The sequence below is a fragment of the Cajanus cajan genome, chromosome 5, assembly GCF_000230855.2.
Source record: "Cajanus cajan strain Asha chromosome 5, NIPB_CcT2T_4, whole genome shotgun sequence".
Taxonomy (NCBI): Eukaryota; Viridiplantae; Streptophyta; class Magnoliopsida; order Fabales; family Fabaceae; genus Cajanus; species Cajanus cajan.
Window position 1 is genome coordinate 50,216,453 of NC_138521.1, and position 72,089 is coordinate 50,288,541.

At 29.6% G+C, this 72,089-nt stretch overlaps 6 protein-coding genes and 1 long non-coding RNA gene across 7 annotated transcripts; 2 read left to right on the forward strand and 5 right to left on the reverse strand.

Moving 5' to 3' along the window:
- Positions 1-12,375: 12,375 nt before the first annotated feature.
- LOC109818903 (karrikin insensitive 2 receptor CA) lies at positions 12,376-14,886 on the reverse strand. Its single transcript, XM_020384445.3, has 2 exons — positions 14,334-14,886; positions 12,376-13,051 (listed from the first exon to the last, which is right to left on the reverse strand). Exons 1-2 carry the CDS (start codon positions 14,699-14,701, stop codon positions 12,601-12,603), a joined length of 819 nt encoding a protein of 272 aa, XP_020240034.1. The 5' UTR covers positions 14,702-14,886; the 3' UTR covers positions 12,376-12,600.
- A 6,527-nt stretch (positions 14,887-21,413) lies between these two features.
- LOC145958055 (extra-large guanine nucleotide-binding protein 1-like) lies at positions 21,414-25,381 on the forward strand. Its single transcript, XM_083074509.1, has 7 exons — positions 21,414-22,631; positions 22,719-22,856; positions 23,002-23,081; positions 23,519-23,697; positions 24,739-24,793; positions 24,974-25,079; positions 25,271-25,381. Exons 1-7 carry the CDS (start codon positions 21,897-21,899, stop codon positions 25,379-25,381), a joined length of 1,404 nt encoding a protein of 467 aa, XP_082930635.1. The 5' UTR covers positions 21,414-21,896.
- Positions 25,382-40,779: 15,398 nt separating this feature from the next.
- Positions 40,780-42,477, reverse strand: LOC109797786 (karrikin insensitive 2 receptor CA). Its single transcript, XM_020357924.3, has 2 exons — positions 42,019-42,477; positions 40,780-41,511 (listed from the first exon to the last, which is right to left on the reverse strand). Exons 1-2 carry the CDS (start codon positions 42,384-42,386, stop codon positions 41,061-41,063), a joined length of 819 nt encoding a protein of 272 aa, XP_020213513.1. The 5' UTR covers positions 42,387-42,477; the 3' UTR covers positions 40,780-41,060.
- A 6,614-nt stretch (positions 42,478-49,091) lies between these two features.
- Positions 49,092-50,765, reverse strand: LOC145958056 (uncharacterized). Its single transcript, XM_083074510.1, has 2 exons — positions 49,768-50,765; positions 49,092-49,647 (listed from the first exon to the last, which is right to left on the reverse strand). The coding sequence occupies exons 1-2, from the start codon at positions 50,763-50,765 to the stop codon at positions 49,092-49,094; spliced, it is 1,554 nt and encodes a 517-aa protein (XP_082930636.1).
- Positions 50,766-55,923: 5,158 nt separating this feature from the next.
- On the reverse strand, positions 55,924-57,391 carry LOC109797262 (uncharacterized). Its single transcript, XM_083075321.1, has one exon. It carries the CDS (start codon positions 57,348-57,350, stop codon positions 56,166-56,168), a length of 1,185 nt encoding a protein of 394 aa, XP_082931447.1. The 5' UTR covers positions 57,351-57,391; the 3' UTR covers positions 55,924-56,165.
- Positions 57,392-63,374: 5,983 nt separating this feature from the next.
- On the reverse strand, positions 63,375-63,903 carry LOC109797777 (uncharacterized). Its single transcript, XM_020357912.3, has one exon. It carries the CDS (start codon positions 63,886-63,888, stop codon positions 63,607-63,609), a length of 282 nt encoding a protein of 93 aa, XP_020213501.1. The 5' UTR covers positions 63,889-63,903; the 3' UTR covers positions 63,375-63,606.
- A 145-nt stretch (positions 63,904-64,048) lies between these two features.
- Positions 64,049-68,629, forward strand: LOC145958356 (uncharacterized). The gene is made up of 2 exons (XR_014434089.1): positions 64,049-66,205; positions 67,145-68,629. It is a non-coding gene; the product is annotated as an uncharacterized LOC145958356 (long non-coding RNA).
- The last annotated feature ends 3,460 nt before the right edge of the window (positions 68,630-72,089 follow it).

Consider the following 72,089-nt stretch of genomic DNA (forward strand, 5'->3'; position numbering starts at 1 on the left):
GTTGTTTAAGGTTCTTTTAGTTTTATCTTTCTTGATTTTTCTTTACATTTATCACCAAAAAAAGGATTATCCTTTTTCATTACAAGCTTACAGCCTATGCGTGAGTGTACCTTAACACACATTGGTGTGCACGAATTGTCTCTCTAACAGAAAATGATTCATTTTTCTCCTCGGTGGCATTTTATACATTTCTTTTAAAATCTAAATTTTAATCATATTGAGTAAATTATTTTTTAATCATGTAAATGAAAAAAATAACTCGCAATAACATATTTAAAAATAAATTTATTGACTTTTTAAAGCTCATGATTGATAATAAGCTAAACTTAGACTTTAATTTTGTAGAACATATATATATATATATAGTATTCAAAGTTTGGTTTAGTCTAACCTATTCTCACCCATACTAGTCACCAAAGGACATTATTCTAGTGTAATGTTATCTATATCCAAGGCATTGGACGATAATGGTTCTTATTAAAGGTAGATGTTGTATTTCTAGACTAATTCTTGTGTTACAATTAGTAGCACATGCATACAAAATATGATTTAAAGGATTATGGCATTGCATTGCATGAGCATCCTATATTATGTGATAATTAAAGATATGACATCTGATGTAAGTGTTAATTTTATTGTGTGTTTTATTTGTTTCTCATGTTACACCTAGAGCATGATACAAGAAGTATCTCACTATTTTTTTTTATTGTTTTCTTTTGGGTTGAATGCTACTTGAAAGTGGGGTCCAACTAAACATAAATGACAAGGGTAAAGAAGAGGCTTAGGCCTCTTTTTATGTTGTTTCTTTTAGGATTCGTTTTTTTTAAAACATGTTTTTAAGTTCTTACATTCTAGATTTAGTTTCAATTTATTGCATGGCCTTTAGAGTGTCAACTACTTAAAGTATGTTTTATGTTTTGGACTTGATATAAACATATGATATGGTATCCCTTATATCCTTGATAAAGAAGTTTTTGAAATACATCATTTTATTTAATTTTGTAATGTAAATGATAATAATTATAGTATGAGGGTAGAGAGTGTCACATTAGTTGTTAACAAAAGTATTTGCATGATATTTTCAATTGTTAAAATAGCACCACACAATTTTTTACCATGTAAAATATTTTTTAGAAACCAAGAAACAAATTTGATCCCTAAATAAACAACTCAACCCAATTTACACTCTGAGAAAGTAAAATAAAAATAAAACAAGCAAAAATACATTTAGCTTAATTGAAACAACACAAATTCCTTTTCAAAGCATTATCACTTTTACTAACATTGCTAAGCTTCTTTGTGTATTGATTAAAAAAAAAAAAGGAAAAACTATAGCATGTATCTCTAATTTGAGAAAAGGCTAAACTTAAAAAAAAAATAATGCACCAACCCAATTGAACCCTATGTTTCAATATTCATAATAACAATGGCAGGTGGAAGTGGATTAAACAAATGAGAATTATCTATCCTTCTTTTAACTCTTTCATTAAAAATATAACATTTTCACACAACTATCACCTAATTGAAAGTGATAATTTGCTCACAAAAAATCTCCCAAACATAAGTGTTAATTTATAGTATGTGTATTGTTCTTCAATAAAAAAAAGTTTTAGAGTCCTAAAATCTATAAGAGATCCATAAGTTTTATTAACACCTTAAGATCATATTTTTTTAGATTTTTGTAAGCTCAACTTCACTCACAAGAATTATCATGTTCAACAAAAGAGTACTATTTTGGATATTGACAAATAAACTCTTTATCATTTTCTAATGTACAAATTTAGAAGATATTTTGTAATATCTAATATCCTAATTAAAACATAATAGAAATATTTACATGTGAATATAAACATTTTTTTTTATATTTTCAATATTAAATTTATAATGAAAACAACAATAGAAAGCAAATGTAAATTTGAGAAATAATAGTTAGAGAAACTGTTGGGATTGAATTTCATCTATCTTATTCCTTTACTCTCCTAAGATTATTTATATATGATTTCTATCACTTAGTGTTATTGAATTGTTAAAGATCATTCTAAATCAATCCATTGTCTTAAAAAATTCTAAGGATCCTAATTTAATAAGTGATTCCTTAATTTACCAAACTAGAGTCTTTGCTTAAGTTCAAGGATTTGTTTAACTAACGACTCTAAATCTATTGTTAACCTTTAGAATCATTAGGTGATTTGATTCAAAACGGATTTTGAAAATGCTTTCTAGCCAAAATCTAAATCAAAAATCAAAGGATGAATGATTAGTTCATTTTAAGCATTAAGAACAGAATCAAGTCACTATCACTGAATAATGGAGCATCATATATAAAATTCAAAAGGATTGCATAAGAGTTTGATAGATTACATTCAATCCCAACAAAAGAAAGGAATAGCCACTCATAACAATGAAAGCAATCACCATATAAAAAGAAAGTATAGAAAGAAAAGATTGAACCCAAGATCCTTATCTCCAGACAGTCCTAAAGCTTTCCTCCTTCTTTAGAGCTCTCTTCCCTATCTGTTTATATTCTAATCCCTTTGATTTTCTCTCTCTTGATCCCCTTAAATTTGTCCAAAAAATAAAATTAAGCAACCTCCATTAGAGTAAAGAAAGCTGAATCAACTAAGTCAATTCCAATGCATTGAGCACTGAGGATCAAAATTTTCACCCCTCTCTAGACCCAATCCACTCAGTCTTTTCCAAATTACTGAGCAGATTTGGCTTTGTAGTCACTTTTCTCTCTGCTTCTAATTCGTTCATCCCTTTCCAAATGATGGAATGGATTTGAGAAATCTTGGGATCTTGGAACTTTAGCAAATCTACATTGAAAACAAGGGTTCATCGGTTAAAAATTCATCAACTTTTCATAAACTACCCTATTTATACATTGATTCTTATAATATTTTGGGGTTTAAAATGCATATTTCTTTTAAACCTAGTTAGATAAGTGTCAAAATAATCATGGTTTCTAAGTAAAATGGACACTTATAAGAAGTCAAAAGAGTCAAACATCTGACTTTTGTAGTTAGAAACATAAAACAAGTTTAGAAAACTAGAGAGAGGTTTAAAGAATTATTTGTGGATGCTGAGAGAAACTATAGAGGAGATACCTGAAGAGCTTGATGAGTGAGTTTCATATCAGTGAGCCACACCCCTATGCATTAGAGTCTACATATCACCTAGGTAAAAGAGGGAATGAAAATTATCTTCATGTGTGTACATATGATTTTGATTGTATGCAATTGGAGGGGTTATGAAGACCCTATAAGAGTATTATGTATTGTATGTGATTAGATGAATTGTAATGTTATAAGTGTAATGTGATTAAATCTTTTTGTGTGTACCCATTTTGCTTTATAGTTGTTGCTTATTACATTTTCAAGTTCTACCTATCGTTTATAAGAAATGTGAGCCTTTAATGCAAAAAATTATAGTATTATATTTAATTTTTTCCTTTTAGTTTAATAATAGAAAATTCATTTTAAGGTAAAATAGTGTCATGTTTCTAATACTCAATTAAAAATTATTAGATGATTTTGTTTTTTTTTAAATTACATATTTTGTAAGTCTTGCATCTCATTTAATGAGTTTGTCTTTGATTTACTAGGAGGACTTGCCAAATTTTGTGATGTTCAACCAATAATAAAGTAATAGCAAAAAAGTATTAGAACTATTACAACAATGCCTTTATCGTCCTTATCCAAACCAATATTGAAAAACCATTACAAATCATTATCTAAACCTGAGGATTTTGAGTTGTATTTTATCTACCAATAAGTATTTCTTTCATGTCTTTCTTGTAGCACTCTGCCCCCCTCCCTTGGTGTTAAGTCAAAAGATAATCTTAGATACCTCATTTTCTATAAATTTTAATGATAACAAACAATACGTCTTTAAGCAAGAAAATACTTTCAAAAAGTCGTTTCAAACTTTGTAAGATGAAGTAACATCTGTAAAATGAAACAAATTAGACAAAACATACAATTGTTCTTAACATCTATTATTTATTATGATCGATGTTTTTAAATTTTCAAATGAATGTTTTATACCATAACAGATCAAAGGCCATTGTCTTGGAACTCACATTTTGTTAAAAGTGTATAAAAGCATGTAGAGTATCAAAACAAAGGACAAAGATACTAGATTTAATGGAAAAGGCATGGGAAAAGAATTGTATCCTTGCTGCACGCTGACTTTGCTTCCTATTGTTCCCATTTTGCTACTCTACTCTGATAAGTAGCTTGATCTATCAAAGATAAGGAGCATGTTTAGGTGAAAGACATTAATTGAAGCATTTAATGCACCAACAGACACTTCCTCTCTCTGTAGATTAGATAAACAAGTAAGACGATACAATTCTATGAATCAAACTCAAGAAGTTGTAATAGCCATCTCTTTTAAAGCTACTATATAAGAAGCTTTGGAACTCAAGAGAATAAGAAGAATCCATACATATAAAAATTTTGAGATACAGAGAAAATATACGACTCATATAAAATCTTTTTCAAAAGTTTTTTTTTACTTAAACATATGTTGTAATTGCATCTAAAAGAGATGACAATTGCAACCTTGTAATACCTTCATAACCATTGTTATAGGGTAAATCTTGGAGAGGCTTGATTGTAAAAGAATACATGAGGTTAAACTTGGAGAAGGTTATTTGTAAAACAAATACTTGTTGGAGTCAGTAGTGGCTTGGTAAAAGAATACTTCTAACTTTGATAAAAGTTAGTGAAACTCAATTTGGTTGGATTGAGAATTGAATATAACATCGGTAGTTGAGGTGAACCAATATAAAAAAATTATTGTATTCATTGATTACTCTTACTAACCCTTCGTCTATTGTAGATACTACTTCGCGTACTTACAAATGTGCAAGTTTTTGATATATACTATTCAACTCCGCTTCTAGTGTCTATCTTTTCTCCATACTTAACTTGTTATAAAGTTAAGATAAAAAAAAGTATATTTAAGTGCATAATGTCACGTATAACTCATAAAGGTAATTAAACAGTTAAAGTATATAAATTTCCTAAGATATAATGAACTAAGGTTAATTAGAAAATGAGATAGTGATTAAGATAGTACATAATTAGTTGTTTATAACTCCAACATATACAATTCCCTTTCCCAGGCTACTAATATTTATATGTACCTTTGTAGCTAGTAAGTGACATGTCTTTCTTTTGAAAAAGATCGAAGGATAGTTCATTGAAATTAGGGCAGTGATTAACAGACAGTTGGGAATTCTCCACCTAGCATCCACATGTTACACATGGTTAACTACATGTGACAATATGAACAAGTTACATTTTGTGATAATTTTTAACTGCCAGAAAATGTTGAATGTATAAATAAAATTGCATTTTGTGACGATTTTTAACCCATAAATTGATGAATGGATACAAAAAAAAAGTAGCATTTTTTTTTTGCAATTTCTAACAACAAATAGTGGCATTTACAAAAAAAATTTCGTGAGAAACTATTTTTGGCACATGCCAATCTAGGGGGTTATTTTAAATACTAAAAATATCTTTTGTGACGATTTTTAACCACCAAAAATTACAAATTTAAATGTCACAAATCACCCTTTTTTTTGTAGTGTATCTTGTTATTTATTGGGGGTTATTTAGGAGTATTTACACACAATTTCAGTTTTGTATTGATGTTGTACATTTTGAATCTAAGCTCTCATGAATTTTTTTTGTTATCACCCAAAAAATTTCTAACCAACGACTATGTATGCACTTTATAAACTTTTATTTTTTCTCTTATTCTAGTGATATGGAATTTTATTTGTATTCCAAAAACTTGAATTTTCCAAGAAATCTTTTAAAGTTGACCTTTAACATGTTTCACCCTTCACTTCTTGGGATCTTGTAATTAGCTTCATCCAAATCTTCTTTCTGTCAACTGTTAGTTAAAATAAAAATTAGTCATATAATTACATAACATCAACCTAATCCTAATTAATTACAAAAATAAACTAAGAGGAGGATCAAGTTGGTTAAGATTTTTAAGAAAGTTGACAATGTTATGATAAAATGAACATTAATTGTAAGAACAATTGAACATTATCAACAAGATGTCCAAATATTACATAAGTTTCTCTTTTAATAATTTTCTAAATTTCACTTTTCATATAAGTTAACATTTTAATATTTAAAAAATAAATAAATATATAATTTTAATACATTATAACAAAAAGGATACAATAACTAATTAATATTTTTGAGCCTATTATTTAAATCCAAGAGTAAGAGCAAAAAGACGTTAATACTTAAAGGACTAATATAGTTATGAATATATGAGTAAATGTTATTTAGGAGGATATGATATTACAGAAAATTATTGTTATTATGTATTCAGACATTATTATTTTTATTATTATTATTTTCTTTAACTTTTTTTTAAATTTAAATGTATTAAAAAAAATCTTAAATTCTTATCGTATATAAAAAAATCCATGAAATTCTGGAAAGTCCCGCAAAATTTATTAAAATCATAAGTTAAAAATATTGTGGAATTCATTAAAATCCTGATTTAAAGTCTTACAAAATCCTGCAAAATCTTGAAAGACATGAAAATCCTGCAAAAAATTTTAAAATCTACAAGATTTTTTTAATTAAAAAAATTCTTTAAAATTCTAATCCAATACACTCTCTAAATATTTGGCCGATAAGTTTAATAAAAAAATTTAATAGTCTAGACTATATAATCTTTTTTATTAAATAGAATTTATAAGAATTTTATAGTCGGGTCTATTGTATTAAAAAATTGACTTAAGCCTAATATAAGTTGTGCCATATCTAACCTATTTTCACTTTGTGAGTATTAAGAGTGAAAGTTTTTTCTTCCTCTCTTTTTGTATTAAAGGTGAAAGGTTTGAATCTCAACTCCCATATTTTGCGAATTAGTTTCTCAATTTTGTTTTTGTTTACCATGTCAACGTGTTAAATCATAATATTGTGAATTTGTTTGGAAAATAAAATCGCACAATTATTATAATTTGTGATAAACATGTTAGCTAACGGGACGGATGACTAACAAAGACACTTAATCATAAACAAGAGCATACTTAGCCTTAGCGGGTCCAATTAGCCCAAAATCATGACATTATTGTCTCCAAGTTGCATTCTTGCATCAATAAAATATCAGTTCTTTGGTAGTTTTCACAAGATATTTTGAATTTGAACGGTGGATCGAGGCATGTTCAGAATGTGTATAGCACACGTGCGATTGGTATATGCTCATTGTATAAGCAAGTTTGATTAATACACGAATAATAAATATTTCTTTTTATAAATATCGCAACCAAAGTCTGTTTCTTGATTCCTTTCTTGCCAATGCCAGCTAGAAGGCCGCCACAAACTATCAAGAAAGGTATAAACTATGGTACAGCAAAGAATAAAAAAAAATATATTCTGTGATTGAAATAAATTTTAATCTATCGCTCGAAAATATTTTAATGTAGCGTGCACCAATTAGTAACCATGTCAGCAGCTTTATTCTTTTCTCTTAGTTTTAAAATCTTTGATGTTTTTCTCAAATCGCATAGTTTATGTTTTTCTAGTTGTTAATTTCTACACGTTTCTATTGATTTGCTGTTGTGTTAAGATTCCTTTCAAATTAGTATTTTAACTCTATATAATATTAATAGGGTTGAAATACTTGATATTTCTGTGTATTTTATTTAAATTAAAAATAAATATAAAAAATAGACACAGTTTAACACATATTACAATATAGAAGAAAAAATAGTTATCGGATGTATAAACGTTATTAGTGAGTGAAATAATTAAAAATATATATATAATGATCTAAAAAAGTGAAGATTAAGATGAAATTATATCATCAATATAGAATGAAAAAAATAAACAATTTGTGTCTTTATATATATTTATTTTAAAAAAATAATTAAAGTTACTAAAAAAATTCATAATAGTGGTGATTTTATCTAGTGAGAGAAGAGAATTATCCAACAGTGATAGTTATTAGAAGATAATTTATGGTTACTAAAAGAGGTTTTCTGCTTAAAGAAGTGACAAATACGGGTAAAAACAATTTTTTTTCTAAACCAATATAAATAAATAATTTTTAAGAAAAGTAAAAACTAAAAGAAAGTATCCTTTTCATATATAACTCTATATAATATATGGGTATTTTTCATATTTTATTAATATTTATAAAATTAAAATATAAAAAGATTGTGTATTTTAAATAATTAAATAACTTTTTTAATGTCTTCTGACTGCAGAATTTTTAATTAGTTTTGTTTGACAGCAGAATTTTTAATTTATTAATTTTTTGATTATTCTAATTTAAAATAAAAAGTCATGCAAATATTATTAGATAAGAAAATTTTCAATCACTTATTTACTTTTTTTTATTACTTTAATATATTTTAAATTCTCATAAAATGAAATAAATGATATTAGATAAAAATAAGTTAAAAATTTTGTATTGATAAAAATTTAACCTTAGTAATAATTTTATAATTAAAAATTAAATCAAGATAAAAAAAGATCCATGATAAGAAAAGAAGAGTGAGAGAAAATATGTATATTCAAACTAACACACTCTTGAACTTTCAAAATTATGAAACAAACCAAAAACATTATTCAATATAAGGGCAAGATGAAGATGAAGTAAATCAGATACTGTTGGTGAGAGAGGATGAATTTTCTTTCTGCCTCTATCTCGCCAAATCATTTGACTTTGATGTCAACATTGTTACTTCTCTCAACTCCTATGGTCTCTCTTTTATCCTTTGTCTTTGTGTTTGTTCTTTTGTCGTCTTGTGAAGGTTTTGATATTTGTATGTGGGGTGTTAAAAGAAAATGAAAATGTGTAACAAAGCAGTTTCTGCTTTAATACTTTGCTCATATGTGAGTGTGGTTCTTATTTTGATTTATTTTTCGTTTGAAATTATTTATTTTTTCTTGATTGTTTTGAGGATAGTAAAAGATTTAAAGGTATCTGAACATTTAAAATTGTGGACATGATAGTGGGTTGAGTTTCCATCCCTTGTACTTTAATCTATATACCAATAAATACACAAATATTTTGGTAGATATTGCACTTAAATATATGAGAATACTTTTCAAAATATTTGAATGATATTTCTAAAAAAAAAATTTGAAACAGAAGTTTGTCTAATAAATAAAGAATTATACTCATATGAAAAACTCGTTTATCAAAGATATGTCTGTTAAAGAAATGTTAGATGTGTTATCTCAAGAGGCGTTTAAAGTTAATTATGAAGTATTGCATAGTTAAACACTTGGGATATTTTGTTCCAAATGGAAATACTTCAAAATTTTATGGAACAAGACGCGGATGCCTTACGAAATTTAAATTCGTGCACTCAATATGTTTTATACTTTTATTAATTAAATTGTCAAAAAAGAATATTATTATATTTATAATAAATTAATAAATATCATTAAAAAATGCTTTAACTATATTTATCAGGAGCATTTAATTTATTATGTTAAATATTTAACTATTTTAAAATTAAATTAAAGTATTTTGATATTTAATATTTTCTTTTACATCAGTCTCTAAAGTCAACTTTACATATAGAGAAAAAAAATATCAAGAAAGAAAGAAAATAAATATCTAATTATATATATATATATATATATTATAAACGTATAGTCGTATAATATACTAGTAATTAAAATAAAAGCTAAACAAACACAAATATATCATCCCTTGCATGAATCAACTGATATACAGGATTTCAATTGAAGGAACTTTGATAAAAAATTTAGGAGTATCAAATTAATTTTTTTATACATAAATTAAATTTTTTATTAATTAAAAATAATAATAAAATTCCTCATTTTTTACTCAATTTTTTAATTTTATTATAATCAATAATATGATAATATATAAATATAATATTAATATATATATATATATATATATATATATATATATATATATATGAGTATATATATAAAAAAATATAATTTAAAAAATTTGGGGAAGTTGTGGCTCCCCATCATAACAAAGATCCACCGTTGTTTCAATTATTCTAGTTTAACAAAGGAATGTTTGAGTTCGTTTACTAAATATAGTATTTTTTTCTTTATCATAAACAAAAAAAAATACAAATTTTTAAATATAAGCAAAATTTCAACTGTTTTTTTTTTGTTTTATTTAATAATATGTTCCTAAAAATATTTCTCTTTTAATGTATGATTTTTTAGCTATACTACCTTGTTTTGAAATTTAGAACAAGGACAATTTAAGAAAATTATTATATAATAAAGAAGGTTCAAATGATACCAGTATAATTTTTGTCAACTATTACACTATTCAATAATTTTATATTAAATATGAATTATGTTGATCAAACCTTTGATTTTTATCAATTTTTACACTATTTAATAATTTTATATTAAATGTAAATTTTGTCGATCAAATCGTTGAATTATAACCTCATATCACCTTATATGTTTATATCAAATTTTGTTATAATTGAATAACAATTTGAAGGTAATCAAAATATTCATATTTAAGTATATTTTGAAATACATATTATGTCAATTATTTTATGAGAAATAAGTATCAAATCATCTTAGATTAATATAAAATTTTGTATATATGATCTACGAGTGAGAAACTTTCAATTTAGCGGTAAGTTTTAAAAAATTTATATTTAATTGAAAGTTATTAAGTAATGTAATAGTTGGTAGAAGTTATATTAGTGTCATTTAAACTCTTTTCTTATATAATTATTAAAATTTAATATAAATAACCAATTTTCTTAAAATGCGTAAAATCAAATTTTTTTTATACTTATAATAGGAAACAAAAGGAGTATACCATTTGGTTAATAATCAACCAAAAAACTCTACCATCTATAATTAAGATAAAATAAATGCATTCATTAATTTTTACGTATATACTCTCTCCATCCCACAATTACTTCAGTTTAAGCTTTCTACTTTTATTACATATTTTTACTTATAATAGTTTAAGCTTATTATATAACATATTTTTTTCTGACGGATAAGTCAACACCCATTATAGAAAGGTTAAAGTCAAAGGTTGACCAATAAATTCTATGACGGGTGTTGACTTACCTGTCATAAAAATAATATTCTATAACAGTTAAGACAATACATGTCATAGAATATTTTGACATATTTACAAGTATTTCACAACACTAATTTCTATGTCATGTGTATATCGTGACATAACAAATGGGCTAGAGAAACTTATTTTTGCACTAGTGATCATTCATTTTGAGACGCTTTTAAAATGATAAAACTAAATTGTAGTCATTGTAAGACGAAGTATAGAGGAAATATATTACTTTTTTTTTCCTTTTTAGTAGTTATTTAATGATTTTATACATGTAATAAATTTTCATGTTTTTAATAAAATAATTTTTTTATTTCCTATATATTATACTCACTTTAATTTTTACTCCATAACAAATATGCTCCTTAGTTGTCAATATTATAAATCAATTAAAAATTAGATGAAATATAAGAGTATAATTAAAAAAATATAAATAATATTTTAAACTTTGAAAACGACATATAAATATAAACAAAATTTTACTAAAGAAAAATTAAAAAAATTTTAAAAAAAATGGAAAGAGTAATAGATTAGATATATTGTCTTTCTATCACGTTTTTCTAATAATTCTCTAATTTTTTTTTATAAAACATTAAATAAATAAATATATTCAACATCTTAAAACCATAAAAAGATATGTATCATTTTTATATTGACTACGAGAATTATTATAAAGAGTATTAGAGCATCTCCAATGGAAATTGCATATAAGTAACCCCTATACTACATCACTGCCAAATCAGTTCTGACTCACTTTATGGGTTGCTTAAATTTTAGCAAAGTTGTTTCTACAAACAACTCTGCTAAAATTTAAGCAACCCATAAAATGAACCAGAGCTGATGTAACAGTGATGTGACACATAGAGTTGCTTATAAACAACTCTCATTACAGATGCTGTTATGAAAAAATAGAATCTCTTGAAAGATTAGGTCACAGGAAGGCTAGAACTTTTATTTTTAGCTACACTCCAGCCTCATCCAGTCATTCCCATGGTGCACCACTGAAGCAGGGACATTATTAAATTGACACCCACTACTAATAAATTGCACCACCTACCACAATTCAATGCCATACAACTACTAACAGCAATTAATATACACTGGGTCGAGGGAACACACGAGTCACCATCCCCATTTCCCTTGGTCTTTTCGAAACCGACACATTATTCCAAATTTTATTCATTCTTCTTAAATTAAGCTCAATAATGGACTCACCACACCACCACCAATCATCAACGAACAAATGTTAAAATAACATTCATAAAACTTAAGTACACTAACTAACATAAATACTGTTGGTACTAGTATTTTTGGTTAAAATTAAAATTTTAATTTAATAACATACAAATTATACATTCAATGCAATTATCAATACCATCAATATAAATTTACCCACATTATGAAAATGAAATTAAATTTCTAACAATATTAATAATACTTATAGACTACTGCAAATTTAGCCCTTAAAGAGTGTTAAAAATTAAAACACGATGTTACTAGTCTTTGTTAGTGTTTAGACGTAATGTCAAGACAAATGTGTTTGAGGATGACAGGAATGACGATGTCCGGCGAGCTTAGTTGCGGCAAATGACCCTCCGTGGGCATGACCTCGACGACGGAGTGGCTGCGGAGGTGTTGGTGGAGGTACTCGGCGACCACGACAGGCACGGCGAGGTCCTTCATGCTTTGGATGATGTGGCATGGGACAGTGACGAGGTTAAGGATTTGGCGCATGTCGCTGTGGAAAATGGTCTGCAACACGCTTAGGGCAATGTCGGGGCGCATGTTGAACAAGGTTCGGCTGAATTCCTGCACCGCCACGGAGTCCATGTCACCGCCAACGGCCATTGGAGCGAAGCCTGAGCACCATGCCTTGTAATTCGCCGCCATTGCGTTGAATAGTTGGTCCAGATCTTCATGCTCAAACCCTCCAAAATATTCCGTGTCATTCAGATACCTTGCACAAAAGAAAACGCCACATGCCAGATTCAACGTTATTAATCAATTTGTTTTTCACCACCACTACCAAACCATCACCAATAAGAATATGAAAAATGGTGTTCTTAAGACACTTCATACGAAATTAAAAGTTTTATTTATTTATTTATTTAAGGGTAATATAGTGCATTCTTTGGTTTTTTAATAAAAAAGTTTCTATTATTATTCTTTAATTAGTGCATTTTATATTTTTCGTTGGTTTTAAATTGTTATACGGAGTAAATTAATTGAATTTCACAATATCTTTCTTAAAATTCATTCTTATATAAATTTTAATTTATTAATAATATATTACAAAAATATTATATATAATAATATATTAAAAAAATGTCATTATATATACAATATATATATATATATATAAATCTATTTGACATATAGTTACAGTTAATTTAAATGTCAATTTTGAATAAAATCAATAATATATTTTATGTGTAATTATAAATTATACATATATTTTTTTAGTAATATAATAATTTATATTATATTTATAGTATAAGTAAAAGTAATTTTTATTAACAAATATCGTATTATTACATAATGTGTTTGACTAAATGATGATCTTTTTAACGACTATTGATTGATTAACAATAAAAAAAAATTTATATTACAATGTGTAGAAATTTAACTTTAATTGATATAGAAATTAAAAAGTATATATCTTATGTTGTCTCATTATCTGTCTTTTGAACATAATGTAAAATTTTTAAAATTATTAAATACATTAATTACTATGATAAAATGTTCATTAAAGCATTCTTATTTAAAGAATTAGAATATAGCTAAAAGTTTAAGTATTTAGGTGTGATATTAGTAAAAGAAAGGTATAACATGTTTTGTTTGTCTTCGGAAGTGACAAAAAATTTGAGATAAACTAAAACAGGAAAACACTCAAGACATAATGCAAAACAGAGACACTAAATTAAAAAGTTAATCATTTAAGAACTAAAGATCTTGCTAAAAAATACCTCAATTAAGAATGATAGTTAGAGTTAAAAATAGAAAGATTTAACCATAGCTTATAGTGAGATACATTGTTGAGGTTAAATTAACGTTAAACTTTTTTGTGGAAGTTTTTCAATAATAATAATAATAAAAATAATAATGCAAAATGAACGTCCTTAATTAAGAAAATGAGACTGTAACAAAAGAGGCTTGAATTAGAATTTTCTAAGGTCAAATGCATATCATTATCCAATCATTAAGCTGCAACTTGAAATCAATCATTATGAATTGATTACCTAGGGGAAGCGGAGATCATGATGATCTTGGTGAATAGATCGGGTCGAGAAACAGAAGCAACGGTACCGATCATAGCAGACACGGAATGACCGACAAAGATACATGAATCAACTCGAAGCTCTTCTAATATAGCAAGCAAGTCGTAGGCATAGCCATCCAAGGTTGAGTATCGTTCAAAATCGAAGTAATCGGGGTTGGTGGTGCCAGCTCCCATGTTGTCGTACACTATGACGCGAAACTCGTCGAGGAGATGGGGCACGAGGTGTTTCCACACCGATTGGTCGGTGCCAAAGCCGTGAGCCAGAACTATGCAACGTTTGCCAGATCCCAAAACTTTCACGTTGTGAGCTTCTTCCACTATCCCCATTTTTCCCCTTTAATTTTGTGTTTTCTTGCGTCTCTCAATCGCTCCACGCGGTTGTTGGGATGGAGGCTTTCAGGCTTATTCCCGAGCTTCAGGCCTCGTTGTCATATTTGTACTTAAGAAGAAGGTTGTGATGGTAACGGAGAGAAGGACCATACCAATAGAAAAAACACACTTGAAAATGATATGTGCTTACATTATTTCTTCGAATCATATTGAAATAAATAAATAAAAGAACATGTTGCAATGTATTTTTGGTTTTATTATTTAAAGAATTAATATAAAAACATATGTGATTGAAATATTCTTTTATAAAAGTAAAAGGACCACCCATTTGCATGTTTTTATAAAGGAAAATAATTTATAGAGATCAATACATGGTGAAACCTAACATTATTAGGATTTTTTTTTATTATATGTGATTTTTCATGTGAATTTTGTATAAAAAAAAATAACAAGAAATGTGGTTTTACAAATTTTTTTTACAAAATTTTATCTTCAAATAATATCTTTATAGATAATATAATTTTGTAAATTTTAAAATTTGGTAACTTTCTTGCAAATTTAAAATCTACAAGTAATTTTTGTGCAATTTTTTTTTTGCTAAAATTCTTGTGAATTTCAATTTTACAAAAAAGTATGTCATAACTATGATTGTCAAATCAGCATTAATAATTCTTTCATCATTATTTTTTAAATGTTCACAATGAATTCATCTACTTCTATATCTCTAATATGTAATTCATAACTTTTTAAACTCTTAGAATGTGAATTATATGTCTAATTTAATCTTACAAAATTAACTTTTAAGGTGAGTGTTTCCTCTACTTAAATAGTCTTTAATTTTTTTTTTTATATCTCTAGTTGGTGTAGAACTTAAGATTTTCCTTAAATATTAATTAAACCATGTCCTTAAAAAATCAATTTGTTATACTGAACTACAAAATTATTTCATTATAAATTATTTTAATACTTAAAATATTTAATATTCTCAAAAATAAAATATTTAGTTTTTTATTGAATAATTTTATTTTGAAAACTATCATTATCATTAAATTAAAACTCATTATCATTCATTTATATATTTCATTAAAATAAATGTTTAATTGACTAATACTTTAAATTAAAATGAACTTTTATGAAATATTTATAAATAATTTAGTAAAATGATATTTTGTTAAGTAAATACTTTAAATTTTAAATTTTATAAATTATCATTAAGTTAAAACTCATTATCATTAATTTATCATATTTATAAAATTTTGTATATTTAATTTAAATAAATTTAAAATTAAAATTAATTATAATGATATATTTCTAAATAATTTAGTGAAATAAATTTTTAAATTTTAAACATTTTTTTTTTATATTTTTCCTATGAATTAAATTGACAAAAAAAAATTGCAAAAATAAGTTACTTACGAAATTTTTCTATCATTTATTATAATATTAATAAATATTACCTATGAATTTATTTTTACAAGAAAATTCATAAAAAATAAAAGAAATTTTTATGCCATTTTTTACAAATTTTTACCATGAAAAAAAAAATTAAATGCTATAATTGTCAAAGATTGTTTTCCAATGCTAATAGATTGAGAAATTGCTTAATGAGTTGCTTGGAGCAAAATTTTTCTCTATATTGGATCTTAGATCCAGATACCACCAAATTTTGGTCGAGCCACAAGATAGATATAAGACTACTTTCAGAACACATCAAGGTTATTATGAGTGGTTAGTCATGCATTTGGACTAACTAATCCAACATCTTTTCAAAGTTTGATGTATCAGATTTTTCAACCTAATTTGAGAAAATTTGTGCTTGTAGTATTTGATGATATATTGGAATATAGCCCCTTGTGGCATACTCATCTACAATGTTTAGAATTAGAGTTTTACACATTCAACAACATACTTTATATGTTAAACTTTCCAAATGTTTTTTTGGTACGACTGAGATGGACTACCTAGGACACAGTATTTTAGGAAAAGAGGTGGCAATAGATAAGAAAAAAAAAGAGCAATATTAGAGTGATCAAGACTAGTTAATGTGAAGCAACTAAGGATTTTTGGGTCTCACATGGTACTATAAAAGATTTATTGGTGGCTATGCGTACTACACCCTATGTCCAATCAATTATCAAGAAAGAGATTTCCAATTGGAGTCTAGAAGCGGAAATAGCCTTTGAAAAACTCAAGGTAGCCATCACAACTTTTGTATTAGATCTTCTAGATTTCACCCAACCATTCACTCTTGAAATTGATGTTTCAGGAATTAGAGTATGGGCAATCCTAAGCCAAAAATGACACCATATTGCTTACTTTTCTAAGAAATTGGTTCCTAGAATGCATAGACAATCCACCTACACTAGAGAACAATTTGCTATTACAATTGCATTGACTAAGTCCAAACATTACTTATTGGGCCACAAATTCATTATAAGAATGTATCAAAAAAGTTTGTTAGACCAGTCACTACAAAAACCTAAGTGTTCTTACCGGAAATCTGTCGTAGAGGTGATTCGCCAGGTAAGATCGATGAGCCTCCTTCACGGGTACGCTGGTGTTCCAAGATGGGGGTGGTACTTGCAAAAGAGACTCCGAGGCTAAAGTTAGTGTTTGTGGGAGTATGAGTCTCGTATAAATAATGCACGTACCTTTGTGTGAATTAGGGTTATGTTGGGCCTTGGGCCTGAGATCTGTTATGATCTGATTAGATAGTAGATCTCGTCTGGAGCGAGCTCCCCGAGATCAGTTATGATCTGATTAGATTGCGGAGATCTCCGAGATCAGTTATGATCTGATTAGATTGCGGATCTCATCTGGAGCGAGATCTCCGAGATCAGTTATGATCTGATTAGATTGCGAATCTCGCTTAGGTCGAGATCTCCCAGTGCGTGCCTGAGGCTATTCCACGTTGTGATACCGAGCTCGAGCTCGTCATGGCAGTACGGATAGTACATTAGCCTCCCGAGCTCCGAAGATCGTAGGTCGAGGAGTTAAGTCCGAGCTCGTCAAGTGGCTGTGGCCCTTCGCATACATCTGCCTGTCGAGATACCATGTGTCATAGCCATCACCTCGTTCCCATAACGCGTGGGCGGGGCGGCGACAAGATTGTATTTTTATTAGGTTCGGACTCGACCTTGGAATAACAAGGTTCGAACTCGACCTTGGTTAAGAAAATGTGATCTCGAGGTTCGGACTCGACCTCGGCATAACAAGGTTCGAACTCGACCTTGGTTAAGAAAATGTGATCTCGAGGTTCGGACTCGACCTCAGCATAACAAGGTTCGATCTCGAACTTGTTTAAGAAAATGTGATCTCGAGGTTCGGACTCGACCTCGGCATAACAAGGTTCGAACTCGACCTTGGTTAATAAAATGTGATCTCGAGGTTCGGACTCGACCTTGGAATAACAAGGTTCGAACTCGACCTTGGTTAAGAAAACACTACTAGAAAAATTAATATTTGTGACGAATTTTGTGACGGAAAAAATAGCATCGCTAATAGTGACGGATTTTGTGAGGGAATTTTAAGTTTTGTGACGGACTAGAATTTATTGACTTTTGTGACGGATTTTGTGACGGAATATATTCCGTCTCTAAAAATCCGTCACAAATTTCGTCACTGAATCAAAAAAAAAAAATTTGTGACGAATTTTGTGACGGAAAAATTTTCGTCTCTAAAAATCCGTCACAAATTTCATCGCTAAATAAAAAAAAATGTTTGTGACGGATTTTGTGACGGAATGAACTTCGTCTCTAAAAAATCCGTCACAAATTTCGTCACTAAAATGAAAAAATTTAGTGACGGATTTTTCCCTCTCAAAATTCCGTCACAAATAGGTTAAAATATTTTGTGAAAAATTTGTGACAAATTGTTTCCTCTCAAAATATTAAATTTTATTTATGAAACTTTTATATTTAAGAATTATGCATAATTAAAGAAAATATGTTAAATTTTTTTTAAAAAAATAATAAAATTAAAAATATTTTATTTCATTAAAGAACTGAAAAAATTATGAAATTTATTTAATTAAATAAAAAATTGTCAACTTTGAACATAAGAAACTAAGACATTCATTAAAAATATTTAAAAAAAACTTGTGAAATTAAAAAATAAGAATATTAATTTAATTTTGGCTTAATTACATTTTTGATCCCTCAAGTATTGTAATTGTGCAATTTTGATCCCTAAGATTTTAATTGGATAATTTTAATCCCTAAAGGATTGTAATTGTGCAATTTTAGTCGTTTAATTTTTAATTGAACAATTATAGTCCCTCAAAAATCATAATTGTGCAATTTGAATCTCTCCCATTAAAAATTTAATAATTTTAAAATTTTAATATATATATATAATAATAATAATTTAAAATTATACAATTATTTGCTTATTTAAGTTAACATATACTATAATTTTTATTAATGTAACAAATGATATATATTTATTATTATTAAATAAATAAAATTTATATATTATTAGTAATTTAATATTGCTTATAAATTAATATCAATAATATTTTTAGTATATTTATAGATAAATTGATAATTTGATAAATATAACTTAGTATATATTAATTTACTTTTACAAAAATATAAATATAGTAGATAAGATATGTATATTTATATTTTTGTAAAAGTATATTAATATATAATAAGTTATATTTATCAAATTATTAGTTTATGTATAAATATACTAATAATATTATTGATATTAATTTATGAATAATATTATAAAAATATAATATATATATATATATATATATATATATATATATTTTATGTATTTATTAATAATAGATATATATTATTTGTGTGACACCCTCTACCCCACATACCATAACACAAATAACAAAAATTGAATAACATAATATTTTTCATAATTGAAATACCAAACATGTTTAATTCAAATCAAAACTCATGTATTTGTGGAATTAAATAGATATTCATACATGTCATGCAACAAGGAATACAACAGAACAATCAAAAAGCAAAATATAAACTTGCATAGTTTGTTTGTTTCTCTCAGGGTTCTCTTAAGAACCTACCTAGTACTCTAATCCATACAATAAACATCTTACTCATATAATTGTCTCTTACAATTGCATTCTCTTATGGTGTGTTTAGATGATGAATTTTACAAATTCAAGGAATTTTAAATTCTTGGTATTTGAATTACTTTGATTTCAATTTCTTTCATTCTTAAAATATTTTGTTTGGATAATTAAGTCAATTCAAATATCTCAAATTTTAAATTATTAGGTTAGATATGATAATTTGATTCCATCATGATAAAATTAATTTTAAAAATATATTTATATGTTGAGATTTTTAAAATAAATTTTATAAAAATAAATATTAGCTAATTTTTAAATATTTAATAATAATTATTTATAAATATTTAATAATAAATATTTATATCTTTCTAATTTCATATAAAATAAATAATAATTAACTAAATCAACAAGTTTAATATTTAAAAAGATAAATAAAAGTATATATAATTTCAATATATTATTGAAAATTTAATATAATATATATTTGATTACTTTGTACGTTTATTAAATATATTTGATTACTTTGTACATTTATTAATTTTTGTATGTGGGTGGAGTAAATTACATTATTTTTAAAAAATATTGTGTTTTTTGTTATATATTTATGTTAAGATAATTCTATAAGATATAGTTTAGATATACTAGTTTATCCTCTCCTAATTTCTAGTTTAGTTTCCTTAGTACTTGAATCTGAATGATTTTCATGCTATTGAACTAATGGACACAATAAAATAAATAGGCATAAAACATAATCAATCCCTAAAGTTTAGGGATTTAGATAAAACTGACTAAGGAAACTAAACCAGAAATTAGGAGAGAATAAACTAGTATATCTAAACTATATCTTATTGAATTATCTTAATTAAAATATATAACAAAAAACACAATATTTTTTTAAAATAATGTAATTTACTCCACCCACATACAAAAATTAATAAATGTACAAAGTAATCAAATATATTTAATAAACGTACAAAGTAATCAAATATATATTATATTAAATTTACAATAATATATTGAAATTATCATTCACTCACTTTATCTACAACACAAGTCCTCATTGAAGGATGATATAAAGTTGAGATACTATTTAAAGTAAAGAATCAATTCTATAATTTATGATATATTATAAAAAATATTAATATTTTTTTTTATATATTTTAAATTTCACAAAGAAGATAAAAATATATTTAACAATTACTTTGATCTCTTGACAATTTCACAATGTAAATAAGCTTGTTTAGTATCGGTGTTTATAATTTATTTTTATAAATTAATTGAAATAACACAGTTTGTAAGTCTTTTTTTTTTTATTCTTTTTACTTTTTTATCCTTATTATTTTTTTGAAATTATTTTTTATTTTTTTTAATTTAAAAACTACTTTATCTTTCCTGTCATTTTCTCATCCTCGTTATAAGAATTATTTCTTGACATTTTATAATTATCAATTAGCCTACAAAAAACTTCCAATTCAATTAGCTAGTTCACAAACTTATAATTTTTCAGTTCTTAACTAATAAGTTTTCAGTTTCCAATTTATAACTTATAAATTTTCAGTTAGTTTATGAGCCAATTTTACTAAAAACCTTTAATTAACTTTATAATTCTTGTAACTTTTTTTTTACAATATAACACTGCTTATTAAATAATTAGTAGCAAGTATTTTTTTTTAATTATAGTCATTTTGTACGGGTTATCTAACTCTTGCTCGTATCAGTATATATAAATTTAATACATTTAATTATAATATTATTTTTATTGTTCAATTACATTTTTCATTTTTGATTTTAATTATTTTTCATTTCCCGCCCCTTTTTTTTATCAACTCAATCATTTTTCCCAAACCATCTTCGAAATCGCGCGTAAACCCTAAAAAGAAGAAAGATTCCCCCAATTCCTTTTCCTTCACTCACCCACCTCACTCACTCCCTCACCATCACCACCCACCACCTCTATTCCCTATTCCCTATTCCCTTCGCAAAAATCCCCTTTACATTTACACTTCACACATTCATTCCATTTCCACACTCCATTCTCTCATTATTTTCCCAATCATAACTCTTAACCAACCCTTTCCATTGTCTTTCATGGTTTTCTTCAATTCGGATTAGGCTTCCAACGCAGCTCCGCTTCTGTCCATGTCGCCGACGCCTCCCGATGCTGCCCAGTACTCATTCGCCGTCGAGTACGACGGCCTGCCGCTATCTTTCGACCTCCCTCGGGCGGTGCCAATCAGCGTCGACAACATTCCGGTCGCCGCCGTCGTTTCCCAGGTTCCTCTCTCCGATGCTCTCGCTCTTCCCGTCGTCCAGCCGCTCCTGCCGCCGCAGCTCCACCACCCCCTCCGGACACTCGGTTCCGAACCTAGGGTTTCCAAATTAGCGTCCGAAACCACGGTCTCGCCAACCTCCGTGATCGCGTTCGACCACAGAGCTTCCCAGAGCAACGTCGGCGAGCTCTCCGGCGAGCTGAGCAGCTCCGGCGCGTTCGAGTTCTCCGCAGGGAATGACGGCTCCGGTGAGTTGTTCGATTTGGGGGATAGTTCGAGAGCGCTCGAGGAATCAATCTCGCGTGATCGAAGCTCCAGTGCCGTCGAGTCTTGGGACAAGTCGGGGAGAAGTTCTGGCGGGTTTAGGCTTTTGGATGATGGAAAAGAGAGTGTGGATTTCAACGAGTTGAATCAGCAAGATTGTGCTTCCACTGAGACGGTGCTGAGTTTGGAGTATCCCTCAACTCGGGTTTCGTCTCTCAAGGCTGAGAATATCGATGCCAAGCGCCCACCTGTTGTTACGTTGCAGAACTGCGCAAACCCTCCAAAGAAGCTGAAGCCAGGAAACTATTGGTATGATAAAGTGTCTGGTCTTTGGGGGAAGGTATTTATTTACATGCATTTGTGATTTGTATGATGTTTGAGTTCTAGAGTGTTGCTGCGGATGTTGATTGGTTTAATGACTTCACAGGAGGGACAAAAGCCTTCAAAAATTATAAGTCCGCATCTGAATGTTGGAGGCCCCATCCAACCGGATGCTAGCAATGGAAACACTCAGGTTTTCATCAATGGTCGGGAAATAACAAAAGTGGAGCTTCGGATGTTGCAGGTTGAAAATTCATATTGAAAATAACACGTCTAGTTATCGTCCACAATATATCTACTTCTAATTTTTTATTCTTAATTTGTTAGATTTTTATATGTTTTAGAATTTTTTTCATGATGTTATGGGGAAAACGCATTTTTGGATGCAGGGTGTTTTGCTGAAAGGTGGAGATTCATTCATGGTAACTTTTGCAATCAATTTTTTTTTTGCTGAAACTAAAATTATTTTGTAAATTAGATGAGGTGGTTCAATTAAACAGAGGGTCCCACTCCATGACATAAGCTGGCTGTTGCTACGGTGGTGGGCATGAACGATCACAAAACTGCATGCTACGCACAAAGGAGTTTTATTAAGTGGAGAAAACTAAAATTAAATGTGACTATATATACATAAGTTGCCACCACGTTTTCATTATAGAATTTTTTGTTTTCTTTGAAAACATTGAAAACAAATTTTTATTTTCGGTTTTGTGCTTCATTTTGAGAACACTTCTTGAGAAAATAGTTTCTAAAATCAAACTAAATGTATTTTCACTACAAATTTCATTTTTAGTGAAAATGAAAACAGAAAATAGAAAACAGACCATACCAAACAACCCCTTAATTTTCTGTGTCAATACATCATTGATTTAATTTTAAATCTTTTGTAATCTAGATTATCTTAAGATGTTCCCTAAGTGAAGTTCTGTTGCAGGGTGCTAATGGGCTTCTAGTTCCAGGAGGTTTTGGTGAAAGAGGAGTGAAAGCGAAAATTCTTGCTGCTAAGTATGCTCGAGAAGATAGAGTTCCATTTCTGGGCATTTGCTTAGGGATGCAAATTGTTGAGTTTTCAAGATCTGTTCTGGGTCTTCATGATGCTAATAGCATATAATTTGATCCAAAAACCAAAAACCTGTGTGTCATATTTATGCCTGAAGTATATTTCTATCTACTCATTATGGTAATAATCTTCCTTGGATAATTTAGTTTAGGTGTGCTTGCAAAGATTCAATCTCTTCTCCACCATTTTCGACCCATTCCAAAATCAGGTTTCTTCGTTTCCAACTCCCATGCATAAATATATCCATTATATCTCACATTTGCTTGTTGTGTTGAAAATGTCTGTAAACTGAGATCCATTTTCCTATATGTTGCCACTTGATCTGTGAGGAATTGAAGTACTACTTTCGGTCTTTTCTGGAATGTAGTGAATGAATCTCTTTCCCTTTGTTTTATTCATTTATTATCTTTTACGATCTATGAAATTTCAGGTTATTGAATTTGTTAAGAGACATGTTAGTGCATACACACCTCTCTTAGCCGGAAATTCAATATATGTTGATTTTCAATTTTTGAAGGTATTGATTCTGCCATAGTAATTTCTAGATAGTGGCTTTGCTGAAGTGTAGTTAATTTCTATATTCTAATAATCATAATGTTTTTCGGCTTGAGATTTTGGATCAGTTGCAGTGCTTATGTTGAAGTTGGGAATTCCCACTTATCATATTTTTGAACATCATTATGCATACATTTTTTTTAAAATTTATTCAGTATATTAGAATTTTTTATAATTGGATATTTATTCTAAATTAATGGGATATATTTTTTTTGTGCTTATCAGGCTGTGCGAGGGCGGAGAATTACTTGACAGAATTCTAGATAAGTAAATTTGAAAGGCTATTTTTCATTTGTACCATTCGTAGTTTTGTACTTTTGTGGTCAACACTTTTAGATTTTGAAATATTGATAGTGTAATGGAGGACTAGTATTATTATTATCCTAAAAAAATAGTAGTATTATTATTACTGTCTAACTTGCTCTATTTTTATCATATAATTATCAGTTATCTACGGATTTCATCATTATCTACGGATTTTTTCCGTAGATAATGTTGATTTTTCTTGTAGTGAATCCTGTGCTAATTGGTGAGCCTGGTGTTGGAAAGACTGCAATTTCTGAAGGGTAAGTACTTAGGTCTTCATCCTTGCTGTTTACTATAATTTATTTCTGATATGGTGCTGGCCAGCGTTCATTTCTCCACCTCATTCGTATGCATGTGCAAACTCTCTTTTCCATTCTTTCTTTCTAAATCTTAAATCTTTCATATTTCTTCTGTTTCACTAATGCAGTTTATAACTTCAGTTCTGGTTCTGGACAACCACAATTCATTTCCAGCACTGGGAACAGAAGCCTTTCCAATGCGCCACTCAATGAGAACTCAGATACTAATCAAATTGTTGTGCCTGATGTGAGTCTCGGTTCTCATTTATTTTGCCTATTTGACAAATGTTAAATTAGTAGCATTGACTTAGATCATGTATTGACTGAATGATAATTACTCTGAATGAATTTGATGATGGACTTGTGCTCGATTTATTAAACATAATCACTAAGGACCCATATAAGTATGTGCTGTTTTAGCCCTTTTTTCGTTTATAGGTTTCGTTTTATCATTTTGATATGCCTGGTTCCCTTCACTTCGGTGCGAAAGCTTTAAGTTTTTTCTTTATATTAATGGCTTTGCTAGTGCTGATATTATATGCAATGTAGTATGTGTGATGATGTATTCATTAGAACCTATGGCCTAAGACAGAAATGGAATCTGCTTTTTTCATTTCACAGCGATTAATGTCTTTTTGCATAGAAAGGAATGATGCTAATGGAGTAATGGACCAAAATATCTGTTATATTTGGCTGCTATAAAATGTGTTTTAATTATAAAGGTTAATGGATATATGGGTTTTGTGACACTGGTAATCGATTACAAGAAATAGGTAATCGATTACCAGAGAACCTTTTAATAAGTAAATTGCGAACATATGATTTTCATTGTCTGGTAATCGATTACATGTTTAGGTAATCGATTACCATACTCTTCAAACAATAGTTTCCTCATTAAATTAAGACGCCTAGTTTGTGAGGGATTCAACCCAGTTAGTGACGGATTTTATCCGTCGCAAATTGTGACGGAATTATGGCGTCGCAAATTGTGACGGGTTCTACTCAATAATAGGCATCACAGTTTGTGACGGATTTTCTTCGTCGCAAATTGTGACGGATTCGTTCATCACAATTTGTGAGGGACTCACATACCTCTCAATCCCTCTCAAATAGCGAGGGATTTAATCCCTCACAAATTGCGAGGGATTTAATCCCTCACAAACTGCGACGGATATTTATTAATTTCTAAACATTTATTATTACAAATTTGTGACGGAAATTATATTGTTTGTGACGCCTTAATTCCGTCACTAATTGTGACGGAGAAAATAATCCGTCACTAAATATTTTGTGACGCCAAATTTTGTGACGGAATCATTTCCGTCACAAATTCCGTCACTAACTTATTTGTGACGGATTTTATTAAGTTTAGTGACGGATTTTTTCCCTCTCTAATTTTAATTTTTCTAGTAGTGAAATGTGATCTCGAGGTTCAGACTCGACCTCTGCATAACAAGGTTCGAACTCGACCTTGGTTAATAAAATGTGATCTCGAGGTTCGGACTCGACCTCGGAATAACAAGGTTCGAACTCAACCTTGGTTAAGAAAATGTAATCTCGAGGTTCGGACTCGACCTCGGAATAACAAGGTTTGAATTCGACCTTGTTAAGTAGATGTGATCTCAAGGTTCGGACTCGACCTTGGCATAATAAGGTTCGTACTCGACCTTGGTTAAGAAAATGTAATCTCAAGGTTCAGACTCGACCTCGGCATAACAAGGTTCGTACTCGACCTTGGTTAGGAAAATGTAATCTCAAGGTTCGGACACGACCTCGGCATAACAAGGTTCGAAATCGACCTTGGTTAAGAAAATGCGAGGTTCGGACTCGACCTCGACATAACAAGGTTCGAACTCGACCTTGGTTAAGAAAATGTGATCTCAAGGTTCGGACTCGACCTTGGCATATCAAGGTTCGAACTCGACCGTGGTTAATAAAATGTAATCTCGAGGTTCGGACTCGACCTCGGAATAACAAGGTTTGAACTCGACCTTGGTTAAGAAAATGTGATCTCGAGGTTCGGACTCGACCTCGGCATAACAAGGTTCGAACTCGACCTTGGTTAAGAAAATGCAATCTCGAGGTTCGCACTCGACCTCGGCATAACAAGGTTCGAACTCGACCTTGGTTAAGAAAATGCAATCTCGAGGTTTGGACTCGACCTCGGCATAACAAGGTTCGAATTCGACCTTGGTGAAGAAAATGCAATCTCGAGGTTCGGACTCGACCTCGGCATAACAAGGTTCGAATTCGACCTTGGTTAAGAAAATGCAATCTAGAGGTTCGGACTCGACCTCGGCATAACAAGGTTCGTACTCGACCTCGGCATAACAAGGTTCGTACTCGACCTTGGTTAAGAAAATGCAATCTCAAGGTTCGGACTCGACCTCGGCATAACAAGGTTCGAATTTGACCTTAGTTAAGAAAATGTGATCTCGAGGTTCGGACTCGACCTCGGCATAACAAGGTTCAAACTCGACCTTGGTTAATAAAATGTGATCTCGAGGTTCGGACTCGACCTCGGCATAACAAGGTTCGAACTCGATCTTGGTTAAGAAAATGTGATCTCGAGGTTCGGACTCGACCTCGGCATAACAAGGTTCGAACTCGATCTTGGTTAAGAAAATGCAATCTCGAGGTTCGGACTCGACCTCGGCATAACAAGGTTCGAACTCGACCTTGGTTAAGAAAATGCAATCTCGAGGTTCAGACTCGACCTCGGCATAACAAGGTTCGAATACGTCCTTGGTTAAGAAAATGCAATCTCGAGGTTCGGACTCGACCTCGGCATAACAAGGTTCGAATTCGACCTTGGTTAAGAAAATGCAATCTCGAGGTTCGGACTCGACCTCGCCATAACAAGGTTCGTACTCGACCTCGGCATAACAAGGTTCGTACTCGAGCTTGGTTAAGAAAATGCAATCTCAAGGTTCGGACTCGACCTCGGCATAACAAGGTTCGAATTCGACCTTGGTTAAGAAAATGTGATCTCGAGGTTCGGACTCAACCTCGGCATAACAAGGTTCGAACTCGACCTTGGTTAATAAAATGTGATCTTGAGGTTCAGACTCGACCTCGGAATAACAAGGTTCGAACTCGACCTTGGTTAATAAAATGTGATCTCGAGGTTCGGACTCGACCTCGACAAGTCGTCACGATTAATGTGCCAATACCAAAAATGTATGGGAATAGAGTTGTTTTGTTGATTATTTTTGAGGTGTGCCTCGTTAAAACCTTCCTTGGCCAAAAACCCTTTTCTTTAGTGGGAAAAAAGGTTGAGGAGGAAAAAGAGTACGTCACCTGAATTTACAAGTTAAGAGAAATAAAATTTGAGGTGGGTGACATTCCAAGTTCCGAATTTCCCTTCGGAGGGTTCTATTCTTGCCTCTCTCACCCCACCAAACAAGGTCGCCAACTTTAAATGTTTGTGGCCTGACCTTGGTCTTGCTTTCCTTGTGGTTTGTTACGAACCTGGTCACGAAAAGCAGAGTGCTCTTCCATCTGTATGTACCCGGCAGCTCGGGCACGGAGTTCGTCCATATCAGCGGGAGCTCGGCGACACGGGCTATCCACAAAAGGTCCCGGCTTAAGCGCCATGAGCATGGCGTGTAAGGCGACCTCGGGATTCAAGTTGCGAATCTTCACCGAGATGCCAGCAAAACGTTCCATGAACGTCCGTAGTGGTTCGTCGTCGCCCTGTCTGAGGCTGGCCAGAGCAGCCGACGTTATGAGGTGAGGTCGACTCGTTGCATACTGCGCCGTGAATCGTCTGACCAGAGTGCCGAAGCTGTCAATTAACTCGGCAGGTAGCTGGTTATACCAGTTGAGTGCGGCCCCTTTGAGCGAGGTCGGGAAAACCCTACACAAGATAGCATCATTGTTAGTGTAGAGGTTTACCTGGGTCGTATACAGGTCAATATGTTCATCGGGGTTCGTCGTGCCATCATAGTGATCAAGGTGGAGAGGCTTCCATCTGCGGGGGAGTGGATTCTCCATGATGCCATCCACAAAAGGATGACGGCGGAAAGTTTCTTGACCCTCTGTGACATGAGTGGGGGCCCTGCTGACATCCTAAGTCGACTTGTGCGTCGGTGCATGAGACCGATGCGTGGCAGGTCGTGGAGTCGGTGCTCTGGTCGCAGTTCGGGGTTTAGAAACCGAATGCCCTTCGTCCTCATTCAGGTTACTCTGTAGAGGGGGTTGATTTGAGGGACGCCGAGGGAGTTGGGCACGAATGCGCTTGTTCTCGGTGCGTAGTGCCGCTAGGTCGGCTTCATTAGCGGTGCGCATTGCCGCTAGATCAGTTTCGTGCTTGGCACGCATGCTTTGTAGGTCGGCGGTGTGTTGTTGCCGCATCTGTTCGACCTGGTCGATCAGCCTCCTCAACGTTGTTGCGTCACTATCCATGGTAGTTGAGTGATCCAGGTCGTCTGTTGCGCGTCTATTGTGGCTTCTGGTGAAAACCATACAGGTGGCCGATAAGAGCTGCCTTGATCGGCCCCATGGTGGGCGCCAAATGTTCTTACCGGAAATTTGCCGTAGAGGTGATTCGCCAGGTAAGATCGGTGAGCCTCCTTTACGGGTACGCTGGTGTTCCAAGATGGGGGTGGCACCTGCAAAAGAGACTCCGATGCTAAAGTTAGTGTTTGTGGGAGTATGAGTCTCGTATAAATAATGCACGTACCTTTGTGTGAATTAGGGTTATGTTGGGCCTTGGGCCTGAGATCTGTTATGATCTGATTAGATAGTAGATCTCGTCTGAAGCGAGCTCCCCGAGATCAGTTATGATCTGATTAGATTGCGAATCTCATCTTGAGCGAGATCTCCGAGATCAGTTATGATCTGATTAGATTGCGGATCTCATCTGGAGCGAGATCTCCGAGATCAGTTATGATCTTATTAGATTGCGAATCTCGCTTAGGCCGAGATCTCCCAGTGCGTGCCCGAGGTTATTCCACGCTGTGATACCGAGCTCGAGCTCGGCATGGCAGTACGGATAGTACACTAAGCAACAAGAATGGCTACACAAGTTTGTTAGGTATGTGTTCACCATATATAAAATACAAATTAGGAAAGGAAAAATTAGCTACAAACTACATAGCATAGATTCATACACGACACGATACAAACATGGACATAGGGATACGATAAAATCAAAAAACATAGGACACATGGATACAACATATATATAATATATAATATAAATAACATGACAAAACAATTATTTATTAATATGACAAAAACTTGCTAAGTCTCAAAAATAAACTATTAAGAGACATATTCCATAATATTTTTTTTAAAATCTCGAATCCTTTTTTTCATTATTTTTATTTTTATTAAGATTTTTTTTTTCTATTATGTGAAAGTTAAGTGAGGAGAGACGAGAACAATTCTCTTTCTTGTTTCTATTTTTATCAAGAATTTTTTTAAAAAAAATATCAAATTCTCCCTTCTTTGTTTCTATTTTTGTCGAGATTTTTTCTTTTTTTTTTAAATATCAAATTCTCTTTTTTCTGTTTCTTTTTTATTGACATTTATTCTTCCTTTTTTAAAAAAAAAAAAATCAAATCCTCCTTTCTTTATTTTTTTTATCGATATTTATTCATTTGCAAGTGTCTATGATGAAGACACATTGGTTTTGTAGTTGTGCACGATGGAAATGTGTTTGGTTTGTGTGAACATAGTTTATCGAAGTGTCTGAGGCGTGTTCTCGACATGTTCGCTTTGAAAGAGTGTCGAACTCGAGGACACAACAGTTCCATGTTATATCCGTGCAACATAGGTTGCAAATGCTCTTTCTAGATTCTTACTAATGGCTTGGTCTGAACCATAGAACTTTTTTCTTGAAGAATTAAAAGTAGCAATGAACAAGGATCTTCAACTTCAGGGAGTGATATGCAAACAAAATGCATAAACTAAAAACCATTATGTAGTAAAAAGAAGGGTTTTTATTTTGGGAGAATAGGTTGGCAATGTCTACAAAGAGTGAGTTGATTCAAAAAATTCTACAAGAATATCATAATTCACCAATGGGAGGTCATGTTGGTATTGCTAAAACAACTGCTAGAATTGTTTCACATTTTTATCAGCCAAAGATGAAAGAAGAAATCAAGGAATTTGTGCAACAATGTGTGATTTATCAACAAGCAAAAGCTAAACATGTTGCCCCTATAGGTTTACTCCAACCCCTATCAATGTGTAGTCAAGTATGGGAGGATGTTGTAATTGATTTCATCACAAAATTACCATTATCTTGTGGATATTTAGTAATTATAGTGGTTATTGATAGACTTTCCAAATATAGTCACTTCATGACACTGAAAAATGATTATAATAACAAGATAGTTGCAAAGGCTTTTATGAAAAATGTGGTCAAACTACATGGTATTCCTAAGTCTATAGTATTAGAGGGGGACAAGGTTTTCACGAGTAAATTTTGGTAGCAATTGTTTCAACTACAAGGAACAACATTGGCTATGTCTTTTGTGTACCACCCACAATCGAATGGGTAATTTAAGACCTTGAACAAGTGCTTGGATATGTATTTAAGGTGTGTGATGATGAAGACATGATCAAGAGTAAGGAGCATGAAGCACTTGAAGGACTTGGAGGACCTATGACAAGGGAAATGATAAGGAAAGCCAAGGAAGCTTTACAAGTGTTGGTAGCCATTATTAAATTAGGACCATGCCTTGAAAATGCAAAGCATAAATTGTACAATTACATAATGATTGAAGAAGATGATGCATGACCTTAATGGAAGGGTAGTTTGACATAAATAAACTCAAGATTGGAGTGCAAAGGAAAGCTAATAATTTGCCACCAGACTTGAAGGATTGGGCCTGAGTTATTATGCAAATTAAAACTCATTTTGGTTGTTACTTTCTTTCAAATAGTGGGTGAGACAGCCTTTGCACAAAAATAGTGGGCTGAGTTAATAATTTTTTGGGCAGTTACACTTTGATTTTAAGGCAGCCAATTATTAGTTTTTATGTTATTTTATTAGAGATTTTTCTCGTACATTTCTGAATACCAAGAGACAAGTGAAACGTGCATAGGTTAAATGTTTCAAGCCATATATTCTAGGCATTAGGCTAATAGAAATCAGAATATCATTTTTGTGTAAACTCAGTTTTAAGAGAGAGCTTTTCTCTGAGATTCTTGTCAATCCACTTATTGAGGTTTATCAAAGGAAATCACTCCTTTGTGTGTTCAATCTTTGGGCTTATTTTCCATCCTTGGGAGTGTGATGCCTACCAACAATTTCTTCCAATTTCTTTTCTTTCAATTTGCACAAGTTACATTTTGCATTGTCTTAAGCAATTTGATTGGCATTGGATTTGTTTAAATTATTTCCTTTTCTTTCCCTTTTATATCACGTCCAATTCTGGTCATGTTTGCTTGGTTTTAATTTGTTTCTTTATTTCAATTCTAACAAATCAACAACTTAATTTTCTTAGAGGTCCTAATTCAGAGTCCTAACAAGTAAGAGGATTCACATCATGTGACCTTTCAAAATCCTAAAACATGGTTTCAAGCACTAGCTTGGGTAGAATTTTTCAGGACATGACTCCTTTAAGGTATTGCATTGGAGGGATCCTCCTACATTGATAAAATATATAGCTATCCCTTAAGATTCCCTAGTTGTGCAATAAGAATTAGAACAAAGATATTTGTTGCTAACTCAATTAAAAGGAAATTTATAAAGGACACAACAAATGATGAAAGATCAAGCTGATAAAAAGAGAAAAGATGTGAATTTACAGATTGGTGACTTAGTGGTGTTGGAAAAGCTGGAGCCATATAGACAAAACTCGGTGGCTTTTACAAAAAAAAATGGAATTACGTTACTTTGGACCCTTTTCAATTATGGAGAAAATAGGAGTTGTGGCATATAAGGATTCGCCCGGTGTTTCACATTTCTCAATTGAAATTGTTTAATGGTGTGTTTGGATGAGGAATTTTACAAATTCAAAGAATTTTAAATCCTTGATATTTGAATTACTTTGATTTCAATTTCCCTCATTCTTAAAATATTTTGTTTGGATAAGTCCATTCAAAATTTTCAAATTTTAAATTGTTGGGTTGGATATGATAATTTGATTCCACCATAGTAAAATTGTTTTTAAAAATATATTTATATGTTGAGATTTTTAAATTAAATTTTATAAAAATAAATATTAGTTAATTTTTAAATACTTAATAATTTAAAAAATTAATATTAGATAATATTTAATAATTTTAAAAATATTTTTGAATATTCAATAATTAAAAACATGAAGAGATAAGAGATAAGATAAAATATATAAGTGAAATAAGAAGAAAAAAATATAAGAAATTTCAAATTCTTATTTTTTTGGGAGAATTTGAAATTTTACTATTTCAAAGAATTTCAAAAATACTTGAATTTTAAATTTCTTGTAAATTTTCCATCCAAACAAGGTATTTCACCTCAAAAAATTTGAAATTCATCAAATAAATGAATTACTCCATTTAAATTTCCCATTCAAATACATTATAAGGGTCCTTCAAGTGAGTCATATATTCCCTTGCCTTTAACAACAAATGAAGTGGGTTTGATCTTGCAACTCAAGTCCATATTCAGTGGGAGCACTTGGGGGAAGGGGAAGCTACTTGAAATTAAATATCTAATGAAAATAGTTGATCATTATCCTAATTGACAAGGTTAATTCTAAACGGACAGGTATTGTAACAAGGTTGCCAAGTCATTATGGACACGTGACAACAAAAGTTGGACAACAAGAATCAAAAGTTGTTAGTATACAAGAATATCCTGAAAACTAGAAGAAGCATGAGACAAAGGCTAACATACTCACAATCGAGAAATTTTGTATAACATTATGAGAGAGAGAGGGAAAATATGAAGAGGGGGATCATTATGTTGGAGTTTATCTCATTCTTCTCTAACTATTTTTCCTTCTTTTCTTATCATTTTCTTACATCAATTATATTATAATAGATTACTTTTCCTCCTGTTCAGTCTAGGAGTTAATTGTTGATATAGCAATAAATTTTAAACCCTAAACCCTAAACCTCACATATATTTATCAATTTAACTTCGATACATGGTGCTCATAGTCAATGAATTGGTGCATGGGGAAAAATAATAATTAGGAGATCATGTGTTTTAAAGTAGATTTTGAGAGAACCTATAACTCGGTTGAGCTGGAAAATTTTAGATTTCATGATGGGATGATTGGATTTTCATGAAAAATGGAGGAAATGAATTCCTGAGTGTTTTCACTAGTACAAAAAGGGTAATTTACGTCGCTTATTTTAAGCTTTTTACGTTAGAAACAGGTTCGACGTGCGGGAGACGTAAATTTACGTCGGCTGTGATAGCCGACGTAAATTTACGTCGGAAATTCATAAGAGCCGACGTAAAAAAGTTGGAAACCAAAAAAAAAAAAGCAAGCAGAACTGCCCGTTCTTCTCGGAGAACGGCCCGTTCTGCTTGGAGCACAGCCCGTTCTGCTTGGAAAATGGCCCGTTCTGCTGCAGATCCACCCACTCTGCTTGCAGATCCACCCACGCACAAAGCATTTTCTACCTGTATTAACAAACGATGATTCAGCCAAACGCGAAGAAGATGATAATATTAACTAGTATATTAATAGATAAATACATACATTTATTTTCAACATATAAGCTAATATATTAAGAAAGGATTTTCCAAACTAACCTCAAACGCGAGCCCAATGTAATCGGTCAAAAACTCAAGAATTACCCAAACGCGCAAACATACACTCAGATGCAATACACTCAAACGAAATCTTAACTCAGAAAACCTGAATGACACTTACACTCAAAGCTCTCTTGTTTAAATATTGGCGCGCGCGAATACAGTTTGAAATTTGTAGATATTTTACGTCGGACCTCGTAGGAGCTGATGTAAAAAAGTTAGACTTGATTACAAAAATGTCACCGCGTTTTTTTAATGTCGGATTTTTCTTTGTCCGACGAGAATACAGTGACGTAAATTACCCTTTTTCTACTAGTGTTTATTTCTAGTAGAGGGGTTAAGTATATATGATGGTGCAGGAAGCAAAAGTGAATAGGTTGTTTAATGGATATGCAATGGAAGGCAGTGATGTGAATATCACACATTTATAGTTTGCAGATGACACTTTGCTCTTAGGAAGGTGAAACTGGGATGTCACAGCGATAAAAGCAATCCTTCAACTCGTTGAGCTCTCATCTGGGCATAAGGTTAATTTAATATTGAAAGGAATGGGGAATGTGTTTCCATTGACATGAGAAATGTGTAACTTATGTCTTTTTGTAACCAAACTATATATTTTGGATGTACAAATTCTGCAATTCTTGTGTTGTATTTGTCTTTTCTTAATAAAATTACCTTTTGTTTGTTATGAAAAAAAAAAAATCAATGACAACAAATATCAGTATTATCTTTTTATCACTTTCACCATTTATAATTTTTCTCGCATTTTGTCTCCATATCTATTTCCAAAATATATATTGCTCATTTTGCTATCATATTTTCAAAACTTACACATTTAATAATTTTGTACTTTTACATATTACACGTCGCTCCTAATTTTATGGCAGTGCAACATTTATTAATTACCCCGTCAACATCTATGTAATATTAACAGTTGACGTTTATTTTTGAAAGAATTAACAACTAACATTGTTACATTAGCAACGTGAACTTTTTAATTGGTCAAAAGAACCATCTTATTATTTTAAAATTAATTCAATTTATGAGTATTTAAGTAATTTATCCTTCCTCCACTTCTCATTCCTTAGTCCCTCTTTCCCATTTATGTGATCGTATGCAAAATATTTGTAAAATACTAAATTAAATGAATATTTTAATATTAAAGAAGTTAAAATATTACTATTAGAATTTTTCTTATTATATTTGATTTTTCGTGTAAATTTTGCATAAAAATTCATAGGAAACATGGTTCATATGAATTTTTTTGCAAAATTTTATCTTCAAGTAGTATTTTTGTAGATAATGTGTTTACAAATTTTAAAATTCACAAGAAATTATATATTGCAAATTGTCATTGATATTTTTGTAAGAAATTTTGCAAGAAGATTTGTTACAAAAAAAATTAAAGAAATTATTACAAAAAGTTTCATATAAATTTATTATTTGTAGGTAACTTTCTTGGAAATTTAAAATTTGGAAATATTTTTTTGCTAAATTTCAAATTTACAATTTTTTGAAGCATCATGAATATGCTTCTACACCTTCATATGATTCATAACCTCTTGAACTCTTAGAATGTGAGTTATAGGTCTAACACAATTCTGCAAAATTAACTTGTAAAGTGAGAATTTTCTTCACTTATATATTTATTAATTATTTTATCTCTAATCGATGTGGAACTTAAGATTTTCTTTAAATATTAATTAGACCATGTCCTTAGAAAAAAAAAATCATTAGATTAAACTATAAAACTATATTATAATAAATTATATTAACTCTTAAAATATTTAATATTCTCAAAATAATATATTTAGTTTTTTATTAAATAACTTTATTTTAAAAATTATCATTAAATTAAAACTCATTATCATTAATTTACATATTTAATTAAAATAAATGTTTGATTTACTAATATTTTTAATTAAAATCAATTTTAATAAAATATTTATAAATAATTTAATAAAATAATATTTTTTTAAGTAAACACTTTTAATTTTTAAATTTTATAAATTATCATTAAATTAAAATTCACTATCATTAAAATTTTATACGTTAATTTAATTAAATTTAAAATTAAAATTAATTATATTGATATATTTATAAATAATTTATTATAATAATATTTTAAATTAAAAAACTTTTAATTTTGCAAACTTATAAATTTAAAATTTTTTTTATTTTTCTTGTAGATTAAAATTGACAGAAAAATTCACATGAAAAATTATCTACAAAATTTTCCTACCATTTATAATTTATTTTCACAAGAAACAAAAAAGTTCTTATAACATCTTTTACAAATTTTTATCATGAAAAAAAATCCTATGATCACTACAACCGTAGTAAAATTTGTAAAAATTTATTATAGATTATTTTTCATAAAAGAATTTGTAAGAAATTATTGCAAATAAATTCTGTTAAGTTATTATTGCAAGAAATCGAGAAAAAAAAATCTGTAGATATTTTTTTATAAGAAAAAACAACACTTTTATGGTAGTATGTGTCAACTTTGAATGGTTCGGAGGATACGCAAATTTTTTTTCCAGGGGCAACAGGTTTTCCTTTTCTATATTGTGTTGAACTCGTATCCTTTGTTAGAATTCAACAATATATTGTTGTAACTAATTAACTACTCTATCTCGTGCTTTTAATTTTGAGGGCTGAACCTAGGGATGACAAATATACCCGTACCCGGGGGTAATACCCGAACCCGTCCCGACTTTGACGAGGAATATCCGGTTTGACCGGGTACGGGTACGGGTACGGGTAAAATCCGATATATTAAATCGGGTACGGGTACGGGTATGTACTTACCCGTCTCGTACCCGTATCCGTCCTCGTCCCGGTCCCCGTTCCCATTTTTAATTTAATACCCACTTTCAATTTAATTATATTAAAGAATTTTAATATTTTTTTATGTATAATTATATATTATAATATGAGATAAAAAAATAACCTAATTATAATTATAATATAATTAAAAAAATAATTTAAAAATATTATATTTTTTTAAAAAAATAAAAAATAAAAAATTTGATGGGTACGGGTACGGGTACGGGTATACCCGATACTCGACGGGGACGGGGATGAGGATGAAAATCACATACCCGACGAGTACGGGTACGGGGATGGGGATGAGTTTGGCTCGCGGGGACGGGTATCATGAAACCCGTACCCGCCCCGCCCCGTTGCCATCCCTAGCTGTACCTAGTGTTACCTATCCTGCTCCCACTCCAACATTTTCCACTGTAATAGTGTAACAAGACTCAAAAGATTCTGGATAATGTGGGGAAGTAGATGGTGACACACAGCTAGCCATGCACCATAGTCACACTCACGGGGTTTTCTATGATGTTCAAAGAACACATAAAGACGGTTAGTGACTATTTGGGTATAAATTTATTGTCTTTATTATACCATTTTCAAGAAAAATGCACATTATATTGTTAATTGCGAGTATAATGTAATGTCTCTGTAAATCATATATTGCTAGTTCCTAGTCAACAAGGAGAATGGTATATAAGCCAAGAACATAACACCATCAATTTGGACACAACAATTTCTAACTATTTGATTGATTGACCTGGGGTGAGTAGTCAAGAAAAAAATTCAATTGATGGGTAAATTCAAGCATTTGATGTATCAAATCATCTTTAAATACTTCAATAAATACTGATATTATCTTTTAATTATCCAATTATCTAATGTTTAAATATTAATTAAGTATGAAATAAATTATGTTGGAAGGAGAATATCTATATTGTATGTGTTTACAATCTTAGTAAGAATTAGTCATTGTTTTCGATGATAAATATTTCATACCAATATCAAAATCAATTAATTTAAGAGTTTGTCTTGGTAAATTTATTTTACTCAATAATTCATGTTTTATATTAAATTTTAACAATATAACTATTAAATTACAAGTTCTTAGTATATAAATTAAGTTTACAAATTTTTTTTAAAGAAAATAAAAATCATTTAATATTTTATTTCATTAATTTAAATTGACAAAAAATTATAAAATTATTTTATATGTTTATTTGAATATATAACAAAATATCATAAATTTTTTAAATAATTTAAAATTTTAGAAACTTATATGTACATTAAGAATTTTTAATTTAAAATTATTAAAATTTAATATAAAATATTAATTATTACGTAAAATAAATATATCAAGACTTATTTTTAAAATAAACATATCAAAATTTACTTTTAAAATAAGTAAATTTCTCTCATAAATTATATTATTGAGTATAAGAAAGACTTAAAAGATAATGATCAAGCAATAACAAATAATAATAATGGCGGCTCATATAAAACTCAACCGGCTACACTTTTACAAGATCCGCCATAGGACCAAAATGTTTAAGGCATGTCCCTTATAAATAGACCAAAAAAACAAATTACACAATTTTGATACAATACAAACTCGCGGCTAAAGGTCAGGTACAGAAACAAGAATCCTTTATAATGCTAACACTCAAATTTAAGAAAAACTGAGGCAACTTGTTATCTAATAGGATCATGACCATACTCAAATTATTGGGAGTGTATATTATAATTAATGAATTTCAGACTCATGAAATGTTAGCTCCCATGAATCGTAGTTTTGAATATAGTAAATTTCTCACATTATATTAAAATGATACAGTAATGTTAAAATTGAATTTTACTCTTATAAATAAATTCACAGGAGGCTAATTTATTTTTATCCACAATGTAGGTGTTGTTTCCTGGAAGACGTTCAAATAGACCTGTATAGAGTATAATCTAATCTACAATGGGGGTCAAGCTTTTGCTCAATTAATTTCTAAGAAATCGATGTTGATTAGCTAAGAAAATTTCTTAGTAGATGTTATTTATGAAGAAATTGTATCCTCTTATCCATACATTACATGTTTGTCATACGGGAAAACAAAAATGATTGTCAAGTGGCAAAAGCAGGAGGGAATAAACTTTATAACGTCAAATATAGAAATAGATGTACAAAATGATTCTTTAAAGTAGCTATCAAACGATGGGGTCATATCCTTAAACTATGTGAGGCCAAAAATTAGTCTGACTATTCTTTGTATAAAGCAAGAAGCTAGCCACTGAGGGAAATATTGAGGTAAATGGAAATTGAGCTTTTCTTTTTCTCCTTGTTCGATAAATTTTGACTATATATATATATATATATATATATATATATGAGTATGGTTATAAAAATATTAGTATAATTTTTATTAAGTATTATATTGCTCAATAATTTTATATTAAATGTGAATTTTGTAAATTTAACCGTTAGATTGGAAGTTTATATCACTTTATATGTTTATACCAAATTTTGTTAAAATTGAACAACAATTTGAAGGTAATTAAAGTATTCATATTTTAGTATCTTTTAAAATGTATATATTTCTCTCCATATACAGTTTTTAAATTTTTAAAAAATTTACAAACTTAATCTATGCATTTAAAATTTTAAATTTAATGGTTAAAAAATTTGATATAAAATATGAATTATTGGGTGAAATAAGTCTAAACTTATTCTTGTTATAAGTTGATATCTACTCATATATATATATATATATATATATATATATATATATATATATAATCTCACAAAACCTTACGCATATATCAATATAATTTTTTAGTAATAAAAATTATGGTGACAATAACAAAGTTCAAATTTAGAATCTTGTTACATAGTTTATTGGTTTAACTAAGATTATAGTTGGTCCTCAAATTTCAAAGTTTTTGAGTTCAAGTTTTGAAAGATAATATTGAAAGAGAATCTTAATACAATCAAAGTCTTAAAAAAGTTAGTTTTCAACAAAAGTGAAAGATATTCTCGTCAATGATATAATCTCTTCAAAATATAAAATTCCCTAAAATAAATATCTCCAATAAATATCTCCTCTTAGAATATTTATTTTATATGCATAAACATTCACGTAGTTCACATATTTACAAAAAAAAATCACAATTATCTATCTGAAATTATTATCGCATCTTTAAAAATTGTATCATTTTGATATTTTAATGTGTATCAATAAAATAAATACAATCAATTAATATATCAACTTTTTAAATATCTTTTATTTAAATTTTTATATTATTTATTTTTAACTCCTTATCGATTAATTTTTTAAGAAAAATAATAATTGTTGGATACTTCTATTTTAAAACTCCTATATTAGTGTCTCCGACTATAATAAAATAATTTGTTTTTATAGATAAACAATCTCCTGTATCCTTGTAGCAAAATGTAGACAACAGATATTTTTTTTCTTTCTAGATTTACTGTCTTAGATTTCCTTTCCATGCATCCATGGTAATAATTTAGATCTTATTACACAGTACTATGTAGGGCTGTTTTGGCAATAAAAAGTTAAAAAAAAAAAAAAAAAGAAGGAAACGACACCGTAAGGGCGAGACGAAAGGTATAACGTGTTATTTAGGGCTTTTTTAGGGTGATTCACTTAAAAGTGGTAAAATTGATTTCCACTATTTTGACGTCCCAAAAGAGAGAGTGTTCTATTTTACCTCCGCCAAATCGTGGTGGATGTGGTTGAGCAGCACCGGAACGACGACGTCCGGCGAGCTCAACTGCGGCAAGTGACCCTCGGTGGGCATGACCTCGACGATGGTCTTGCCGCCGAGGTTCTGTTGCAGATATTCGGCCACAACAACGGGTGCGGCCAAGTCCTTAGTGCTCTGAATGATGTGGCACGGCACCGTCACGTGGCCCAGAATGGGCCTCAGGTCGAACTGGAATATGGTCTGGGCCAGGCTCAGGGCTATGTCGGGCCTCATGTTGAATAGGGTTCTGCTGAACTCCTGCACCGCCACCGACTCCATGTCGCCACCTATCACCAGCGGAGCGAACCCCGAACACCACGCTTTGTAGTTCGATCGAATTCCCTCGTATAGTTCCCTCAGATCTTCTTGCTGGAACCCTCCAAAATATTCCGAATCATTCAGAAACCTATACAAAAATACCAAACTTCACTTCTTCTCCTACCATATATATCACCTGTCTTTTTCAACACATAGTTTCCGCAACATGAAATGTGAAATTTTTTTCTTTTGTTCCTTATGAAAACTACAAAAATCTATTCCATAATAAGTATTTTTCCATATATATATATAAACCTTAACTTTGACTGTATGCTTAATCTGTATAGTTATAGGAAATTTTCTGTTTACTATCATCTCAAATTTTTTTCAGAATTTTTATGGATTTTTTTTTAAAAAAAATTAATAACTTTGATATTGTTATTAAGAAATTTAATTTTCTCTTTCTCTTCCTTTTTATTTATTTATTTATTTTTAACGTTTTGAAATTCATGAACTGAAGTGATAATCATGCATAGCAGAACTCTTGAGTCGAGGGTCTCAACTTTTAGTTTTCCGTTTTAGAAAATTAAAAGCTTATAATAAGAAAAGCATATGAAGAGTAAGTTATATAAACAAGTGAATGAAAGATTTATACCTTGGAGAGGCAGAGACGAGGATGAGCTTAGTGAAGAGATGAGGGTGGGAGATTGAAGCGAGGAGGCCGACCATAGCGGAAAGAGAGTGACCAACGAAGATGCAAGATTGCACTTGAAGCTCTTGCAAAATGGCGAGAAGGTCATAGACAAAACCATCGATTGTGTAGTATCGTTCGAAGTCGAAGTATTCAGGGTTTGTTGTACCAGCGCCCATGTTGTCGTACAGAATCACACGGTAATCATCGACCAGATGCGGCACCAGGTGCTTCCACACCGATTGGTCTGTGCCAAACCCATGAGCCAGAATCACAATTTCGTTTCCTTTTCCAACTATTCTCACGTTATGAGCCTCTTCCACGATTCCCATAATCTTTCCTTTTCTCTAAGGGCCTGATATTTCTTTCCTTTCGCTTAGTTTTCAATTTTCGATCGTAAATGGTTAATTTAAGTATTCCTGTCATATCCATGCCCGGGGAATTAAAGAGAGTGGGGTCGAATATAGGGTGGTTCACAATCTACAAATGATGCTAAAGGCAACTTGCATAATGTGGAGGCTGAATTGCCACGTGACAAAACGCTGTCATGTAGGTATTAGGTGGGCTTAAATTATATGTGTATAACAAGTCCACCACAATTAATAAATAATCAAGTTTCTTAATTAGCTTGAGAGGGATTTTACTCTCTAATTCAGATAAAATCTATTTAAAGAAACCTTAAAAAAATTCCTTTTCAACTTAGATAATTAAGACCATCTGCATGCAGCCCACTGTATTACTTCACCTCTTTTTTTCTCTTTTTCTTAAACAACTAAACTTATATAAACAATTTTGTTAAAATTTAAACAACACATTTTAGTACTCAAATAATAAAAATAGTTGATGTAGCACAATATAATCAACTGAAACTGCTCTAACATTCAAAACTATTTAGGTCGATTGCGATCGTCTCAGCTCCCTCTGTCGTTCAAAAAGTTCGGCTTTCCGCAAGGACGGTGTAGTATTTCAGATTTCATAAATATTTATGAATGTCATAGTTAAAAATATTACCATAAGGTAAGGTAGGTTAAAGAATTTTTAATTTTAAAAATAAGGAAGGAGTGTTTGGACAAACAAATATAGAGAATAAATTTGTTGCAGAAAAATTTGCGCACTCGCGTATCTTCAGCCTCACATTTTTTTTCCGGATATTTAGCATGTAGGGCCCATGGCACTCACTCCAACATAGTCAAACATATATGAGAATTGCTACACGTTCTGAAAAATGAAACGAATCATCGCCCAAAATTTAAAAAAAATTTATATTTTTTAATAAATTTATTATAAAATAATTATTTAATTTAATATTTTATAATTTAAATTATTCTTTTTTATACATTTGGAATATATTTCAGAGGTTGCGTTCGGAGGATGAAGAATTTTCCAACATATATATCTACCCAGATTCGGTTAAGTGTTGTTTTCTCGGATATTTAGTCATATATATCTGTTAGGTTATATAACTAACAATAATCAGGGTTAGGAAGAATTTATAATGGAGAAATGTATTTGGGGGTTGTTTTTTTGATACATAAATATTTTTAAGTTTATAAAAAAAAAATTGATTACATTTTTTTTTATAGTTATTAACTTTTGACAATTTTCACTTTTAAGGTCTATTTGACTTAAAGGAAAAATATGAAACAAAAATAATTAAAAATTTTGTTTGGTTGAAAATAGAGAAAAAGGGAGATTTTTCTAAATTTGTCTTGTTTGGTCTTACATTACAAGAAATGTTACATATAATGGCATATCAAAATATCACTATAAATACAAAATATATATGTAAATACAAATTTATTTGACATATAATTGAATACAATTTAATATTAATTTTGAATGAGATTTACCAATATATATCAATATAACTTATAACGACATTTTTTAATAGTATACCAATATATATCATATTCATAATGTAGATAAAAGTAATTTTTATTGATAAATATTATATTATTATATACTACAAAAAAATTTGGATTTAACGACTACCAAAATCGGTCGCTAAATTGCTAAAATCGGTCGCTATTTGCCTTAGCGACCGAATTGGCGACCGAATTTAAGTAGTCGCAAAAACCTTAGTCGCAAAGCTATATAGCGACCAAAAAATTTTCGATCGCTATTTAGCGACCGAAAATTTCGGTCGCAAAATGGTTGTAATGATTTTGGTCGCTGATGTGTATGGGGACCAAATTAGTGACCGAATAAATCGGTCGCTAAAGATTTATTTTTTATTTTATTAAATTTTATAGACGTTGCAAATTCGGTCGCTACGAAATACTCATATTTGTCCTCTCAAGGATTCTATTTCACAATACTTCACTTTTCAACATGTTTTGTCTTTAATTACACAATTTTTGGGAAACTTCCCAAAAGGTCACCCATCCCTATATTACTCCAAGTCAAGCACGCTTAACTGTGGAGTTCTTATGAGATAAGTTACAGAATGACATATGCATATTGTCAGTATAGGTAGTACAAATTAATTCATTTAAGTCATCCTCAAATATACAATCTCATACTTATACTATCTTTGGATCTCTCTCATTTCGGTGTATCCGAACCGTTATAAAAATATAATAATATATTTAATAATTATATTACCAATAATAATAATTATATTATATTTAATTAATCTTTATTTATATATATTTACTTTTATAATTAACAATCTACTTATTTCTATTTTAAATTAATATTATGATACAATTTAAATTATCTATTATAAATTTAAAATTTTAAATAATAATTTTTATATTTTAAAATGAGAAGGGTTATAATAACACTGGTATAACTTTTACTAAGTATTACATTGTTCAATAACTTTATATTAAATGTGAATTTTGTAAATCCAACCGTTAAATTGAAAGTTCATATCACTTTATATGTTTATATCAAGTTTTGTTAAAATTGAACAACAACTTGAAGGTAATCAAAGTGCTCATATTTTAATATATTTTGAAATGTATATGTTACGTCAATTTTATTTTACAAAAATGAAGTATCAAATCATCTTGAATTCATATAAAATTTTGTATATATGATCTAAGAGTAAAAAACTTTCAATCTAACGGTTGAATTTATAAAATTCACATTTAATATAAAGTTATTGAGCGATGTAATACTTAGTAAAAGTTACACATGTGTTATTATAACACTTCTCTTTTAAAATATTATTTTTATAAATTAAATTTTAACATTTTAAATAAATTATTAATTAACTTAATATATTTATTCATCTTAAATCTAAGATATAAAATTCAAAAAATGTATTTATCCTTGTTTTATTTTCTAATTATCAACCATTAATAAAATACTAATTTAAAATCTTATTAAGTTATATCATAATATTTTCATATCAAGTTTAAAACCAGATATTAGTTATAAAATATGTTAATTTGCATTGGAATTTTATTTCAACATGAAACTTTAAAATAAATGTGCGAGTAAAAAAAACTCTGTTAAAACAGTCACATATTCTATTTGATAGAGAAAAAGCAAGGAAATGCATTGTGATGTATTAAAAACTGATCAAAAAGAACCAGAGGGTGGTTTGCCCAATTAGTTAAGGGGGAAGACTTAAGATTTTCTCCACGTAAGTATGTGTGTGGATTCGAGCTTTACTGTCAGCAATTTTAGCCTTTTTATACAAAGCAAGTGTAATTGTAATAAAAAGAAGGTGTATATATCATAAGTTAAATACTATGAACATCTATGATTAAATTAAAATCAAAGGATAATATTTTTTTAAATTACTATAAAATATTTCATTTTATAATTATTTCACAAATTCTTACTAATTTTTGTATAAGTCAATTACTTTTAAATAATGAAACTAACACGATTATATCAATTGAATTGAATGATTAAGCCTAACTTTTAAAATAACAATTGAAATAAAATAAGATTCATGAAAATAATTTCAAAATATATTAGGTAAATAATTTTTATATATAATAAAATTAAAGACAAGGATTAAAATAATCAATGGAGTTAATGTAATATTCATTTATAAATATTTAAATAAATTATAAGTAGCAAGGTATTATTTAATTGATGTTTAAAATAAAATATCTAAATGAAATGATTTTTAAGATAAACTATTATATACATATTTAATTAATATAATTTTAAAATATATATGTATAATTAGATATATTTTAAATAAATATTTTTATATTAAAAATTAATTTATCATTAAACAAAATAAAAATATTTCAAAATATGGTTGTTGTTGAATCAGTTTCCCATGGTGGGATTATATTCATATATAATAATAGAATCATGTCTCCTCAAAGAAGCGATATCTACCCCAAAGTACTACGAGCATAATCAAAGATAGATGGTATAACGTATTTTAAGTAATTGATCTCATGTGTTATTGGTGTATATATTTATATATATAATTTATTTTATAATTTTTATTTATTAAACTAATGGAACATTAATTATATTTTATCAATTTTAGATTTGTTTGATAAATTTTTATTAATCCTTATATAAGCCAATTATTTTTAATTTAATGGAACTAACGTGTTTATATCAATTGAACTAGATGTTTAAGTCAATTTTGAAAATAATAATGAAAATAAAATAAGATTTATGAAAAGAAATTTATTTATCTTAACAAAATTGGAAAGCACAATAAATTATGTATTTTCATATTATCTAATAATATAATAAAATATTAAGCATGATAAAAGAGAAATAAATTTCTCAAGAAAAAAATAAATAAATTTTCTAGATAAATTATTATTTAAATTAGTCTATTTTTTTAAGAAAGATTCAATTAAAAAGATTATTATTTAATTTTCATTTATAGCATTATGTTTCTCATTTTTTAATACATCATGATATATTAGTTATCTATTTTAAATTATATAATTTGTATTATTTTTAAAAACAAATTAATTTTATTGGGAGGGTATTGATTTTTATTTCTTATCATTAATATTTTTATCATTATAAAAATAATATTATATATTTTTATATTTTCTTTCATTTAAAAGAAATATATTTCTAAATTATTTAAAAAATTTATATTTAGCGACCGATTTTAATTTGGTCGCTAAAATTATTATAAATAATAATATTTTTATTTTTAGCGACCGATTTTAATTTGATTGCTAAAATTATTATAAATAATAATTTATTTTTTTTATTTTTTTAGCGATCGATTTTAATTTGGTCGCTAAAATTATTATAAATAATAATATTTTATTCTTTTAGCGACCGATTTTAATTTGGTCGCTAAAATTATTATCAATAATAATATTTTATTTTTTAGCGACCGATTTTAATTTAGTCGTTAAAATTATTATATATAATAATTTATTTTTTTTAGCGACATATTTTAATTTGGTCACTAAAATTATTACAAATAATAATATTTTATTTTTTTAGCGACCGCTTTTAATTTAGTCGCTAAAATTTTTATGGATAATAATATTTTTTTTATTTTTTTAGCGATCGATTTTAATTTGGTCGCTAAAATTAATATAAATAACAATTTATTTATTTTTTTTAGCGACCGAAACCATTTCGTCGCTATTTTAATCAACAATTATTATTTTAGCGACCGATTTAGCACTGATTATTTGTCACTAAAAATTCGGTCGCTAAATTGGTCGCTAAATAAAATTTGCAACCAAATCAAATTCGGTCGCTAATTTTGTCGCTATTAGCGACAGAAGAAAATCGGTCGCTAAATTGATATTTTTTGTATATAATATTTTCTTCACAAAAAAAAAATTTGGTGTCAAAGATAAAAAATGTTAATAAGAGGACAAATTTTGAGACTAAAAGTAAAAAAAATAGAAAAATATTAAATATTAAATCTAGTAAAAAAAATCATAGAGTGACCAAAAAAGTGAAAATCGTAAAAATTTATAGATTTAAAATATATTTAATCTAAAAAAAATTATAACTTCTATAAAATTTCTAAACTTATTTTAATAAGTTGTTTATATCAATTAAATTTTAAAAAATTATTTAACTGGTTTCAAAGAAAGAATTATTTAAATTATTCTAGTAAATTTTATGATTAAAATTATGAAACATATGTGATAAGAATTTATTAAATAAGTGTTTAGCTAGCTTATTTATTTGCATTATAATTTTTTTTATGATATAATGTAATAGTTTTTCATTCTTCTTTCCTATCTCTCTTATTAGCAAGGCCCTGCCCCTACAAAGTTTAATTGATACGATTTTACTTTATGTTCATCGCTAAAATAAGTAAAAGATCATAAAAGGAACTTAATTAACTTTAATCTTGATTTATCAATAAAATCAAAAGAAAGTATAACTCTAATTACGACTTGTTGATAGAATTAACATTATGACATTTTTATCCTTAGAACAAAAGAAAACTCTTACAATGGAGAAATAATTAATTTGATTAATCTGACAAGTTTGCTTTGAATGTTTATAACAAGTTCTTATTTATAGATTAAGATAAACAACTTATTATGTACAAGTAGTAAATTTTCACTAAGAATTTTATTAGGAATTAAATTCTTATTAGCAATTATTTCCCACTTAGCATTAACTTTTTACTATAAATAACTGATCACTATTCCACTAACCATCATAATGGTTTGCGAAACCTAAAAATACTAAAATTGGCATCGAAAATATTAAAAGTCATATAAACTTATTTAAATAAAATTAAATATACTTTAAAAAAATTATATTAGAAATTAAGAAAATGGATTTAAATAACTATTCAATCCGAAACTAAGGAATCCAACTAGATAAAAGTGACCGATTTTAAAAGTTGTTAATTTTTTTTTAAATATTTGACTTATTTTAGGAGGATCTCTGAACAAAACCTGCAAATTAATAAAATACCAGACAATTTATATATTTTTAATATACCAAATTACATACAAATAACAAGGGTTGGTAAATGTCAACCATATATGTAATCAAAGTAACTTACAAATTATGTATATCCTAAACTACAAAATGAGTAAAACTATAATCATAACTCGTAGCTAGCCAATGTTTCAATGAAAAATGTAGCCCATTGCTCCCTAATGAAAAATGAACCACTCGGTGAAAGTCTTGTTATGCTCATTCAACACCCATTTTTCAGGCATTCGAGGGTTGTTTGTCTTCACTAAGTCTTTATGGGCATTTAAATAAGGAAGAACCTCATCGGTGTTGTTCAATATATACAAATGTGCTTGAAGCACTTCTTCTCGTGGCATGCTCTTCAATTTTGTGCCTATCGTACCCTTCCCAGCAATTCGTTCCTCATGACGAGTCTTAGGAATGCCTATTGATTCAGCTTGGGACATGTATTCAGAACAAAACTCAATTGCTTCCTCTGCAATATACCTTTCTACAATGGATGCTTCTGGACGATGTTGGTTCTTCACATACCCTTTTAATATCTTCATGTATCGCTCAATTGGGTACATCCATCTCAAAAAGACAGGACCACACAACCTAACCTCTCTGACCAAGTGGATGATTAAGTGAACTATAATGTCAAAAAATGAAGGAGGAAAATACATCTCCAATTGACACAATATTAGAACAGCTTCATTTTCCAACTCATCTAACTTATGTGGATCAATTACTTTGCTGCATATGCCATTGAAAAACAAGCAAAGCCTAGTTATGACTTATCTCACATTTTTAGGTAAAACGTCACGTATCGCGACAGGAAGAAGTTGTTGCATTAGTACATGACAATCATGAGACTTCAAGCCAACTAATTTCAAATCTTTCATTGATACTAGACTTTTTACATTAGAAGAGTAACCATGCGACACTTTGACACCATGTAAGCACTCAAAAAAACTTGTTTTCTCCTTTTTTGACAATGTGTGACATGCTGGGGGCAAATATGTTCGCTTACCCTTAGGTTGTGAATACAATTGTTGTCGTATTCCCATGAGTTGCAAATCTAGACGAGAGTTGAGTCCATCTTTTGTCTTGCCTTGAATATTGAGAAGTGTGCCAATTACACTATCACATACATTTTTCTCAACATGCATGACATCAATGCAATGTCTAACATCAAGAACTTTCCAATATGGAAGATCAAATGATATCGACCTCTTCTTCCATATGTTTCTTTCTTTGGGTTGTTTTCCCTTCTTTCCAAGTGTCATATTTAAATTCTTCACCCGTTCATAAACTTGCTCACCAGTTAATGCAGTAGGAGCACTGTCATATTCTTGAAATCCATTAAAATCTTTTTTTAACCTTCGATATGGATGATTAAGTTTAAGAAATCTTCGATGGCCAAGGTAAACTGTCTTCTTCCAATTAAGTAGTTGATGGTAACAAGTGTCCGCTTCACATATAGGGCAAGCTTTATGCCCCTTAACACTGTAGCCGCACAAGTTTCCATATGCTGGAAAGTCATTGATTGTGCAGAACAACATGGCACCCAACCTGAACAATTCACCTGAATACCCGTCAAATACATCAATTCCCTCTTCCCACATCTTTAAGTCTTCCACCAATGGACTTAAATAAACATCAATGTCGTTTCCTGGTTGCCTTGGACCAGAAATCATCATAGATAACATTAAATATTTGCGTTTCATGCACAACCACGGAGGTAAATTGTAAATTGTCAACAAAACAGGCCATGAACTATGCTTAGTACTTAACTTACCAAATGGATTCATTCCATCCGTAGCTAGTCCAAGCCTCACATTTCTTGGCTCCTTGCCAAAATTTGGAAACATAGAATCAATTTTTTTCCATTGCAAACAATCTGCTGGATGCCTAAGACTTCCATCACACTTCCTTTCATCTTCATGTCATCTCATTAGCTTTGCGTCATCCGCATTAGCAAACAAACGTTTTAATCTTGGAACAATTGGAAAATACCATAAAACCTTCGCTGGAGGACCCTTAGTGCTCACATCATAATCAGAATCATCTTGTTTCTTTTTATATCGTGACAACCCACATCTTGGACATTGATGCAACCCTTCAAACTCACCATGATATAACATACAATCATTTGGACACGCATGTATCTTCTTATACTCCAAACCCATAGGAAACAACACCTTTTTTGCCTCGTAGTTACGATTAGGCAATGTGTTACCCTCTGGAAGCATTTCTTTCAGTAGCTCTAACAATTCTGTGAAGCTTTTATCACTCCATCCATTTCTTGCCTTCAAATTGAACAATCTTAATATCGCTGAAAGTCTTGTGAATTTTGTACAGTTTGGATACAACGGCTTCTCCAAATCGTTGCACATAGTTTCATACATATGTGCACGCTTGAATGATTCTGGACCAACATCACGAAGCATCTCCTCTAACCGATCATCCATATCTATCTCTTGTGTAAATGTTTGAGTTTGAGTTTCGACTGATTCACTTTGAATGTCAACATTTTCACCATGCCATATCCAACGTGTATAATTGTTAAGAAATCCATCACACAAAAGATGTTCTCTTATAACATCAAGTTCTAGGCGAGTCGCATTACAACAATTAACACAAGGACAAAAAAACCTTCCATTCATATCATCATTAGCATTTCGTATTACATATTCAATAAAATATTCTACTCCAGTCTCATACTCATCACTTATACATGATGCATGTATTCAACTTCGATTCAATAACCAACTTTTATCCATAACTTCTGTTCTTCATAAAAAAAAACATAGACCATGCACGTTAATCTCACTATTTTAATCATTTGTATTAAATTTCAAAAGGGAAACTAAGGTTCACTCAATATGTGCATAAATATAACATCATACTAATTTATAAAAATCAAATAAACCACCTAATTTTTCTAAACACTAAATTACTAGGTAGACATTAATTATATCACAAATTATTAATAAAATACAAATATATAACACATACATACAAGGGGTCCAATTTAGAAAAATGCCTAAAACTGCTTCAGTGTCTGGAACGGCCCCAGAACGGGCTGTTCTGCAAGCAGAACGGCCTGTACTGCATGCAGAACGACCCGTGCTGCAATCAGTATAGGCCATTCTTCTTGTAGTACGGGCCGTTCTGCTTGCAGTACAGGCCGTTCTGGGGCCGTTCCAGGGCCGTTCCAGACTCAAAGTTCGCCCAGAAACAACGAAATAAGACGCATGAAACGAAAATGTTACCTCAATGTTGTATTCGTCCCAGAAAATGAGAAGATGCACACTTCAAATGAGAGTCTCAGAGAGTAAAGAGGAAGAATATATGATATTGAAGCAAAATAGTAGAGAATGGAGCAATAGGAGCAGAGATAGTGTAATTAATTTTCTGATACTACTTTTAAAATCGGCTGTTTAATAACCGATTTTAAAAGTGATACTTTTAAAATTGGCTACTCAATAGCTGATTTTAAAAGTAGACTTTTAAAATCGGCTACTTTTAAAATCGGCTCTTGAACAGTCAATTTTAAAAGTAGACTTTTAAAATCGGCTGTTCAAGAGCCGATTTTAAAAGTAGCGTCAGAGACTTTTAAAATCGGTCATAACGTAGTCGATTTTAAAAGTAATGCCATTATTTACAAAATTGCCACCGCATCACTTTTAAAATCGGCTACCTGATGACCGATTTTAAAACCCCGATTTTAAAAGCCATTTTTGTACTAGTGACACCTCGATAGGTTTCTATCATTCCCTCTCTTTTTGACATGATTCATTCTTTAATCAAGTTTTGCACATATTGTTTATATATGGACTTACCACATCATTGAATTGTTTTTCCAATTAAATCTTTATGTGTTGTTCTTCCTTTAACATCAAGATAAAATAAGTTACAAAATTAGGTTGAAAAGAAGAATTAAGTACGTCAACAATCCAATGTTAAACAAAGGATTAGAGTAGTAGAAAATGACTCATCATTGGCTTTAGAAGTCAACCATTCTCTAGTTATCTTCATTTCTTTTTCATCTTGAATATTTTTTAACTTTGGTAAGCTATGCAAGTGTCCAAACTTGGATCAAAATATGGAAAATCCACCAAGTTCCTTAAGCTTTGAGACATATTTGCATCTTTGAAAGCTCATATACATTTGCATTTTTTTTTCTTTGGAAGCACATCTTTAAGTTCCCTTATAAGAGACCTAGCACAAATAAACAATGCGCGAGAATAAAAAGAATAATATTTTTTTTGTTGTTCGACTTTTTTCCTCAATTCTTTCTTTTTTAATTTTTTTACTTTAAACATTTTTTCTCTCCTTCAATTATCTTTCTCTCATCTCTTTTACTTATCTTTTTTAATCTTTTTTAGGCCTTATAATTTAAAATAGGTTTTTTAATCTCAATACTTGTAGTGTTTTTCATCTTTTAAACCCTATAATTAATTTTTTGTAACATTGTCTCTTTAGTTTCTTTCTTTGTAAACTCATATTTTTATTACATTTAAAAAATAATTGTAACAAAATGAATGATTGATATTTAAGATAAATAATTTAACTATGGTTAAAATACTTTTATAGTTTCTATAATTTTACTTACTTTATTTTTTAGTTCTTATAATTTCAAATAGATCTGTTTGGTTCATGTACTTGTTTTTTTCAATATTTTTTGGTTCTTATAGTTTAAAATAAGTCTTCTTAGTCTCAATACTTGTAGTTTTTTTATTTTTATTTTTATCTTTTTGAACCTTATCATTAATTTTTTGTAATATTGTCTCTTTCATGATGATGCGATGAATGTATTAATTAATTCAACTTTATGTGTATTATGTTAAATTTATTTTGTTGGCATTATTTTAAATTAGGTCTCAATATTTCGTAACTTTTTTGTACTCTCATTTACGATGTTAATTGTTGAGATACCATTTGCTTTACCCTCACAAAATTAAAAATCTTTATCATATCAACACAAAACAAAAAATGTTACAAAAAATTATGAGGTGACTAAAATGATCACAAAACTGCAAGTATAGGAACTAAAAAGATATATCTTAAACTATAAGGAGTAAAAAGGATTGGAAAAAATAAGTATAAGGACTAAAAATGTCTATTAAACTATAAGGAGTAAAAAGGATTGGAAAAGTTAATTATAAAGGACTAAAAATGTCTATTTTAAATTATAGAAACTAAAAGGTAAAGTAAGTGAAACTATAGAGAGTAAAAAAAATATTTTAACCTTTACCTATAAATTGATAAGAAAAACTTGTTTTTAAAAAAGGATAAAATTTAAATATCAATTAGAATGGAATTTAAGTTTTTAGTATTTATTTGCAAAAGAAGTAAAGTTTAAGGATTATTTGGAACGAAGTTGAAGTTTATGACATCTATTTACAAATGTGATAAAGTTTAAGGATTAGGATAAAATTAAAGTTTAGGATAGGTGAATACTCCTTTTCATAATAATAAATTAATAAAATTTTAATTAAAATAATTGCAATAATTATATTCAAAATCCATTCATAAATAACTCAAAAATAATATTAAATGCAAATACACTTAATATTAAAAATAAATAAATATAACATTAGTGTGTTCAAATCCATGTAAATATATTTATTTAAGTAAAAGTATAATTACTTTTCACACATTATTTAATATAATAAGAACGAACTCAGATAGATATTTTAGTACTTGTACCTAGATCCATACTAAAAATAAATTTGTGGGTGTATATTCGTCTCATACATAGACCCAAAATTATGAATGAATTTCTTGATGAATAAAATTCAACAGATCATACATATACATAAAAACAATTTGTATATACTCCAACCATTATTTTCTCTAAAACAAAGTCAAAATACACACAATACTTCCAACTCTTAACACTCTAAATTGATGGGTGTGTATTTACTTCTTGAATATGTTTAGGTCGAAGACTCATATAATTTATAGAGTTTAATTTTTGGCCATCATAAAAGCGGATCCCTATTTTTTTAGGATCTATAGATAAATCATTTTCATTATCCAATAGTAACATCTTTTAATGATAAAAGAGTGGATGGTTAAACTTTGACCTAATAAAAAACATGAAGGAAAAAAAAAACAAAAAAGTGAGCGAGAAAAATTACGGTCACTATAACTTTAAATTTAAAATTTAAAAATAAGTCTAACATCTCCGACCTTGCGAATATTTTTGTAAATACCCTTAGGTTTCAGTTACACTTTGTCATCTTTGGTATTTTCCCCCTTTCATGAGTAAATGTTGTATGGCTCTTGGTTCTGAGTAGCCTATGCGCGGTGGGCCTTGAATTGAGTTACGACTGTTAGCCCAAAAGCAACTATACGTGATGTGATTTTTTGGAACATTTTTTTTTGTCTTTTTGTACATATACATGATGTGATTATTATATTAACTAATTTCAAAACAATATACAAAATTTATTAATATTAACTCGTGCACGGGCTTTCTCCACTAATTCTCTTCATCGCTATTCAAAAGGTCTACGGATAAGATTGGATTAATTTCTAGTGTAACGTACCATTTTGGATCCATCTTTTTCATCTTTACGACCAAAACCAACAATTGTTTTCTTCGTAATGCCATCGACCACAGACAAAAACAAATTTATCTTCTTGTTATTCATAATATACATTTATATATAAACTCTTTTACGATGGTACGAAATGAGAAAGACAAGAATGAAAGAAAAATAGTTTCCACCTCCGTATAACTTAATATCTATTTCTTATCTCAATCTCTTTATTTTGCTTTTCATTTCACGGTCTTCCCATCCTGAGTTCCGTCTTTTCTCTCTCCAATCGCATGACTTGGTGCAGTCCCCAAATCCTATTTCACATTCTCCACCCAACCAACCCAAAAGCATCGATATTCACACTTCAATCATGACAAGCATAAACACGTACCCATTTTCACTACCAATGTTGGAGCTTATCATTTAAGACTCCATCATGGCCACAAACCTCACCCACATTAATTAACATAATATCTCAACAAACCCAATTCAATTATTAATTAATTTACAACCAACATAGTAACATCAAAAAACGAATTTTAAAAAAAAATTGATTACAACCTCGTTCTCACGAGAAAGCAAGAACTTTTGATTACAGCGCCTTGACTAGAATATTATAATTTAATTCAAATAAAAGTAAAGAAAGAAAGCCAATCCAATCTAATCTAATCTAATCTAATCTAATAAAAGTAAAGTATAAGCATGCGACACCAGCACTCATGATGCGTTTGATAACAAAGGCTCTTCGTCAGGATGAGTTGCATGAAGCTCCTTTAGCCATTCAAACGTTCTACTACGACGTGACGTAACCTTCTTCCCCTCCTTGTGCTTCTTCTTCGACTCCACCACTTTTTCTTTCGCGGCGTGCGTTGTACTTTCTGTCTTGTTCACGCTTTTGGCAGCAGCACCACCTTTTATCATCATGACCGTGTTCGATTGCACCGTTTCAAGAGAACAATCACAACCACTCAATAGACCACCGCCTTTCCCAACCAACTGTTTCAAAACCTTGTTATGACTGCCCTTGTTCCTGTTAACACTCTTTCCACTGTTGTTGCTGCTACCGCTACTACTATTCCGACTCACGCAGCTTCTGTTATTACGAATCTTCAGGTCTTGTAACCCTATCTCGGGAGCAGGGACTACACCCAGACGGAAAATTCCCCATGCTGACGTTGATTTTCTACCTTGGTTACCCAAACTTGATGGGGTCGGTGCTCTTAACTGAGGTTTGGGACTTGGGTGTGTGTGAAACTGGTTTCTAGCTCTTGGGGATGTAGTAGTTGTAGTTGTGGAGCTAGTGCTACTTGATGAGTTTTGGCTTCTGAGACTACTACTTCTACTGCTACTATTACTCGTGAAATCCAAGGATTCGGAACTTGATTGCTTACCATAATGTTTTTTATGAGACCCTGTTGTGGGTGTGGCCAATAAGCCAGCTTCGGAGCTGAAGGAGAGACGCAAGGGGAGAATTTGGCCTTTGAAGAAAACCTCATCGGCCACACACATTTCAAAGGGAGCACCCCATGAGCGGAAATCGAAGTCCTCTTGTGTTGCTTCGTTGGCATGAGAGTGTTGTTGGTTTGGTGGTTGGTCGATTGGAAGATCGCAAAGAGACAAGGCTTCTTCCTCTTCTTGGTCTTCTTCTTCCTCTTCCTCTTGTTCGGCGTTATTTTCCCATTTTGCTTGGACGATGTTTGTGGCCATTAAGGAACCAACAGGTTTGGTAATTCGAAAGGTGTCGGGGAAGGTGGGGAGGGGTGAATTAATAAGGAGTAAAGGTAGGTACTTGAAGGGGGAAGGGTAGTGTGTGGGTGACAGAGTGACACGAATACGGACATTTAGAATATAAAGGAGGTAGCAACAGATGGTAGACTCGATCACTTTAAGGAATATCTCCATCTCGCATAGTGAGTGGACATCACTAAAGATAATTAACAAAGATTTTATTTTACTTTGCGTTATAACATGTTCATATAATATTGAATAATGAATTAGAAAGGAAGGTGGTGCCCAGCACTAAAGTAAGAAATAAAATGGGGGCAGTGTAGTGATCACTTGAGCGACCCGAGAAAATAGTGACTTGATTTACTTGTTTCGGAGTGAAGAAAGGAAGTGTGACTTTTTGGGCCTGCCATTATCCATTAGTAGAAAGAGGACCTCTCTATATATATCTACTATTTGGTGCTATTTTTCTGGAAATGAACATTTGGTGGGTTTGTCTTGCCAAATAGTGCTAGTGTGGGTGTGGGGACGAGGTATAATTTGAAATTGAATTATACGGGAAGATGAAACATGAAGTACGTACGGTAATGCATTCTCTCTTGAAAATGACGATAATGTTATTATCAGGAAAAAAAATTTAACGTACACCCACGGGATGTATAAGAGAATGAACAAATTTATAGGTTTTTAATTATGGGGACAAAAAGATAAAATTAATTTAATTATAAATATAAAAAATTAATTAAACAAAAAATAAAAAATAAAAGATCGAGAGAGAAATTGATTTACAAACAGTGTGATGTAAAATAAAAATGAGTGTATTTTGAATATATGAGTATTAGACATGTAACAAGAGATTTATAGCTTGTATATTTTGCTCAACCAACTAAGTTAGACCTTCTTCATAATTAAAAATATTATATGAATAAAATAATTTTATTCTTATAATAAGTTTTACAATAACTTTTTATGTGCTTTTCCCCCCCTTAATTTCTCTTTACTGTATTATTATCTATTTTATTGGTTTAACATTTTTACGAAAAATAAATTGATGAAGAAGTGTTTAAGACGGATAGTCAACATATTCATGGTACACTGCACTAATGAACCATTTAAGCAATGCCAACCAAAGTATAAGGCTAGGCAAACTCTTGCTTTAGGCCTCCAAAAGTTGTTTTATTTTTGTAAGGCTTCTATATCTTCTTATATATATAACTTCCACTCACTAAAAAATCAATTAGTCAATAATTTAATTAAATAAATTGTCTCTTAATATGTCAATTCTCACTAAAATTAAAATCAGCAAATCATTACTTTTAAATAAATCATCTCTTAATATATCATTTTTAACCAACACATTCTTGAATTAATTAATAAGGCATCAGCTTGAAATTTATTTTAGGTTTAAAAATATGTTGGATCGTTATTCCGGCATTTGAGATGGACATGGATAGAATGTCTAAGGTGAATGCTAACATGCCTGATGAGGTGGACAATTGGTATTATATTGGACTCATAATGTTAATTTTAATGCGTCTAGTAGGCTAAAATCTAATTCTCCTTAGACCGGTTGGTGTTCTCATGCAAATAAAACATCATGAGAAATGGATGACACCAATTACAAAAGGTATCGTAATGCTTAAGTCAATAATAATATATTAACAAAATGATAATTTTTATTGAATGTTTGCCTTATGTAATGATAATGGTAGTGTTTATAAGAGTCGAAGATGAGTTGCATCTGAATGTCTCTCACTGGCAAGGACAGCTCACTAGGTACCATGCAACAAACTATTGACTTCAATCAAGGGCTACTTCCTAACGATAAGGGCTAATTCCTAACAATAAGGCATTTTGGGCCAGCGCAACTTGTCATACAGGTTTGACTATAAACTCAATCCATAACAATATTTAAATATCTATTTAAAATTTAGTTGAGAAATTATGATTCATAAGATAACAGAATATAGTATTTTATGTCTCATTCTCTTCTTTATTTCTTGTTTTTGCATAAAAATTAGACATACTTAAGGGTGGATCCTTCTTTTATTAAGGAAGCTTATGTATATTTGGCAAATAATTCAAATACTCCTCAACCTTACTCCTTTAACTTCTCTCTTATTTGGAAATAGAAGTTATTCATCCCTCAATTTTATGGACCAAAATTTCTCTTATTTTGTAAGCCTAAAATCTTAGCCAATTGTTAAGTTTAAGCCTAAAGTTTAGTCATTTTTTAAGTCTAAGTGTACAATTTTGTCATTCATTAAGTCTATGCCTAAAACTTGGTCATTTGTTATTTAGGAATGAGATATTAAGTGCAATGTTTGTAGTTATGCATCAAGTGCATTATGCATTGTTTTGAAATTTGGTTGTGAATTTGATCAAGGAAATCTCTATGGTCATCAAACTTGACTTGGGAATTTTCTTAATTTGGGAGCTACTTATCAAAATGTTGAGAATGGAGAAACCTTGACAAATTTTTAGGGAATACATACATTTGAACATAATAAAATAAGAAATTGGAAGATTTCATAGAAATTGTCCATTTGAAAATTTTTCAAATTGTTGATAATGAGTACCCTAATGAAAGTTTGAAATCATGACGAATTTCCAGTAAATCTTCATCTTAGTTAAGAATGACTTGATCAAATACCCATTGTACAATAATCCATTGATTGACATATACTCCTAATCTACCTTAAAATATAAGAAATTGAGTTTAATGATATTACATACATCTTAAAATAAAAATATAAAAGTTATAATTTATGAGGTGTATTTAAGTGTTAAATTCTATTTGCATTTGCATATATTTTCTGGTCTATTTATATAGGTATTAAGAACATGATGTAAGGTATATTTGTACTCCTTTATTTTGTTGAATTATTTTTTTTATTTTTTCGTCAAACACCGTTTACCGGTGAAGTGCAGCTAAATATATAGATAATGTTGAAAGCAGCCAAATATAGATGATGTTGGAAGCAAAACTTAATTAAGCTTCATGATTGTTTTCTTTTATGAGTTTTAGTTCCAATAGATATAACATTCAAGACTTTGAAATAATATTTGTAATTCTTAGTTGTTTAGTTTTAGTCTTGTCATTTTAATTATTACATTATTGTAAATTTTATAATAACTTCGTGAAGGCCTTTAGGACGCTTGAATTATCTTTTTGAAAAACATATTTTACTTATACTTTATATGAGCCAAGTATAATTTGATCCTTTTTCAAAGGATAATATTGTTTTTATGTTTATGTTTATGTTTCAGATTGCACATATTTTAATTAATAATTAAATAAAATCAAGTATAATATGATCGTTTATGAAATAATAAAATTGTTTATGTACAAAAATAAAAACATACTGACAGGCATCATGAACCTTACAACATATAACCTAAACCTCAACCAACAAAAACAAGACCTTTCAAGAAAGAGATCAAAGAAATAAGTACTTCATCTTATGATTTTTTAAATCCTCCCACGAGGCACTACTTGTAAGTTGTAGCCTATATATATCATTCATGATTTAAGAAAATTACTGCATGCTATAAGAATCTTAGAATTTATGATTCTCACATATATTTATAATAGTAAGAAAGACTTACCTTGATCCATGACAACCGTAATGAGAATAAGTTCTTCAATCACATTTCTTCGATCTATCTCTTTCCATACTTCATATTCTCACATCACTTTCTTTGATGGTAAAATAATGAGAGTTGTTTCATATGGCAGAGATAGAACTCAAATAGTTCCTCTTATTCAACCAACTTCCATCAAGTTAGTTATCGGCAGTTATAAATTTTGAAAATAATCCATATTTGTCAATAAGTCCTTTTATTTTATTAAATCACGTTTAAGTTCTTAATTCACATGAGTCATATTATAGTGTTATTTAATATTTTATAACATTCTCTCACTTGACTCATGTGATGTCATAACACTTCATGATTTAATAATTACATAAATCATAATGTGCATTAAACACCTTAGATAAATTGGCTCCACCATTAATCATAATTAAAGATACATATAAGTAATAAGGGTCATGGTGGTTACATGTCATTTAATCAAAACATTTCCTTCCATGTACTACTATATTATCCTTCTCCTTAATATGACTGTAAAATGAGAAGTTCATAATGGGTTCAAACATAAAGTCACTCTTTCATTATTAATAAACACATAATATGTTTTCTACATCATAATTTGCATGCATATACATAAAGTAGAAAACACAAATTTCATAAACTTGTATATATTAAATTAGCTCAGAGTGTCAAATAGGCATTAATAACAACATTAACATTCAACATTCACTAGTAGACATAATGCCCATATTCTTTACATGGCCATTAAATACTTTGGTTTGTTAAAGGGTCGGCAATCATAAGATTAGTGCTAATATTTCTATTGACACTCTTTATTTTTGAACTTCTTCTTTAACTGCAAAATATTTCAATTCCATATGCTTAGCACCTTTGGAATACTTGTCATTTTTAGAAAGAAAAAAAATAGTTGCAGAATTACCACAATAAATTTTCAGCGGCCTGACAATACTATCAACTACTCCAAGTCCTGAAATAAAATTTTGCAACCAATTAGCCTGAACTGTGGCCTCAAAACATTATTAATGTTTATTGTTAAAATAAGTCATATTAATAATTAAATCACTATTATTTTATTGATATAAAAAAATTTAATTTAAAATATTAATTATTTTAGAACTAAGATAAATTTTTAAAAAAATGAATTTTACGCTTAAATTTTTTTACTATTTACTATCAGATATAAATATAAATATTTTAATAATTTCTTTTTCAATTTCACGCTTTCGCGCTTTCGTTATAACTTTATAAGTTCTAAATTCTCGATTTTTAATAACATCCTTTCACTTTCAATGACTCTTAGCTCAATATAAGAACTATTGTAATTTGTAAACAATACTATTTTTTTTCCTCCTCAAACTCTAAGATGCTACAAACTCTAAGATGCTACTTGAGACTCTTAATAAAATATCCTTACAAGTCAGCTTTTTCTTTCTCCACTATTATTACCATGTTCATAAATGTCTAATTTTAGATTTTCTTCGAGTTCTAAGTTCTCGATTTTTAATGACACCCTTTCACTCTTAATAACTCTTAACTCAATATACAAACTACTCTAAACAATACTTTTTTCCCCTCAAACTTTAAGATGTTACCTTTAACTTTAAATACTACCTTTTAAAAACAAGAAGTCCTTGATTTTCTTTGCCGAAAATGAAAACAAAATAAAGAGAAAAAAATAATTAAATACTTCTAAAACTTCGATGTCTAAGTTAGAATAACAAAGTTTTAAATATAAATTTAATTTTTACCCTAAAAAATAACAATATTTTAAAATAATGAATATTTAAAATTTAAAAAAATAATATGGAATAACATTATCTTAAAATAATGGATTTTTAAATTAAAAAAAAATCATTTGAATGCTGAAGTGGCTTATTTTAAAAGTAAAAATTAATAGTGTTTAAAAAATAATTAAAAATAAATATTATATTAGGATTAAAATAATATTTTTTTTTAGGTTAAAACTAAATAAAATAAAATTTTAAAGGAGCAAAATCATATTTAACTATCGGAATCTAATTCTTCAAAAACTATTTTTTGACAAGAATTGAAAAATTACCTAATCTCTGAATACTATTTTCTTTCCAAAAATAGAGATCAGCTACGTGAATCGATATCATCTCCTCAATAAATTGATTAATTTCTTTTTTTGAATTCCAAAAAAAATCATTATCTCGTAACTAAAAGGAACTAAACAAAATTATTTGTGTATTCCGTGAGAATGAGACAATTCATATTGATAAGGCCCAGCTTTCCTGGAAATAGGCCCTGTTTAAGTTGGTTGTCGACCCATACAGCTGGAAACGTCAATTCCAGATACAGAATCACTTGCACTTTTTCTCCCTAAATCACATGTATCCCTTTTAACTCATCTATACTCCATAATCCAATCCAAAATCTCATGCACATCCACAGCAATCTTACTTAAGAAGAATTAAAATAAAGAATCAATTTCCAATCAAGAATGATTACTCTATATCTTTTCATGAAAAGAATAATTGATACCCACAAAGGTAAAAAAAAAAAAAAATACCATAACTACTTTTCTCAATTTGTAAAGACATGACTCAACATGGGACCAAAAAATATAATAAGAGTAAAAGTATCATTTCTATCCATGGTATCACAAATACAAACACACCCTATCCTGATATAATCTAAATTTGAGAAAGGAGGATTTACTGCCACAACATGTCAACATCCAAAACGTGCTATATAGAAAAATACAATACGCTAAATGCAAAGTCTTGTATCCCAGATTAAAAGAAACCATTTGGTATTAAGGGAAGGAGAAGTGTGAATTAATTAATTAAGGGGCTCATTTGGTATTGAGTTTATCTTTGGCAGTGAGTTGTGCCTGAGAGGAAAGTGCAGCACCAGAGAGAGTGGGTGCTTCAGTGGCTCCAGCTCCACGACCTGTCTTTGGTTCTTGGTGACCTTGGGTGCCATAACCTTGATGCTTGTAATCCTCCAAGTCCTTGTAATTCATGTAGGGACTGTCCTTCATTGGAAGCCCCTCAGTGCTTTCTTTACCTGACTCCTTTGACATTTGCTTCTCCATCTTTCTCTCTCGCTTCTTCTTCTCTACACTTTGAAACATGCTTTATATAGGACACTAGTATTTTCTAGCTGCTACGCCACTTGGCTGAGTGTAACACACGTGGCGATCCAACACAAATTATAGGGAAACGTGGCACCTTTAGGAGGTCTTTCACATTTACATCCACAAGATATCATCATTCAACCAGGGGAGTTTCCACATACTTCTCAGCTCCACGTATTGTTTGGAGTTTCTTTTATCATAATTTGTAAGTTCATGCACTGCTTATAAATTTTCTCTTTTATCACTCTTTATTAGGGGATGGCAATGACACGTGGGAACGGAGTAGGAGGGTACCTTTCCTATTAAAAATTTGTCTCATGTCTATTCTATATATGCGAGAGCATATACTAGTAAATTTTATAAAAAATTTGTGAATAATTTTGGATATTTATAAATTTTAAAAATTAAGAAAAATATTATAAATAATTTTAAATTTATATTTAATATTAATTATATTAAAATATTATATATAAGTAATTGACATTAATTTTTTTGTTATTTTAGTACTTAGTAATCTTTAGTACCCGTTCAGGGTGGAAGGAGAGAGACTGGTCATGATTTTTTTATTTTTTAAATATATCAAAATTATTTTAAAAATATTTTTTTCTTTTTAAAATTTATAAAAAATATTATAAATTGATAGATTAAAATTTTCATATTAATTTAAATTTATAAATATATATATATATATATATAATATTGATATATAATTTATTAAAAAATAAAAATATATAAATAATAAAAAATTATTTATGATGTTAAAATATTTTTATATAAATACTAAAAAAAATTGATTCAAAAGTTCTGACTTGCTCTGCCCGCCCTGCCCATGTTTCTCTGTACTGGGACAAATTTAGGTATTTTCTTCGATCATTAAATAGAATATATTAATACACTACAAAAAAATAGGTAATTATTGGCGGTTTTTTTTTTTGCGGTTTCCATAAACCGCAAAAAATTGTTACATTTGTGGAAAGGATGACAAATGCTACAAATTATCGACACTTTCTGGCGGTTTTAAACCGCAGGAATGATAATCGTTACTGTGTTGACACTTTCTGGCGGTTTTAAACCGCTAAAACGTTCAATAATTTTTTATTTAATTAATTATACGTGCTTTAGTTCTTTTATGAAATTAAAAAAAACTTATAAAATCAATTTAAAAGAAATAAAAAAAACAATTTCTAGTTCAAGCCTCACGAACCCGCCATCCCCAGTTTCCGCGCGTCCGTCCATGTGCTTCAGCACCTCGAATCCTCTCTTTGCCTTCTTCATCTCACCCTCACCTTTACAATTTTAGTTCAAAATTATCAACCTAAACAACCGCAATATTACTGTTCAAGCTCCTTCGTTTGCTCTTTCGTCTCTATTATTACTGTTCGTGAGGAGCTTCTCTTTTCTACTCGATTAATCCATTCATAGTGAGTTTTCAATCATCCAAGTGCATTAAATCTGTTCTGTTTTCTTCGACTCATACTCACAATTTGCCATTTTCTAATGAGAATCAAAACCTAGGTTACGAAACCTGCACGCGGGAAATGTATGCATTCAATTGATCTTAGATTAGGATTTCATATACAATTTGTTTCTGTCTAAGTCAATTTGTTTCTGTCTAAGCTATCATTTCCTATTCTCCTGAATTTTGCACATGGTTGTGTTGTCCCTGTAGCTTCGAATCGGACAGCGAAATTTGCTAAGAGAGTTTCAATTTCAAATCCTGTCGGGGATTCATTTGGTATTGCACTCGCGTTTCTCTTTCTCTATTTTCGTCGGAAATTATGGTTTTACATTTCTAGAGGGGTGGTTTTTATGCATAAGTCAATTATGGGTTCCTAACTGATAAATAGAAGAAATGAATTGAATAGATAGATAAGAGTTTCTGCTCAAACTATGAAACTATGACCACAATGTTCAAGCCCATGAGCCAGTTCAACAAGTTGAGCATGAGTGAGCCTGGTTTGGCATCCAAAACTTACATAAAGTACTGATCCCCTTGAATGCTCAGACTTCTGATCATTTTCAATTGTACGCTGTTAGTGGGATGTAGTCTGCATGCGACCAACAGGCTCACTTGCAACATTTCCAAAACTAGTTGGGCCAATATTATATTGTATAATGGATGGATTTGGTGGAATTTCTTGGGGATGAATTGGATGGATGGTAGATTAATGGATTGCTTGCCACCCCTACCCTTGCCACACATTGACTATAAGGTTTTAGTATAGGTGAGAAATTGGAAGAAAGAGATAGAGAATAAGAAAGTTTAGAGTCTCAGATAAGAAGTATATGCAAGCTGTTACTGCTGCTGGCACTGGTAATTCTTGTTTCATAACCCTTATCTTCGAGTAAATTAAATTGTTTTGCTTTGTTATAGTTAGGGATTCATGTGATGTGATGATTCCTCGTGTTTTGAATTTGATGGCCATGTTTTGTTTCCCTGTTCTCTGCGTTTTCCATTATATATCAGTTTGAATCAAATTAGATTGTTTTGAACATGTTATGTCTTGAGTAGGTTCATATGATGCCTGGTTTTGAAACATTGTGGTGGAACTCATGTTTTCTCCCATGTTCTTAATGTTTTCTATTTTTATTTGGCAACGACATTTGGTAGAATCACATGTTGAATATATTACAGCATACTTTCAGCATTGTGCATCATGTAAGATATAATCTTTAGTTGGCTCACCTTCACCCCAGTTATCTGTACACTATATGATAATAGTATTTCTATCAACTATGTTCTGTTAGAACTTGGAAATCATAGTGATTCTAAGTTCTGTTTTTTTTTTCTTTTCAATTCTTATTTGGGGTTAGTCATTTATACAAGACAGAATACGGAATTAAAAATTTAAAATAACTAATAGAGTAAGAATACAATCTGGTATTTGAAGCTCAAAGTGGATTAGTCATTGATTTTGTTTGATTATGAACCCAATTTTGCATTGCTCTTGTAAGGGAAACAGGAGTCAAAATACAGGGGATTTACTCTGATATAAATAATTGAATTGAACGGGGCGAATTGTAAGAATATGGAATCAGCTAATTATTTTGCCTTATATTCGAATTTTTTGAACTAGGAGTAAGTTATATCGTGCCATCAAAATGATTTCATTGTTTGTGGTTTTGACTTTGTTTGGTGGCCATTGCATTTAAAAGTGTCAATAATAATATGTATAACGCAATCAGAATCAGATTTAGTGTAGCAATAGCTTTATTCTCCCAAAGGATAATGGAATTCATATTATTGGTGCAGGGTGTATGGCAGCCTTGGATGCAGAACATTACTTGCAAGGGATTGGTTTGCAGGAGGGTAAGAGTGTTTGATGTTGTACCCGGAGTTCAGAAGATGCTTCGCTAGAAGCAATGTTTAATTCATATAAGTGAAAGCTTTTCTTTACCCGGTTAACATGTTTATTTGCACGATTATATTCATCATTTGATTGTAGAGAAAGTAGACTAACATGATTTTCGTGACGAATATAATAGAAACCATAAAAGCTTACACATAAAGGTTTATAGGTAAGTTTTAGAGTCTGATTGCGTTTTTGCTTTGGAAGAAATTATAAATTCCATTTTTAGACTTAACCAAACGGGCTATTATTCTATAAACTGAACAATTCATTTTAAAGGAATTAAATTCAGCGATCTGATTTTTCTTGTCTAGGGAATGCATCTCCCTCTGGAAGTTAAGGGAAACATTTAGTTGCACATTGGTTGATCTTGCTACATTATTTAGAAACCAAAAATGTGAAGTACATCTAGTCGATTTAGATACATTATTTACATGCACATCGGTTGATTTAGAATGGAATGAAATTTTTTTTCTTTTTTTGTATAGCTAAAAATATAAAATAAAACTTTGCATGTGATTAATAAAGTACATTTTAGTTTTATTAAAATGAATATAACAAAGGGAACTTGGAATAGCATCTTAGATCATCTTCTAGGGATAAAAATGGCGTTGGCATTTTTAGGAAGAAAGATATTATATTTTAGGGACTGAAACATTCTCAGTTTATTATCACGTATGCATCCCATGTGATATATTTTCTGTTTCTTTTTGCTGAATGGGCTGGGGAAAAATACCTTTCTCAAATGCAAGATCACCCTTTTTATGCTTATATTGCGCTCAGAATATCATCCTTCCTGATATAGATATGAGCCTATGTGATATGGACATTTTTAATGGATATCTGGTTCTTTTCTTCACTAAGAAAGGTCTTCTTCTGCTATGCTCATTGAACTTTCCAATGCAAATTGATTTCAAGGTATATTATTAACATTTGTTGTTTACCACTGAATTGAAAAAGGCTTATGAGTTATGTCATCATATTTTCTTCTAGTTTGCATCAGCGGCCTCTAAACCATTGGATCCTGATGAATATGACCCGTGATTTTGAATACCCTTGTTCAAATACTCTTTCATGCAAACATCCACAACCTTTGTTTTATATTTTGCACTAAATTAAATTATATTAATACTTAATTGAAGTTTAATATTTTATGCATATTTTATTAATAAGGATAACATTAAACAATTTGTATTTTATAGGATGAAGGGAGTGGACATGACATGCCAACACTACAAGGAGGATCTTCATTAGATAGTAATGTTCATGGAGTTTGACATTATTATTGTTTTTTTTAGACATGATGAACTCATGAATTTGAACCTATGTTTTTATATTTGAAGCAAGATTAATTTTGGGACAATTTACATATTTTACTTTTGAGCATTGATCATGAATTTGATTTTGAGTTACTTAATATGTTGGATATGTTTTAAAATTGATGGATGTTAATGTCTTAATAATAAAAAAAATATGTCATGCTAGACCTATGACTAGATGTTGTCTTGATTTTCTTTTTATAATAATGTTAAAAGTTGTTAATTTAATGTATCTTTAAGTAATTATATTTGAACAAGAAACATACAAAACACATAAATATTATTATAATTATAGGTATAATTTATTAAAATAAGTGATCCTAGAATTTGACAAGTAAATTTTTTATTTATAAGTTACTTGAATTAAATAACAATATAATATAGTCATTATTAATTTTTAATGATTAATATGGTTAGTGATAATTTTAAATAATAATTTGATAAATGTCTAAAATATACAGAATATTATTTGTCAATTTATAATAAAAATGCGCTTTTAAAATAATTCCAAATATATTTTTAAAAAAAATTACTGTAAAATAAAGTGTATTTTTGACGTTTAAAATTGTTAGAAAATGCGAGAAATGGCAATCTAAAACAACCAGCAAATGTAAACAACCAAAAATAATAATAATTTTGTGGAGGTTTAAAAATTGTCAGAAATGTTGAATTGGGTATTAAAATGAATATTGTGGCGGTTTAAAACCGCCAGAAAATGATGAACAAGTCAAACAGAGCTGCACTTTTGTGGCGGTTTTGGACCGCCAGAAAATGTCAAACAAGTCAAACCAAAATGCATTTTGTGGCGGTTTCAAACCGCCAGAAATAGATTGGATTTTTTGGCGCACAGAACCAGCGTTTACAGAATATATGCCACAAACGGTTTTTGGCGACCGTAGATCCGGCGGTTATTAATGACACCGGTAGTGCAATTTGTGGCGGTTTTTAACCGCCAGAAACCACCAAAATAACCGCCACAAATCACGCATTTTTTTTGTAGTGATATGGTGTCAAAAAGAAAAAATATAACATATTAATTGATGCTTTATATTTTTTTTTCTTTTTGTAAAAGGCAGATATTTAACATGTACGTACTTTCGAACGACTAGGTGTCATTTACATCCAAGATATTAACTCGTCCTTTTCAAATTTAACTAGAAGTGTAGAAGTAGTTGCATAAAAAATGGGTAACACCTTTCGTACAAATTGATGTTTTTAGAATATTTTTGATACGAAAGTAGAAAAATTATTTGATACTCGTTGATCCTCTATTTTAAGAATTTGTTCACGATATGCGACGATCCTTTGGTATTTAACAGACTTAGAAAGACTTTTCTGAGAGAGTTATAAAAAATAATTAGTCAACCGTTTTAAGATAAATTCAAAACATTTTATTTAATGAATATATTTGTGCCCCAATTATTCGTCACCCAAGAGACAAACTCATTTATTTGTTATTGATTAAAATAAAACTCATTTCTTTATGGTTATACCAATTTTCTTGTTAGAGTTTGATATATATTAAATAAGTGAATATTTATTAGAATTTGATTTTTTTTTACCTTTTTAAAAATTAGAATTCAAACTTTAACCATTTAATTAAGTAAAATTAGTCTTTAATTATATGCAATTAAATTTGGGGTGCATTTATACGCATTAAGGTTCAAATAGGGATCTAAACTGATGCTTAAATTACTAAACAATTTATTATTTAGCACATTGTTTGGTGGATAATATAATATAAATAAAATAATATTAAATTTAGTACACTATCCTTTTTAATATTAGTTATTATAATAATTTTTCTATTATTTTAATGAGAAATAATAGCAATGAAAATTGTGATGACGATAATAATATTGATGATGGTAGTAGTAGTGACACAAACAATAATAACAACAATGATAGTAATAGAGTGATGGTAGGTTGTAATAACAATAGCTGTCGATGTTAGTGGTGGTGTGCTTGGGTGACGATTGTAAGGGTTGGGGTAACACTGATAATGAGGATCTTGTACTTTAGACAATTTGGTCCTATAATTTATTGAGTAACAAAAATAAACTTTTATCTTGCCCTTTTTCATCTTTTTTTGTCATGTATTATGATCTTCTTATAAATCAAACATAAGACAATTACTTTTTTACAATGAATTTGGTAACTATAATTTAGTACAAAATGTAATATTTTAAAAGTCGGATTGAACCGATAAGTTAGACCAGTTTGATCGGGAATTGATTCTTAATCAATTCGATTGGTCTAAAGAACCACTTTGTATTGAATCAGTCAAAATTGGTTAAAAAAAACTAATCAAATCAATTTAAATCAGTACAATCAAAAAAGTTATTTTTAAAATTTAATTTAAAACATTTTATAAAAAATAATATTTAATAAAAATTATAAATTATAATAACTTATTTTTAATACTTGTTTCATAAATATAATTTAATCATTTATATTAATCTATAATTTTTTATCTTTATTTTTTATAGTTTATATTGTATTATTTGATATTTTTTATTCTAGATGTAAACTTGTTATTATTAATAAATATTTTTATATTTTATTAAAACTTAAACTTAAATAGTATATTATATATAGTTTAGAATTTTACATATATATTAAATATTAAGAATTTACAAATAATTATTTATTTTAATTTTTAGTGTTATAAAATTATAATATTATATTTATTTAATATTATTTTTGTATTATAATAATAATAATAATAATAATTAATTTATTAATATCGATTTGATTATGATTCAACCACAATTGAATCAATTAATCTTGAACCAATGTCTATATCAATTCAATGACCAATTTGATTTTAAAAACATTCATGAAGCTAATAGAGAATATTTGCATGTAATTCAATAAAATAGAGTTGTTTGGGAACATAAGTTTGTATGGATTTGAAAGTAAATGAGAGCGACTCCCATGCAAAAAAAAAAAATAATAATAATAAATAACCCACTAAAATTAGGTGATTTGCATAAAATTTTGAAAAAATGCGAAGATATGTTGTTTGTTCATTGCTCATTTTTTAATCTTGTTAAAAAAATGCTTATCATATTCAATTATGTAATGATTATAATAATGTATAATCAATTATGTTTTTTAATTATATATTATTGTAATCATTTAAGGTATTCGATTACATATTTCATATTTGATTACATCCATTATCATATGTTATTTGTGTACTGAAGGTGGTGACCATAATCAATTATGATGTATTGGTAATCTATTATCTGACATATTATTTGTGTATAAAGGTGACCATAATTACATGTGGTGATTATAGTTTAGGATAGTAGATTATATCAATTCATCATGGTTTGGGATAGTTGATTATATGCCTTTTTTTTTTATAACTATTACATTAGTATTAAATATTTACTATTAAAAATAATGATTAATCTTTGTTTGAGAATGAAAACACACACAAAATAAATATTTTGAAAACAACATAACATAATCAAATATACTATAACTAACATAATTGATTATGCTACTAAATTATATTTAA

Coding starts and splice junctions, on each gene's coding strand:
- LOC109818903 (XM_020384445.3), bottom strand. CDS start 14,701: ATGGGGATAGTGGAAGAAGCTCACAACGTGAAAGTTTTGGGATCTGGC. Junction 13,052..14,333: donor ATGATCTCCGCTTCCCCTAG/GTAATCAATTCA, acceptor CTTTTGTGCAAG/GTATCTGAATGACACGGAAT.
- LOC145958055 (XM_083074509.1), top strand. CDS start 21,897: ATGTCGCCGACGCCTCCCGATGCTGCCCAGTACTCATTCGCCGTCGAG. Junction 23,082..23,518: donor GCTGAAACTAAAATTATTTT/GTAAATTAGATG, acceptor GATTATCTTAAG/ATGTTCCCTAAGTGAAGTTC. Junction 25,080..25,270: donor ATCAAATTGTTGTGCCTGAT/GTGAGTCTCGGT, acceptor TTTCGTTTATAG/GTTTCGTTTTATCATTTTGA.
- LOC109797786 (XM_020357924.3), bottom strand. CDS start 42,386: ATGGGAATCGTGGAAGAGGCTCATAACGTGAGAATAGTTGGAAAAGGA. Junction 41,512..42,018: donor CTCGTCTCTGCCTCTCCAAG/GTATAAATCTTT, acceptor ATTTTTGTATAG/GTTTCTGAATGATTCGGAAT.
- LOC145958056 (XM_083074510.1), bottom strand. CDS start 50,765: ATGTTTCCAAATTTTGGCAAGGAGCCAAGAAATGTGAGGCTTGGACTA. Junction 49,648..49,767: donor TTGAAATTAGTTGGCTTGAA/GTCTCATGATTG, acceptor TGGCATATGCAG/CAAAGTAATTGATCCACATA.
- LOC109797262 (XM_083075321.1), bottom strand. CDS start 57,350: ATGGAGATATTCCTTAAAGTGATCGAGTCTACCATCTGTTGCTACCTC.
- LOC109797777 (XM_020357912.3), bottom strand. CDS start 63,888: ATGTTTCAAAGTGTAGAGAAGAAGAAGCGAGAGAGAAAGATGGAGAAG.